Source organism: Saccopteryx bilineata, chromosome 2 (assembly GCF_036850765.1).
Source record: "Saccopteryx bilineata isolate mSacBil1 chromosome 2, mSacBil1_pri_phased_curated, whole genome shotgun sequence".
NCBI classification, from domain to species: domain Eukaryota; kingdom Metazoa; phylum Chordata; class Mammalia; order Chiroptera; family Emballonuridae; genus Saccopteryx; species Saccopteryx bilineata.
The window spans coordinates 186,495,446-186,567,534 of NC_089491.1; the positions used below are offsets into that span (position 1 = coordinate 186,495,446).

The 72,089-nt window shown below is 41.7% G+C and overlaps 1 protein-coding gene across 1 annotated transcript; it reads right to left on the bottom strand.

Annotated features, from left to right (window-relative positions):
• Positions 1-16,834: 16,834 nt before the first annotated feature.
• On the bottom strand, positions 16,835-40,937 carry MEDAG (mesenteric estrogen dependent adipogenesis). The gene is made up of 5 exons (XM_066258912.1): positions 39,997-40,937; positions 24,660-24,769; positions 21,510-21,622; positions 20,810-21,095; positions 16,835-17,950 (listed from the first exon to the last, which is right to left on the bottom strand). The coding sequence occupies exons 1-5, from the start codon at positions 40,272-40,274 to the stop codon at positions 17,826-17,828; spliced, it is 912 nt and encodes a 303-aa protein (XP_066115009.1). The 5' UTR covers positions 40,275-40,937; the 3' UTR covers positions 16,835-17,825.
• Between the last annotated feature and the right edge of the window lie 31,152 nt (positions 40,938-72,089).

Below are 72,089 nucleotides of genomic sequence, written 5' to 3' on the forward strand. Positions count from 1 at the left end.
CGTGCTGCTAGGTCATCCTCCCATAACCATCACATATTCCTAAAGAAACTACTTTCATCGCGTAATTTCACTGTTCAAAACCACCTAATGTGGTACTGAAAAGATTGCAGCGGAGTAGGTGGACGCAGAGACGCCAAGCTCTCACCACCAAACTGGAATACAAATCAATTTAGGAAAAATCAGCATGAAAAACCAACTCTGAACTACAAGAACAGCTCTCAAAAACCAAGGAACAAAGAAGAACCCACAACAAACCTGGTAGGGAGTGCCTGAATCTCCCCTGCTTACAGGAACGGGGGGGGGGGGTGAGGCTGAGAGCCCAGGGGGGATCTCACTCCAGGGAAAAGAGCAGAAACTACTGCTCACAGCCACTTGCCTGGAGACCAGGGAGCAAGGTGTGTTGAAAAGACCAGCTTATCTCCCAAGTGGAAAGGAAAGAGAGAGGGACAGAATGTGAGGGGCTAAGGAATGAAGGAGAGGACCTAAAAAAAACTGACTCATTCATGCTGGAGGTGGCCAGAGCTGGGGGAGGGACTGAACCTTTCCCATAACAGAGCTGAATTGCTTCCGAATCAGAAATCTCCCAACATCTATCAAGCTCCAATCAGCACAATAAGACACAGCTGAAAACGAGAAGTGGGGAGGAGGGGCAGTAACTCAGGTCTCCATGGATCTCTGAGATACACCTCCCCCTACTGAAGCTGAGAAAACACCCTGCCCCCAGGAAGATTAATTGGCTAAAGAGACCTTCAGAGTCTCAGGTTACACCTATAGCATTCCTGGATACAGTTTCAAGGAAGACCCCTGCTGATATCAGTAAACAAGACTATCACCTGTTACGAAAACAAACAAATCAAGACTTCAAAGCTGCCCAAATCCAAAAGTGGATTACAGATAACAGCAGATAACCCAAGAAGACCTAGAAACAACACAATTGAAAATTGGAGGCAGACAACACCAAGCCTAGACTCAACCAACTCTACAAATAAACCCCCCAAAAACAGACAATGAGAAGACAAAGAAGTGCAATCCAAATGAAAACACAAGAGACACCTTCAGGAGATGAACCGAGTGATATGGAAATAATCAAACTTCCAGATGTGGAGTTCAAAATAATAATTGTAAGGATGCTTAGGGATCTTAGAACAACAATGGATGGTCATTATGAACACCTAAATAAAGAAATAGCAAGTATAAAAAAGAATCAGACAGGGGAGTGACGTCACGGAAATGGCGCCGTGAGAAGCGCGTCCGACAGCTCACCCCTAAATCACAACAAATTTATCAACTAGAAACAGAAAAATTTATCCTCGGAGCATTCCGGAGTTCCACACAAACTGAAAGCAAAAGGACTGTTATCACTTGAATCTGAGAGACGAGGGTGTGGAGGAAGCTACCGCAGCAGCGACGCTCATTCAAGCCGCGAGGGAGTGCGCCTGCGTGCTATCAATAAGACCACCCTCAGATGCCGATAAGAAAGAGGAAATCGAATATTATGGATACAAAAGAAAGAGAGGTAACACAAATAGATGTGGAAAAATCTATGGAGAAAAGACTTAACATATTGGAAGCCTTGGAGCTAAATGACAGAGAATTTAAAATAGAAATCTTAAAAATACTCAGAGATATACAAGAAAACACAGAAAGGCAATATAGGGAGATCAGAAAACAACGCAATGAACACAAAGAATATATTACCAAGGAAATTGAAACTATAAAAACAAATCAAACAGAAATGAAAAACTCAATTCACGAGCTGAAAAACGAGGTAACAAGCTTAGCTAACAGAATAGCCCAGATTGAAGATAGGATTAGTGAAATAGAAGACAAACAACTTGAGGCACAACAGAGAGAAGAAGAAAGAGACTCAAAAATAATAAAAAATGAGAAAGCCCTACAGGAATTGTCTGACTCCATCAGAAAGAATAACATAAGAATAATAGGTATATCAGAGGGAGAAGAGAAAGAAAATGGAATGGAGAATATACTCAAACAAATAATAGACGAGAACTTCCCAAGCCTGTGGAAGGAACTAAAGCCTCAAACTCAAGAAGCAAACGGAACACCAAGTTTTCTTAACCCCAACAAACCCACTCCAAGGCACATCATAATAAAGATGACACAAACCAATGACAAAGAAAAAATTCTCAAGGCAGCCAGGGAAAAGAAGAGTACAACATATAAAGGAAGGCCTATTAGATTATCATCAGATTTCTCAACAGAAACTCTACAAGCTAGAAGAGAGTGGACCCCAATATTTAAAGCCCTGAAAGAGAGGAACTTTCAGCCAAGAATACTATACCCATGAAAGCTATCCTTCAAGTATGAAGGAGATATAAAAACATTCACAAATACAGAAAAGATGAGAGAATTTATCAACAGAAAGCCCCCACTCCAGGAAATACTAAGGGGGGTTTTCCAACCAGATTCAAAGAACAAAAGAAAACAACACCACAAGTAACAACTCCACCAAGAACACAATAAAACCAAACTTAAACTGTGACAACAAAGGAAAAAAAGGGGGGAGAGGATGGAGATTAACAGTAGCAGAGGATGATGAAGTGCAGAAATACTTATAAGATAGGGTACTACAATGAATATGGTAGGTACACTTTTCATTACTTAATGGTAACCACCCTTAAAAAAACCACCACAAAAACACTTGACTTAAAAAAGTTAGCAACAGAGGAAAGAAGTATGGAACACAAACAAACAAAAACAAATGATAGAAAAGCAAAAGAGAAGAATCAAACTAGATACAAAACTAACAGAAAGCAATTTATAAAATGGCAGTAGGGAACCCACAAGTGTCAACAATTACACTAAATGTAAATGGATTAAACTTACCAATAAAAAGACACAGAGTAGCAGAATGGATTAAAAAAGAAAATCCAACTATATGCTGCCTACAAGAAACACATCTAAGCAACAAGGATAAAAACAAATTCAAAGTGAAAGGCTGGAAAACAATACTCCAAGCAAACAACACCCAAAAAAAAGCAGGTGTAGCAATACTCATATCTAATAATGCTGACTACAAGACAGAAAAAGTACTCAGAGACAAAAATGGTCATTTCATAATGATTAAGGGGAAGTTGAATCAAGAAGACATAACAATCCTTAATATATATGCACCAAACCAAGGAGCACCAAAATATATAAGACAGCTACTTATTGACCTTAAAACAAAAACTAACAAAAATACAATCATACTTGGAGACCTCAATACACCGCTGACGGCTCTAGATTGGTCATCCAAACAGAGAATCAATAAAGATATAGTGGCCTTAAACGAAATACTAGAACACCTGGATATGATAGACATCTACAGGACACTTCATCCCAAAGCGACAGAGTATACATTTTTCTCTAGTGTACATGGAACATTCTCAAGAATTGACCATATGTTGGGCCACAAAGACAATATCAGCAAATTTAGAAAAATTGAAATTGTACCAAGCATATTTTCTGATCATAAAGCCTTGAAACTAGAATTCAACTGCAAAAAAGAGGGGGAAAAACCCACAAAAATGTGGAAACTAAACAACATACTTCTAAAAAATGAATGGGTCAAAGAAGAAATAAGTGCAGAAATCAAAAGATATATACAGACAAATGAAAATGAAAATACGACATATCAGAATCTCTGGGATGCAGCAAAAGCAGTAATAAGAGGAAAGTTCATATCACTTCAGGCCTATATGAACAAACAAGAGAGAGCCGAAGTAAACCACTTAACTTCACACCTTAAGGAACTAGAAAAAGAAGAACAAAGACAACCCAAAACCAGCCGAAGAAAGGAGATAATAAAAATCAGAGCAGAAATAAATGAAATAGAGAACAGAAAAACTATAGAAAAAATCAATAAAACAAGGAGCTGGTTCTTTGAAAAGATCAACAAAATTGACAAACCCTTGGCAAGACTCACCAAGGAAAAAAGACACAGGACTCAAATAAATAAAATCCAAAATGAAAGAGGAGAGATCACCACAGACATCATAGAAATACAAAGAATTATTGTAGAATACTATGAAAAATTATATGCCACCAAATACAACAATCTAGAAGAAATGGATAAATTCCTAGAACAATACAACCTTCCTAGACTGAGTCATGAAGAAGCAGAAAGCCTAAACAGACCAATCAGCAGGGAGGAAATAGAAAAAACTATTAAAAATCTCCCCAAAAATAAAAGTCCAGGCCCAGACGGTTATACTAGTGAATTCTATCAAACATTCAAAGAAGACTTGGTTCCTATTCTACTCAAAGTCTTCCAAAAAATTGAAGAAGAAGCAATACTTCCAAACACATTTTATGAGGCCAACATAACCCTCATACCAAAACCTGGCAAGGATGGCACAAAGAAAGAAAACTACAGACCAATATCTCTAATGAATACAGATGCTAAAATACTAAACAAAATACTGGCAAACCGAATACAACAACATATTAAAAAAATAATACATCATGATCAAGTGGGATTCATCCCAGAATCTCAAGGATGGTTCAACATACGCAAAACGGTTAACGTAATACACCATATCAACAAAACAAAGAACAAAAACCACATGATCTTATCAATAGATGCAGAAAAGGCTTTTGATAAAATACAACACAATTTTATGTTTAAGACTCTCAACAAAATGGGTATAGAAGGAAAATATCTCAACATGATAAAGGCCATATATGATAAACCATCAGCCAACATCCTATTAAACGGCATAAAACTGAGGACTTTCTACCTTAAATCAGGAACAAGACAGGGTTGTCCACTCTCTCCACTCTTATTCAACGTGGTGCTAGAAGTTCTGGCCAGAGCAATCAGACAAGACAAAGAAATAAAAGGCATCCATATCGGAAAAGAAGAAGTAAAGCTATCACTTTTTGCTGATGATATGATCCTATACATCGAAAACCCGAAGGACTCCACAAAAAGATTATTAGAAACAATAAACCAATACAGTAAGGTCGCAGGATACAAAATTAACATACAAAAGTCCATAGCCTTTCTATATGCCAACAATGAAATATTAGAAAACGAACTCAAAAAAATAATCCCCTTCACGATTGCAACAAAAGAAATAAAATACCTAGGAATAAACATAACAAAGAACGTAAAGGACCTATATAATGAAAATTACAAAGCATTGTTAAGGGAAATCGAAAAAGATACAATGAGATGGAAAAATATTCCTTGTTCTTGGATAGGAAGAATAAATATAATCAAAATGGCCATATTACCCAAAGCAATATACAAATTTAATGCAATTCCCATCAAAATCCCTATGAGATTTTTTAAAGAAATGGAACAAAAAATCATCAGATTTATATGGAAGTATAAAAAACCCCGAATAGCCAAAACAATCCTAAGGAAAAAGAATGAAGCTGGGGGCATTACAATACCTGACTTTAAACTATATTATAGGGCCACGATAATCAAAACAGCATGGTATTGGCAAAAAAATAGACACTCAGACCAATGGAACAGAATAGAAAGCCCAGAAATAAAACCACATATATATGGTCAAATAATCTTTGATAAAGGGGCCAACAACACACAATGGAGAAAAGAAAGCCTCTTCAACAAATGGTGTTGGGAAAACTGGAAAGCCACATGCAAAAGAATGAAACTCGACTACAGCCTGTCCCCGTGTACTAAAATTAATTCAAAATGGATCAAAGACCTAAATATAAGACCTGAAACAATAAAGTACATAGAAGAAGACATAGGTACTAAAATCATGGACCTGGGTTTTAAAGAACATTTTATGAACTTGACTCCAATGGCAAGAGAAGTGAAGGCCATTGATAAATGAATGGGACTACATCAGAATTAAAAGTTTTTGCTCAGCAAGAGAAACTGATATCAAAATAAACAGACAGCCAACTATATGGGAACTGATATTTTCAAACGACAGCTCAGATAAGGGCCTAATATCCAAAATTTACAAAGAACTCATAAAACTCAACAACAGACAAACAAGCAATCCAATAAAAAAATGAGAAGAGGACATGAACAGACACTTCTCCCAGGAAGAGATACAAATGGCCAACAGATATATGAAAAGATGCTCAGCTTCATTAGTTATTAGAGAAATGCAAATCAAAACTACAATGAGATACCACCTCACTCCTGTTAGATTAGCTATTATCAACAAGACGGGTAATAGCAAATGTTGGAGAGGCTGTGGAGAAAAAGGAACCCTCATTCACTGTTGGTGGGACTGTAAAGTAGTACAACCATTATGGAGGAAAGTATGGTGGTTCCTCAAAAAACTGCAAATAGAACTACCTTATGACCCAGCAATCCCTCTACTGGGTATATACCCCAAAACCTCAGAAACATTGATACGTGAAGACACATGTAGCCCCATGTTCATTGCAGCACTGTTCACAGTGGCCAAGACATGGAAACAACCAAAAAGCCCTTCAATAGAAGACTGGATAAAGAAGATGTGGCACATATACACTATGGAATACTACTCAGCCATAAGAAATGATGACATCAGATCATTTACAGCAAAATGGTGGGATCTTGATAACATTATAAGGAGTGAAATAAGCAAATCAGAAAAAAACAAGAACTACATGATTCCATACATTGGTGGAACATAAAAATGAGACTAAGAGACATGGACAAGAGTGTGGTGGTTACCAAGGGTGGGGGGGGAGGGAGGACATGGGAGAGAGGGAGGGAGAGAGTTAGGGGGAGGGGGAGGGGCACAGAGAACTAGATAGAGGGTGACGGAGGACAATCTGACTTTGGGCGAGGGGTTTGCAACATAATTTGATGACAAAATAACCTAGACATGTTTTCTTTGAATATATGTACCCTGATTTATTAATGTCATCCCATTACCAGTAATAAAAATTTATTAAAAAAAAAAAAAAAAGAATCAGACGGAGATGACAAATACAATATCAGAAATAAAGACCACAATGGAAGGAGTTAAAAACAGGATAGGATAGAGCTGAGGATCGAATCAGCAAGTTGGAGGACAACTGGAATGAAGGCATGAAAGCAGAGAAAAAAAGAGAAAAGAGACTCAAAAAGTCAGAGGAAACTCTTAGAGAGCTCTGGGTCAACATGAAGAGAAATAACATCCGCATCATAGGGGTTCCTGAAGAAGAAGAAAAAGAACAAGGGATAGAGACTTTGTTCAATCATATCATAGCTGAAAACTTCCCTAAATTAATGCAAAAGAAACTCTCACAAGTCCACGAAGCACAGAGGACTCCATTAAAGAGAAACCCAAAGAAACCTACACCAAGATACATCATAATTAAAATACCAAAGCTAAGCGATAAAGAGAAAACATTAAAAGCTGCAAGAGAAAAAAAAGTTATCACCTACAAGGGAGCCCCCATAAGGATGACATCTGACTTCTCAACAGAAACACTTGAGGCCAGAAGGGAATGGCAAGAAATATTCAAAATAATGCAGAACAAGAACTTACAACCAAGACTACTTTATTCAGCAAGGCTATCGTTTAAAATTGAAGGAGAAATAAAAAGCTTCTCAGACAAAAAACAACGCAAGGAATTCATTACAACCAAACCAATGCTGCAGGAAATGTTAAGGGGCCTGTTGTAAACAGATCAAAGTGGGAAAAGAATATAGCAAAAAAGGAATACAATTTTAAAGAATAAAATGGCAATAAACAACTACGTATCAATAATAACCTTAAATGTTAATGGATTAAATGATCCAATCAAAAGACATAGGATAGCTACGTGGATAAGAATAAAGGACCCATAGATACACATAGATTGAAGGTAAAAGGATGAAAAAAAACATTTCATGCAAATGGAAATGAAAAAAAAGCTGGGGTAGCAATACTTATATCAGACAAATTGGACTTTAAAACAAAGTATATAGTAAGAGATAAAGAAGGCCACTAAATAATGATAAAGGGAGTAATCCAACAGGAAGATATAACTATTATAAATATCTATGCACCTAATATAGGAGCACCCAAATATATAAAGCAGACTTTGATGGATTTAAAGGGCAAGATCAACAGCAATACTATAATTGTAGGGGATTTCAATACCCACTAACATCACTAGATAGATCCTCAAGAAAGAAAATTAACAAAGAAACAGCAGACTTATTGGAAACACTAGATCAACTCAATTTAATAGATATCTTCAGAACCTTTCACCCTAAAGCAGCAGAATATACATTCTTTTCAAGTGCTCATGGTACATTCTCTAGGATAGACCACATGTTAGGGCACAAAAGTGGTCTCAACAAATTTAAGAATACTGAAATCATATCAAGCACTTTCTCCGATCAGAATGGCATGAAACTAGAAATGAACCACAACAGAGAAGCTCAAAAATTCTCAAACACATGGAAACTAAATAGCAGATTGTTAAATAACGAATGGATTAAGAATGAGATCAAAGAAGAAATAAAAAAATTCCTAGAAACGAATGACAATGAGCATACAACGACTCAAAATTTATGGGACACAGCAAAAGCAGTATTGAGAGGGAAGTTCATAGCACTACAGGCACACTTTCAGAAGCTAGAAAAAAGCTCAAATAAACAACTTAACCCTGCATCTAAAAGAATTAGAAAAAGAACAGCAAGTAAAGCCCAAATGTAGTAGAAGGAAGGAAATAATAAAGGTCAGAGCAGAAATAAATGACATAGAGGCTAAAGAAACAATACAGAAGATCAATGAAACTAGGAGCTGGTTCTTTGAAAAGGTAAACAAGATTGATGAACCTTTAACTAGACTCAAAAAAAGAGAGAGAGGACTGAAATAAATAAAATTAGAAATGAGAGTGGAGAAATAACAACTGACAAAACAGAAATACAAAATATTGTAAGAAAATACTATGAAGAACTGTATTTTCAATACTATGAAAAACTAGACAACATAGATGAAATGCACAAATTCCCTGAAACATACAATCTTCCAAAAATCAATCTGGAAGAATCAGAAAACCTAAACAGACCGATTACACCAAATGAGATCAAAACAGTTATCAAAAAACTCCCAACAAAGAAAAGTCCTGGGCCAGATGGCTTCACAATAAAATTCTACCAAATATTCAATGAAGAACTAACTCCTATCCTTCTCAAACTATTTCAAAAAATTCAAGAGGAAGGAAGACTTCCAAGCTCCTTTTATGAGGTGAGCATAATTCTGATTCCAAAACTAGGCAAAGACAAAACAAAGAAAGAAAATTATAGGCCAATATCTCTGATGAATACAGATGCTAAAATCCTCAACAAAATAAAAGCAAACCAGATCCAACAATATATGGAAAAAATCATACACCATAATCAAGTGGGAGTCAAGGCTGGTACAATATTTGTAAATCAATCAATGTGATTCATCACATAAACAAAAAGAAGGAGGAAAACCATATGATAATTTTAATAGATGCAGAAAAAGCATTTGATAAAATCCAGCACCCATTCATTATCAAAACTCTCAGCAAAGTGGGAATACAGGGAACATACCTCAACATGATAAAAGCCATCTATGAGAAACCCACAGCCAACATCATACTCAATGGGCAAAAATTAAAAGCAATACCTTTAAGATCAGGAAGAAGGCAGGGGTGCCCCCTTTCACCACTCTTATTTAACATAGTCCTGGAAGTCCTAGCCACAGCAATCAGACAAGAAGAAGAAATAAAAGGCATTCAAGTTGGAAAGAAGAAGTAAAACTATCATTATTTGCAGATGATATGATATTGTATATAGAAAACCCTAAAGTCTCAGTCAAAAAGCTACTAGACCTGATAAATAAATTCAGCAAAGTGGCAGGATATAATTTCAATACTCAGAAATCAGAGGCATTTTTATACACCAACAATGAATTGTCAGAAAGAGAAATTAAGGAAACAATCCCCTTCACAATTACAACCAAAAAAATAAAGTACCTAAGAGTAAACTTAACCAAGGAGACCAAAGACTTGTACTCGGAAAATTACAAAGCATTGATAAAAGAAATCAAGGAAGATACAAACAAGTGGAAGCATATACCGTGCTCATGGTTAGGAAGAATAAACATCATTAAAATGTCTATTTTACCGAAAGCAATCTATAAATTCAATGCAATACCAATTAAAATACCAATGACATACTTCAAAGATATAGACTACATATTCCAAAAATTTATATGGACCAAAAGAGAACACGAATAGCCTCAGCAATCTTAAAAAAGAAGAGTAAAGTGGGAGGTATCACACTTCCTGATATCAAGTTATACTATAAGGCCATTGTACTCAAAACAGCCTGTTACTGGCATAAGAACAGGCATATAGATCAATGGAACAGAACAGAGAACCCAGAAATAAATCCACAGTTCTATGGACAACTGATATTTGACAAAGGAGGTAAGGAAATACAATGGAGTAACGACAGCCTCTTTAACAAATGGTGTTAGGAAAATTGGACAGCTACCTGCAAAAAAATGAAACTAGATCACCAGCTTACACCACTCACAAAAATAAACTCAAAATGGATAAAAGACTTAAATGTAGGCTGTGAAACCATAAGCATCTTAGAAGAAAACATAGGCAGTAAGCTCTCGGACATCTCTCAGAGCAATATATTTGCTGATTTATCTCCACAGGGAAGTGAAATAAAAGACAGGATAAACAAATGGGACGATATCAAACTAAAAAGCTTCTGCACAGCTAAAGACAACAAGAACTGAATAAAAAGACAAACTACACAATGGGAGAATATATTTGACAATATGTCTGATAAGGGGTTAATAACCAAAATTTATAAAGAACTTGTAAATCTCAACACCAGAAAGACAAACAATCCAATCCAAAAATGCGCAAAAGAGATGAATAGACACTTCTCCAAAGAGGACATACAGATGTCCAATAGGCATATGAAAAAATGCCCAACATCACTAATCATTAGAGAAATGCAAATTAAAACCACAATGAGATATCACCTCACACCAGCCAGAGAGGCGCTCATCAACAAAACAACACAGAATAAGTGCTGGCAAGGATGTGGAGAAAAGGGAAGCCTCCTGCACTGCTGGTGGGAATGCAGACTGGTGCAGCCACTGTGGAAAACAGTATGGAGATTCCTCAAAAAACTGAAAATTGAACTGCCTTTTGACCCAGCTATCCCACTTTTAGGAATAGACCCCAAGGACACCATAGAACAGCTCTAAAAGGAGAAATACACCCCCATGTTTGTGGCAGCATTGTTCACAATAGCGAAGATCTGGAAACAGCCCAAGTGTCTGTCAGAGGACGAGTGGATTAAAAAGTTTTGGTACATATATACTATGGAATACTACTCAGCCATAAGAAATGATGACATCGGATCATTTACAATAACATGGATGGACCTTGATAACATTATACGGAGTGAAATAAGTAAATCAGAAAAAAACTAATAACTATATGAATCCATACATAGATGGGACATAAAAATGAGGCTCAGAGACATGAACAAGAATGTGATGACAACAGGGGTGAGGGGTGTGGGGAGGGAGGAGGGGGATGTGGCAAAGAAGGAGAGAGGGGTTGAGGCAGGGGAGGGCCACAAGAAAACCAGATAGAATGTGACAGAAGACAATTTAACTTTGGGGGAGGGGTACACAGCACAATCAAATGTCAAAATAATCTAGAGATGTTTTCTTTCAACATATGTACCCTGATTTATCAATGTCACTGCATTAAATTTAATAAATAAATTTTTTTAAAAAGTAAAAAAACAAAACAAAACAACAACAACAACAAAAAACCCACCTAATGTCTCTGGAATACAGTGTGGTTTTTTAGAATGAAAAAAACAAACAAACAAAAAACCTTGTCAATTCTGTATAAATGTCACCTCTCTCCTGGGCCATCCTGTCTTCTCAGATCCTTGTATCTTTCTCATATCTGAACTCTTTAAGAAGTAGGCTAGCCAGGCCAGCCATTGGGTAATTATCAGTGCCTTCTGTAAGTTCCTACACGTTGATCACGTAGTGAATATCAAGTGTGAACACTCATTTCAAGTCAGTTATACCAGCATTTATTATCCAAATAAATGTGCTCTTCTTCAAAAGTAATAATTTATTCTAATAACACCACAATTGCTTAAAGCATTTTAAAAATTCTTTACAAATTTCCTTTAGAAATGAATGCACTTTGTTAAAGATGGCGCTGCCCACGTGGAAGCCCATTGCCCAGGTGATGGTATTGGTTGCCCTTCTTGCTTGGGATGGGCGTGATTATATTAATGTGTGTTCGGGGCGGGCTGTGGGAAGGCAGGATCCTTGTAGCCTGGGGCCTGGTTTTGGGACTAACCCTTTCCCAACCTTTTTGATGTGGGGTGGTGGTACACTCTCATGATGAATCCCATTATGCCTCAGATAAGTGACTTTATATCAAAGACTTCCTTGTTTGTATATTGAATTAAAGGTTTTGGTTTCTGCACTATTAAGTGGGGCAGACCAGGAGCCTGCTCTGTCTTGGTTGCTGAGTTAGTATTAGAGAGGAGAGCAGAGTAAGGCCATGTGGAGAAGACCAGGAGAAGCAGCCAAGATGGCAGAGTGTTGAAGGAGAAGCCAGTTTGTGCAGAGAGGAGATGGGGAACAGAGGTGAATGAGACTGGTGAGGTTAGAAACCTTTGATTCAGGGAAACTCAGATAAGTCAGTGGCTTTGGGAACCCTGAATGAGTGGGTTTTGGAGCCCAGTGTGTGTTTATACTTGCCCACCAGGTGCAGGCTAGGATTAAAGCTAATGGCCCACCAGTTCTTGGCTCCATTGTTTCATTACCATCTGTCCGAATCCAATGCAAACCTGCATGGGCCAGGTGGCTGTGATAGTGGCCGTGCCTACTGGCTTTACAGTAGGAACATAATTTTGTTCTTTGACGATAGATTATTTGAAACAGTAAAAAGACATTTGAGCTGATAATTATGTTGGGCAATATAATCTGTTAGCCAAAAATCAAACTTTTTTCCCTGAGGTAATGAGAAGAAAACTTCCTCATTCCACAGATAAGGTCGAGATTTGCATTCTTGTTGAAATAAATTAATAGCCTTCAAGGTGACCTTTTCAATGAGAGCTTAGTTAAATCAGTCATTTGGATAAATCAAACCTTACAGATGTTTTAAAACTAAATTTTACAGTTACACTTCATTAATTTTATCTCCAATACTGAATCACAAGCATCATAAATGTTTTCCTGTTTGAACTTCTCTCCTGGCACTTCTTTTGTTCTTTATAGCTTGAACAGTGGACCTGTCTTCTCTGACAAGACTGCAGGCTCCCTGAGAGCTCAAGGCCATGGTTTAGGTCTTTAAAGGCCAGCATCTGCCTCAGTGAACTGCACATAGTGGGCACTCCATCATATGTGTTAAATGAATGAATGAGTGAATTAATGAATTGCTTAGGTCACTTGTCTTATAAATTTCTATTGATTTTAAACTGTTAAAATACCTCAATTTAGTCATTTACACCCAGATTGAGGCCACTTTTACCCAGAAAGATCCGATTTTAGACTGCCCAATGTTACTTCTCTGTGACATTTGCTAATAAAATACATTAGTGTTGGAATCCATGGAAGTCCAAAAAGACCAGAGTAACAGGCTTTATTGAAAGGAAGAAAGGAACCCTGCCAGGCACTTCTTTGGGGGAGAAGGGCACCAGTTACAGATTATGAGGCAAATTTTATAGGATTTGGGAGAACCTGAGGGGGTACTGAGATAGAAGTTCTGGTATGTTCCCTTCTGCGGTTTGAGGATTTCAGCTTTCTGAAATGCTTCTCCTTGGGTGGTTGATCAGTTTTCTGGAACTCTTCTGCCTCAGGGGCGATTATCCAGTAAGTAAGGGTGAGGTCAGGCAGCCAGGTGGGACAACAAAAGGGAAGTTGGAAGTTCTGGTAAATTCATATATCTATCATTTCTCAACTCTGTGGTATGATAAAAAGGAAAAGGTGGGGGGGGGAGGAAAGGGTATGGGGTTCAGGAAGGAGGTTTGTCTTGGACCAGCCATCTTCTGGAGCTACTTCCTGCTGTTATCCATATTTGGGGCCTCCTTCGTGAACCCCCCCCCCCGGGGTAGTTGCAGTAGGGGTGTATTCATAGGGTTCCAGATTTTTGTTTCACGAGGGCAGGTTTCAGGATTGGTGTGTAGGGCTAGGTAGATTTTTCCAATTTTCTGATTGGCGAAGGTCTGAATACAGTTCTATAAGAAGCTAGTGAACAAATGTAAGAGGCAGAGTTCAAAAGTTAGAAAAATAAATAGGAGAGTGAGTGGACCAATGAAAGGCACTAGTCAAGACACCCAGTTTGTGTAAAACCACTGATTCCATGTTTATGAATTCTCTGGGCTTCAGAGAGAGAGAGAGAGAGAGAGAGAGAGTGGGAGTAATACAGGGCAGTGGCCAGTTCCCCTGCCCCTAGATCTGTTTTTATAGAGATGTCTAAAGCAACAAGAAGAGGGATTACCTGTACAGCTCGTTTGATCCTTAGATTGACGGGTAGTGTACTAGGAACTGGAAGAGGTTCATGGGGTGGAATTAGGTTGATATTTGGGGTGAGATAGATTAGGGTACAGGTTTCTGTCCAATTAGTAGGGAGACACCTATAGGTGTTATGCTGTTTTTCTACTTTAGCAGCAGTGGGGGTGGTCAGGATCATGGTGTGTGGACCTATCCACGTGAAAGTAAGTCCTTGGGTGATGTACTGCTGGAAGTGCCTCTTGGACAGTCTTTGAACAGTTTGCTGAGTAACCTGTAAATCCTGCGAGTACTTAGGGAAAAGGTGGTTACATTTCTACACTTTGCAGTTAGGGTTTAAGTCCCTGTGACCACTGCTTCTAGCTGGAATTAGCAGCAGGTCCCAGCCTACAATAGGCATGGGGCATTGATACAAGAGGAATAAAGGAGATATTACACATTAAATAAAGTAACAAAATCAGACTGTCAGTACCCACAGTAGAGATGTTCAAGGGATAAATAAAACTCAAATATTCAGGCAAGGCATAGTAGATGGCCCTTGTGTTCACAAGAAACGAGATCAGTTTATCTGCTACTTGGAAGAAATACCTTAGGCTCGTGAACGATATCCTTGGGCCTTCAGTGGCAATTCCCAGCATGCTGGTCAAGGTCAAGTCCCAGCTGGAGCAGGGCTAGAAGAGACTGAACCCTCCCTCCATGGAGCAAGGGAGCAGCTTACCTTCTTGTGTCCCTCTTTCCACAGCAATGATGTGTCCCTTGATGGGGCCGGGAAGTCTGGCAGGCTTCAGTTCAATAACCTTTCTTTCCACTCTGGAGCAGGGCCCTGATGGAATCCTCTGAAGCCCTTTAGGGCGCTGGAGCCTTTAAGAGCATATGCCAAAAGCTGGTATTTCCTGATTTCTTTTGGGCCTTATTTGCCTTTTCTTTTACTCCCTTGGCTATTATAGACCTTAGAAGCTATGCTCAGAAGATCTCAATGAGGGGCTTGACTAAGAGAGCAAAATTGGAAAAATCTACCTAACCCTACACACCAACCCTGAAACCTGCCCTCGTGAAACAAAAATCTGGAACGCTATGAATACACCCCTACTCCAACTACCCGGGGTGGGGGGAGGTTCACAAAAGATGCCCCAAATATGGATAACAGCAGGAAGTAGCTCCAGAAGATGGCTGGTCCAAGACAAACCTCCTTCCTGAACCCCATACCCTTTCCTCCCCCCCACCTTTTCCTTTTTATCATACCACAGAGTTGAGAAATGATAGATATATGAATTTACCAGAACTTCCAACTTCCCTTTTGTTGTCCCACCTGGCTGCCTGACCTCACCCTTACTTATTGGATAATCGCCCCTGAGGCAGAAGAGTTCCAGAAAGCTGATCAACCACCCAAGGAGAAGCATTCCAGAAAGCTGAAATCCTCAAACCGCAGAAGGGAACTACCAGAACTTCTATCTCAGTACCCCTTCAGGATCTCCCAAATCCTATAAAATTTGCCTCATAATTTGTAACTGGTGCCCTTCTCCCTGGAGAAGTGCCTGGCAGGGTTCCTTTCTTCCTTTCAATAAATCCTGTTACTATGATCTTTTCGAACTCCCATGGATTCCAACAATTAGCATGGTGTACATTTTTTTTATGGGCAGTTGATAAATGTTTGCTGAGTGAATACTAAATAAATGCATTTGGTTCACGGTTCACAAGCTCTTTTTAATGATAAAACTTCCAGACCTTTAGTTCATTCCTGGAGTGATTGATGGGTTTTCTTAACGCAGTTACTCTCAAGAAAATCTTCTTTGTCAATTTTTGGAATAGAATTTCTACTTTCTTTGGAAAGCATTTAATATTTGATATCAACCCAAAGTTTGTCCTGGCATAAAACTTATTTTACTGTTAATACATTTGGCACTAAGTTGAATAACCACTGTTCATTCTTTTTATTACTAAGAAGCATTCTCTTTTCTATAAGATCATACTAATATTTGTGTGGGGGGGGGTTCCAAATACTGAATAGCCCAGCTCTTCAAACGGCTCTGGAAAGTGGCTGTAAGAACCACAATTTTCCTTGTGATTAGGAAGATACAAGGAAAATATACAAGGCACAGTGGAAAGATCACACACACACACACACACACACACACACAACCTGGTCACAAATTTAATCAATTCTATGTTGATTGGTAAGAAAGTTTTAATTGCACAAAGATAGTACATAACATTTCAAATATAAAAGGGCAATAGGCAGTGTTATCAAAGCACAGAGACCTTTTTTTTTAAGGATAAAAAAATTATACTCAGGATCCTTAAGTCTTCCTCATTATAAGCATACAAAGTGATCCATTCATGCAGGTTTTATATATAGACAGGATTTTTTTTCTTTTTGAATTCCATTGTAGCAATGAGGTGAGAAATACACTGATGTAACAACATATTGCGGTAATACTACAGCTTTCTCCTATTTTGATTTAGTGTTAGGATTGCTAAAAGCTTATATGAAATACCCAACTGGTAGAGGGGGAATAAATGGCGATGGAAGGAGACTTGACTTGGGGTGGTAAACACACAATACAAGATACAGATGATGTGCTGTAGAATTGTACACCTGAAACCTCTGTAACTTTATTAACCAATGTCATCCCAATAAATTCAATTAAAAAGTATTTTTTAAATACCCAATTAACATAATGTGCTTTCAGTAGAGGATACTGCTGCATGCATTATCTCCCCTGTCACTGTCTGGTTGCACGTCCCCTGGTCTCTATCTACACAGACCACTTTGTTATGAAGAAGGCCAAAGGGACTCAAATTTTAGGCAGCGGGTGGCAGGGTTGCCATCCTGTCAGCCTGGCCATTCTGCCTGCAAACCTCACCTGGAATGGTGCTTCTAGAGGCGGGATGAGAAACACACCTGCCTTTCAGTGAAAGACATCACAGACTTTTTGCCAAGCTAGGTTTGCAGAGAACAGCCACAACTAAACTAAGCCCATATTGGCTGAGCTCAGGTCCAGACAGGGGTGTCTCGAGCCAAGCAGAAGGCCAAACCCTGATTTGTAGAGCATCACGGTCAACGCCCAGGTCGGACTGGTCCTGCAAAGGCTGCTGGGGGAACTCCCAGGGTGCCAAGGTCCTACACAAAGCACTCGGTGCAGCAGGACCCTGCCACTACCTCTGTCTCTTTGGAGAAGTGTTCAAAAGAGAAGATACCCCAGCCATGGGGCCTGAAGACAGCTGCCTGGGGCCTGCCAGGGCAGCACCATGAACCAGAGAGGAGTGCTCAGAGGAGCAGGATGGACCAGCAGGTGGAAGGCCTGCCTCCCATGTCTCCCACCTCTCCTCAGCCTTCAGCCAGTCTGCCATGGAGATGGGGCAGGTTCATTCCAATCAGAAAACTTGGTTAGGTGTCTCTTCTGATTCCAGAGCACTTGGAAATGGTAACTCTTCCAAAAGAGGCTCTGTCAGAGATGATCTGGGTGAGAGACTGCAGTGAAAAACTTCATCTATTGAACCTGAAAGAAATAAACTAGCATTACTACCTCCCCTGAAGAACAGAGGCAAGGCCACAGTGCCATGAGAACTCACACAGCAATGAACCTTTTCAGTAACTGAGACAGAGTCCTAGCTTCCTCAGAAATACTCCAAAGCTCACTAGAGATGGGGTATAATTTGTTTACCAGTAGGATGTGGCTTGTCATTTGCTTTTCATGGGCTGAAGTGGATTAGTAGTGAGATGTATGAATCCTTTCTCACTTGATGACAAAAGGCCCACATCTGGGGCTGCCTCGGCCAAAACCCAGGTCTTCAGCGGAGGTGGAGCTGGGCTGATGATACACCCAGGTAGGGCTAGTGGAGGCTTAGCTGAGCACACTCGCCAGGGCCACTTGTGCATCACGGTTGTGCCCTCTGCCATGCAAAATGACTGCTCAGGTCACCTTGAAGAATCCTTCCCCACTGCTCTGGAGTAAAAATGACCCTGGAGCTGGCTCAGAGAAAATCTTAAGGAAGCCTTGCCCAACTTCACATGCATCTGGTGTCCCCAAGATGGCAATGGACACCCTGCACAGCCTACAAGACAGAGAGTGAGTGATGGTAAAACAGTAAGATCCGGCCAGGCTGCTGTAGTCCGTGGGTGAGGCTGGAGGGGTGTCACAGGAGGAATCAGGTATCTCAGACCGCCACTATAAGGCAAGCTCATCTTCCCCTCTCCATGGTTGCAGTGGAGCAGAGCACAGAGGCATCTTTGTAAGGAACACCCGGACAGAGAGAGCTAAAGCAACATGGAGAAAGGGGGGACAGGGAGAGTGGAAGAGAGGGACAAAAGGGAAGAGGGAAGGAAGAAGATGAGGAAGGAGGGAGGGAGAGACAGGGAGAAAGAGAGACAGATGGACTACTAGAGTAGCTAGAATAGCTAGAGTAAGCATTTTGTTATAAACATCGGAAGAAAGCAACTGTCATTAAATACAATTAATGAAGACTGTATTTTACATTTGAACTTTTTTTTTTTTTTTACAGGGACAGAGAGAGAGTCAGAGAGAGGGATAGATAGGGACAGACAGACAGGAATGGAGAGAGACGAGAAGCATCAATCATCAGTTTTTCGTTGCGACACCTTAGTTATTCATTGATTGCTTTCTCATATGTGCCTTGACCACGGGCCTATAGCAGACAGAGTAACCCCTTGCTTGAGCCAGCGACCTTGAGTTCAAGCTGGTGAGCTTTTGCTCACGCCAGATGAGCCCGCACTCAAGCTGGCGACCTCGGGGTCTCGAACCTGGGTCCCCCGCATCCTAGTCCAACACTCTCTCCACTGCGCCACCGCCTGGTCAGGCCACATTTGATCTTTTTGAAAACTCTTGGTTCATAGACTGATGTTTTTTATTTGTTTGGTTTTGTTTGTTAGAATTAGCAGCAAATTTTTTGGTTCAAGGAAGTTGCTTTCCAGTCCCACTAGCGCAGGACAGAAAGAACAGGCTCAGAGAAGATGTCACTGGTGTCACCTGCTCAGCCACACCAGTCTGAAAAGTCTCCTCAATTCCTAGGGAGGAGGCACTGATACCAAAGTCCAGAATGCAGCACAGAGAATAGGTTGTTTGTCCAGCGAAGCATTCTCAAGTTATTCTGTGGTCTTACAAACTCTGGAGAGCCCTTCCAATTTTGTATTGCTGTAAACTTGACAGCTATCAACCCTGTAGGCCAGTGGTAGTCAACCTGGTCCCTACCGCCCACTAGTGGGCATTCCAGCTTTCATGGTGGGTGGTAGCAGAGCAACCAAAGTATAAATAAAAAGATAGATTTAACCATAGTAAATTGTTTTATAAAGATTTATTCTGCCAAACTTAGCAAAAATCCAACATAAAGTACTTGGTAAGTAATTATTATTATATGCTTTTTTTCTTTTTTTTTCTTTTTTTTTTTTTTTTTTGCATTTTTTTGAAGCTGGAAACGGGGAGAGACAGTCAGACAGACTCCCACATGCGCCTGACCGGGATCCACCCGGCACGCCCACCAAGGGGCGACGCTCTGCCCACCAGGGAGCGATGCTCTGCCCATCCGGGGCATCGCTATGTTACGACCAGAGCCACTCTAGCACCTGAGGCAGAGGCCACAGAGCCATCCCCAGCGCCCGGGCCATCCTTGCTCCAATGGAGCCTTGGCTGCGGGAGGGGAAGAGAGAGACAGAGAGGAAGGAGAGGGGTAGGGGTGGAGAAACAGATGGATGCCTCTCCTGTGTGCCCCGGCCAGGAATCAAACCCAGGACTTCTGCACGCCAGGCCAACGCTCTACCACTGAGCCAACTGGCCAGGGCCTTTATTATATGCTTTAACTTGCTGTAACTCTGCTTTATAAATTTTATAAAGTAAAGTTACTTCCCTACTTTATACATCACCATTACTGTGGAACCAGTGGGCAGTTAGAAAATTTTACTACTAACAGAGATACAAAAGTGGGCAGTAGGTATAAAAAGGCTGACTACGCCTGCTGTAGACATTTCCTCCAGCTGAGACTTCTGTTCACATCCTGCTGCCAAGAATATCTACATCAAGAAAGCATCATTCTTTCATAACATTTAAATAAATGTTAATAGCATTCAAAGGAGCATCAATATGTATTTAAAATAATATATTTAAAAATTATTTTCTGGGTATGCTGCACAATGTTGCTTTGATGTTAGGAAACTTTAAGGAACCTAAAAGGAAAAGTCACTGTATTTCTTTTTGGTGGTAAACAGGTCTCACTTCTTACTTTTGAACAATGTGATATATTGTATCTCCCCTTTAGCAAGAGGCTTCACCTTCTCCATTCACTGACTCTCCTTTCCCATTATACTACTCTACCCTTCTTTTTCATTACAAGAATTTTTAACCTACCTCTGGAAGTTACACTGAATTTTCGGTCAGAGAAACTGCCTCTTCGGATTAATGGTTCACTCATTTTTTCCAGAAATAATTTAATTGTCTCCTTCTTTTCTGGACTTGTACTCGACAAATTCAGAACTTTTCCATTCACCTTTACAGTGGAATTGCTGAGCCCAAACCAATAGAAGAAATCAAATAGTGCGTCGGCTTTGAATTCATAGGCAAAGCTCAAATTTTCTCCATTAACCAGCTCAGTTCCCAGAGGGAAAAAATTCTTTACTGCCTCTTGAAAATCAAACTGAAAGAAAAACATTTGATAAATTTCATGCATCTAATCATTATGTTATTTGATTATATCCTATATAAGACATATAATATATCCTAGAATTTTGTTACTATAGAATTGTATTATAGAAATAACAACTACTCAAATGTCAAAACATCACACCCCTTATTTGCTTTGTTTTTCAAAACAGACCTATGTGTTAGATCATGTTATATCTACAGACCTTGAAGTGTTGATCAAGTTGACATTTATTATTACCCCATTTCTAATAAGTTGTGAGAAACTTCACTCATGAAAAAGCAACAAAAAACATCTATGTCTGGATGCAGCCAAGTTATAGTTGAGCTCTAGGAACAGCCCTACGTGAATTGCTTGAGCCCCTCTCTGTGTGGTCATAGTCCTGGATTCAGATAGGCCAGCACTCACCTGAAGCCGGTAGCTTTCTCCAATCACTGAGGAAATGACCATGTCCATCCCTTGCTCTATCTGTCTTCTTATTTTGGGGTGCCTTGTGTTCACGAGGAAGGCATATGTTCTTTCTAGAAATTTGGAAGCAGAATTCAAAAAGAAGTGTGCATGTGTGACATAAACAAACTTCTGAGTGTCGGACAAAGCAGTGATTCCCACCTTACTTGCTGATTTTATTCAATTTTAGCCTCCCTCACCACAAAACCTCACCAGATTTCTAGAAACATTTCTGAGAGCTTTGCAAATATGAAGGAAGCAGAACCTCCAAGACTGCACTTTGTCACTTTTGTCTGGGAAATCAAAAATCTGGATGAGCCATCATTATCAGAGGTGGGGACTGAGCTCCAGGTGTGTGTGCAGCGCAGGAGACGTGGGATGGTTTCATGCCACCACCTTGCTGGATATTTGGACACCAGCTTGGCTGTCACCAACATGTCCTCATGTGCAAAGGAAAAAATCAGCCAAGTCTAGGAAAGGAGGCTGCCTTCTGCCCCCACCCCCAGTTTCTCTCAGCCAGGGAGATGGCTTTCATTCTGCCAAGGGCTGGTCTAGAGTGCTAAGGATCAAGACAATCTGAGACGGACTCTCCTCCGTGCCCAACAATCCCCGGTGGGAAGGGAAGTCCCTCCCACTGCTTAAGTTACACCATGTGTGTGCCCTGCACAGTGGGTTGTTGTTTGTCTTGGTTTGGTTTTGGGGGTATTCTCTTATATCCAGTTCTGACCACTCCTAAATCATCTAAGTGAAGGGAAGGTTGTTCGCTCTTTCAAAAATTTGAAATATTATTAACCAACCACCCCTTAACTTTTCAGCCCCCAGTAACTCCTTAATTGCTCAAGCACTGCTTCTAGAGAGACACATATATAACAAATCATTGGCCTCTGCTAAACAGCACGAACCAGCATAGGTAACTGTGAGAACGCAACATTCTGCCTTTGCTTGAGCGCCAAACCTGTGGTTCACCAGCAACACGCGTCAACCCTTGAGGAACACATTTTGAACTAACCTTTGCACTGGCCAAATTCATCTTAATTTTCCTACCCCTGTCTTTCTCCCAAATTACTTTTTTGGGACTTTCAGTAGAAACTACTCTATGTTCTCTTTGAGATGAGACAGAACAAAACAAGTAAACAAACAAGCTATTTTATACTTTGAATTAACTTTTACACAAACCAAACCTGGCCCTTGAGGCTCACACTCAGGGCCAGCCTGCTCCATGGCTGGCTATACAACTCTGAAAGATGACATTCACATTCGCAGACCTTGCTATGTGTGTATTTATTATGCCAATCTTCTGGAAAGAGTCAGTAAATTGTCTTGAGTTAATGGTGGCTTTTTCTAATTTGTACAATAGTACAGTTCAGGGTAGCAGCAGGGCTGGACATTGTGTTACCTTAATCACAATTTTCATAATTTAAACATAACCATCTTGATTAAGCTTTTGTATCATAGAATCTTTCTTCATTTCATGGCTTCCCTCACAATGAACCAGCACTGGGTTTCTGTACCTCCTTTCACAATAGTTACACCACTGTGTGCCTTTTGTAGCCTGACACCTACTTTCCTGAACTGATGTTAAAATGTTAAAATAGAGGCCCTGGCTGGTTGGCTCAATGGTAGAGCATCGGCCTGGCATTCAGGAGTCCCGGATTCTATTCCTAGCCAGGGCACACAGGAGAAGCGCTCATCTGCTTCTCTACTTCTCCCCCTCTCCTTCCTCTCTGTCTCTCTCTTCCCCTCCCGCAGCCAAGGCTCCATTGGAGCAAAGTTGGCCCGGGCGCTGAGGATGGCTCTATGGCCTCTGCCTCAGGTGCTAGAATGGCTCTGGTTGCAACAGAGCAATGCCCCAGATGGGCAGAGCATCACCCCCTGGTGGGCATGCTGGGTGGATCTCGGTCGGGCGCATGCGGGAATCTGTCTGACTGCTTCCCATTTACAACTTCAGGAAAATACAAAAAAAAAAAAGTTAAAATAGAGAGGCTCTTTATTCTTACTTAAGATTCCTCCTGAGAGGCAGACCAGGAATTATATCCCTAGAGAATCCTCTGGATTCCTGACTATTACCGAGCTAAGTAAGTTCAGGGGCTCAAATGCTTTAATGAGCATTGCAGTTACTGTGTGCTGATCCCAGCCCCTCCTGCCTAGGGCATCCAGATTTTGAATTACAAAGTGAGCAGAAAATGTGAATAATTCTGATTGAAATGAGCAGAGAATCGGCTCCAGAAATCTGGATGAGACTGAATGTTTAAGACTGAAAATTCTTTGGAATTTATAGACTTTTTCTTATCACCTTGCACTCACTTTAAAGAATGTTATGTATAAGTAAGTTTCAGAAATTCTATTTCTATCATTATGTCTATGATTTCCCCCACATGTCCCTCTGAGCAGCAGGAAGAAGGGAAAATTGAAATATTTTCATATTGGAATTTGAGTTAATATAGCTATTAGTAGTCAATCTGATTCCTTGGAAGAAACCAGAAAGAGACATTTCTAAAATTGAAATTCAAATATCATAGCATGAGACATTAAAGCATCTACAGGTACTTATTTTCTTTATCTTAGTTTTCTCATCTATAAAATGGGGAGAGTATATGTACCTCACAGGTAGGATGACCATGCATCCTAGTTTGCCTGAGTTAGTCCCAGCAGAATTATTAACAGTGCCAAATTTCATGTTCAAAAAGGTTCCCATTTGAGTAAGCTCTGCGGGGCTGTTGTGCCAAGTGACACTTGATAGAGCAGACCTGGAATACCTAAGTGTCTCACATGTCGTAGACAGTATCACATGCTGCCATCATTTCCCTCACTCCAGGCACTTTTACAACCCCTGCAAGCTGAAACCCCTGCAGAATGTCAAATCACTTCCTGCCTTGACAGGAAGTATGAAATAAAATTCAAAGACAGATGGCTACTGTCTCAGACTTATGTAGAGATTTGTTCTGCAGGCTTATGCTGTTCTTCAGATGGCCTGACAACAGGCTTCTCGCTCCAGCCTTGTCACAAGCCGACATCCACCCCTCTATCTCCATACCGAAGTTCTATGTCATTAGCATGCCAAAGTCCACAGCCCAGCAAGGCAGAACCAAATCAAAATATTTAGATACTGACCTTTTGAGGCATCTTTTCTGGTCTGTACACTGACAAAGAACAACATTGGTTTGCTCAGTATAGTTTCTCTATAGTCTTTATAATCGCAGTAGTTGGTCAGCTCCACATATCTATGAGAAAAGCAGAGATAATTGCAAATGTAATATACCTGCCCAGCTAAGGAAGGAAGGAATGGCTGGATAGCTGCCTGCCACATCCATAGTCCCTTTGAGAGAAGTCCCCTAAAATGTGTTCTTGAGGAGGCAACCATATTTTGTATCGTATAAATAAAGCTCCCTCTTTCTCTTGGTCAACTGTGATCAACATACAATTCAAAGATGGCTGTGGTCCACCTGACCAGACGGTGGCATAGTGGATAGAGCGTCGGACTGGAATGCAGAGGACCCAGGTTCGAGACCCTGAGGTCGCCAGCTTGGGCTCCAGCTCATCTGGTTTGAGCAAAGCTCACCAGCTTGGACCCAAGGTCACTGGCTTGAGCAAGGGGTTACTCAGTCTGTTGTCGCCCCACGGTCAAGGCACATATGAGAAAGCAATCAATGAACAACTAAGGTGTCGCAAGGAAAAACTAATGATTGCTGCTTCTCATCTCTCTCCATTCCTGTCTGCCTGTCCCTATCTATCCCTCTCTCTGACTCTCTCTCTGTCTCTGTAAAAAAAAAAAAAAAAAAAAGAAAAAAGATGGCTGTGGTCCTTGGGGTGGCCTGACACCAATGCTTGACTCTCAGATGGTGACTGGACTGTCTGTCTTTGGAACTGTAAGAGTTCATTTGAAGCTATCAGAGCTCTCTATCTGCACTGAGAACAAATTACACTCAGTAAGTGGAATTAGTTGGGTCTTCCCCAGTACAGTCATCCCGTTTTATTAAAAGGTTGACAATTTTCTTTTCTTTCTTCCCTCTTCCCTTCTCTAATCCCAAAACCAATCCAGTCCCTTCCATAGATTACACATAACCAAATACTCATATGAACTAATTCATATCTGCCTGACCCTGAGCTTGTGCAATTAAAAAATACACACACACACACAAACTGATGTTGGACTTCCCTTGGGCTCTGTGATTTTAACTTCTGTGGGTTTCACTCACCATTCCAGCCTGAGAAGAGCTTTTACATCGTGACTCTATCTTCTGGTAAGTCAGCTTTCTCTCCCTACTCTACAAATTTTCCAAGCTGTCTTTCTAGATCTCTACTCGCACTGCTGACAAAAGGCAGGTACAAAGTGTAAATTAGCTTCCTTCAAGATGACTAATTTTCTTTTTTTTTTTTCTTTTTTTTTTATAATTTTATTTTTTTAATGGGGTGACATCAATAAATCAGGATACATATATTCAAAGATAACAAGTCCAGGTTATCTTGTCGTTCAATTATGTTGCATACCCACCACCCAAAGTCAGATTGTCCTCTGTCACCTTCTATCTTGTTTTCTTTGTGCCCCTCCCCACCCCCTATCCCTCTCCCATTCCCCCCTCCCCCCCGTAACCACCACACTCTTATCAATGTCTCTTAGTTTCACTATTATGTCCCACCTACGTATGGAATAATACAGTTCCTGTTTTTTTCTGATTTACTTATTTCGCTTCGTATCATGTTATCAAGATCCCACCATTTTGCTGTAAATGTTCCGATGTCATCATTTCTTATGGCTGAGTAGTATTCCATAGTGTATATGTGCCACATCTTCTTTATCCAGTCATCTATTGATGGGCTTTTTGGTTGTTTCCATGTCCTTGCCACTGTGAACAATGCTGCAATAAACATGGGGCTGCATGTGTCTTTACGTATCAATGTTTCTGAGTTTTGGGGATATATACCCAGTAGAGGGATTGCTGGGTCATAAGGTAGTTCTATTTTCAGTTTTTTGAGGAACCACCATACTTTCTTCCATAATGGTTGTACTACTTTACATTCCCACCAACAGTGGATGAGTGTTCCTTTTTCTCCACAGCCTCTCCAACATTTGCTATTACCTGACTTGCTAATAACAGCTAATCGAACAGGTGTGAGGTGGTATCTCATTGCCGTTTTGATTTGCATTTCTCTAATAGCTAAAGAAGATGAGCATCTTTTCATATATCTGTTGGCCATTTGTATTTCTTCCTGGGAGAAGTGTCTATTCATATCCTCTTCCCATTTTTTTATTGGATTGTTTGTTTGTTTGTTGTTGAGTTTTATGAGTTCTTTGTATATTTTGGATATTAGGCCCTTATCTGAGCTGTTGTTTGAAAATATCATTTCCCATTTAGTTGGCTTTCTGTTTATTTTGTTATCAGTTTCTCTTGCTGAGCAAAAACTTCTTAGTCTGATGTAGTCCCATTCATTAATTTTTGCCTTCACTTCTCTTGCCATTGGAGTCAAATTCATAAAATGCTCTTTAAAACCCAGGTCCATGAGTTGAGTACCTATGTCTTCTTCTATGTACTTTATTGTTTCAGGTCTTATGTTTAGATCTTTGATCCATTTTGAGTTAATTTTTGTACAGGGGGAGAGACTGTAGTCCAGTTTCATTCTTTTGCATGTGGCTTTCCAGTTTTCCCAGCACCATTTATTGAAGAGGCTTTCTTTTCTCCATTGTGTGTTGTTGGCCCCTTTATCAAAAATTATTTGACTATATATATGTGGTTTTATTTCTGGACTTTCTATTCTGTTCCATTGGTCTGAGTGTCTATTTTTCTGCCAATACCATGCTGTTTTGATTGTCGTGGCCCTATAATATAGTTTGAAGTCAGGTATTGTTCTGCCCCCAGCTTCATTCTTTTTCTTTAGGATTGCTTTGGCTATTCGGGGTTTTTTATAGTTCCATATAAATCTGATGATTTTTTGCTCTATTTCTTTAAAAAATGTCATTGGAAGTTTGATGGGAATTGTATTAAATTTGTATATTGCTTTGGGTAATATAGCCATCTTGATTATATTTATTCTTCCTAGCCAAGAACAAGGTATATTCTTCCATCTCATTATATCTTTTTCGATTTCCCTTAACAATGGTTTATAGTTTTCATTATATAAGTCCTTTACATTCTTTGTTATGTTTATTCCTAAGTATTTTTTTGTTGTTGTTGCAATCGTGAAGGGGATTATTCTTTTGAGTTCCTTCTCAGTTGTTTCATTGTTGGCATATAGAAAGGCTATTGACTTCTGTATGTTAATTTTGTATCCTGAGACCTTACTGTATTGGCTTATTGTTTCTAGTAGTCTTTTTGTGGATTCTTTGGGGTTTTCGATGTATAGGATCATATCATCTGCAAAAAGTGATACCTTTACTTCTTCTTTTCCGATATGGATGCCTTTTATTTCTTTGTCTTGTCTGATTGCTCTGGCTAGAACCTCTAGTACCACATTAAATAAGAGTGGAGAGAGTGGACAACCCTGTCTTGTTCCTGATTTAAGGGGGGAAGCCTTCAGTTTAGTGCCATTTAATATGATGTTAGCTGATGGTTTATCATATATGGCCTTTATCATGTTGAGATATTTTCCTTCTATACCCATTTTGTTGAGAGTCTTAAACATAAAATTGTGTTGTATTTTATCGAAAGCCTTTTCTGCGTCTATTGATAAGATCATGTGGTTTTTGTTCTTTGTTTTGTTGATATGGTGTATTACATTAACTGTTTTATGTATGTTGAACCATCCTTGAGATTCTGGGATGAATCCCACTTGATCATGATGTATTATTTTTTTAATATGTTGTTGTATTCGATTTGCTAGTATTTTGTTTAGTATTTTAGCATCTGTATTCATTAGAGATATTGGTCTGTAGTTTTCTTTTTTTGTGCCATCCTTGCCTGGTTTTGGTATGAGGGTTATGTTGGCCTCATAAAATGTGTTTGGAAGTATTGCTTCTTCTTCAATTTTTTGGAAGACTTTGAGTAGAATAGGAACCAAGTCTTCTTTGAATGTTTGATAAAATTCGCTGGTATAGCCGTCAGGGCCTGGACTTTTATTTTTGGGGAGGTTTTTAATGGTTTTTTCTATTTCTTCTCTACTGATAGGTCTGTTTAGGCTTTCTGCTTCTTCTTGACTCAGTCTAGGAAGGTTGTATTGTTCTAGGAATTTATCCATTTCTTCTAGGTTGTTGAATTTAGTGGCATAAAGTTTTTCATAGTATTCTACAATAATTCTTTGTATATCTACGGTGTCCGTGGTGATTTCTCCTCTTTCATTTTGGATTTTATTTATATGAGTTCTTTCTCTTTTTTCCTTGGTAAGTCTTGCCAAGGGTTTGTCAATTTTGTTGATTTTTTCAAAGAACCAGCTCCTTGTTCTATTAATTTTTTCTATAGTTTTTCTGTTCTCTAATTCATTTATTTCTGCTCTGATTTTTATTATCTCCTTTCTTCGGCTGGTTTTGGGTTGTCTTTGTTCTTCTTTTTCTAGTTCCTTAAGGTGGGAAGTTAAGTGGTTCACTTGGGCTCTCTCTTGTTTGTTCATATATGCCTGAAGCGATATGAACTTCCCTCTTATCACTGCTTTTGCTGCATCCCATAGATTCTGATATGTCGTATTGTCATTTTCATTAGTCTGTATATATCTTTTGATCTCTGCACTTATTTCTTCTTTGACCCATTCATTTTTTAAAAGTATGTTGTTTAGTTTCCACATTTTTGTGGAATTTTTTTCCTCTTTTTTGCAGTTGAATTCTAGTTTCAAGGCTTTATGATCAGAAAATATGCTTGGTACAACTTCAATTTTTCTGAATTTGCTGATGTTGTTTTTGTGGCCCAACATATGGTCAATTCTTGAGAATGATCCATGTACACTGGAGAAGAATGTATACTCAGTCACTTTGGGATGAAATGTCCTGTAGATGTCTATCATATCCAGGTGCTCTAGTGTTTTGTTTAAGGCCACTATGTCTTTGTTGATTCTCTGTTTGGATGACCGATCTAGAGCCGTCAGCAGTGTATTGAGGTCTCCAAGTATGATTGTATTTTTGTCAGTTTTTGTTTTAAGATCAATAAGTAGCTGTCTTATATATTTTGGTGCTCCTTGGTTTGGTGCATATATATTAAGAATTGTTATGTCTTCTTGATTCAGTGTCCCCTTAGCCATTATGAAATGGCCATTTTTGTCTCTGAGTACTTTTCCTGTCTTGTAGTCAGCATTATCCGATATGAGTATTGCTACACCTGCTTTTTTTTGGGTGTTATTTGCTTGGAATATTGTTTTCCAGCCTTTCACTTTGAATTTGTTTTTATCCTTGTTACTTAGATGAGTTTCCTGTAGGCAGCATACAGTTGGATTTTCTTTTTTAAAGGATGACTAATTTTCTAACCAAACCCAAGCGCTGGTTCCATGGCGATGTAGCCAGTCTGACTGGCACCCAGTCCAGTAGGCTGAGGATGCACTGCCACAGTCTCTCTTCACTGCAGAGTTGGTCCCACCGGCACCCCAGCTGTGGAGACCTGTGCCGAGCAAACGGCCAACCAAGTAACAGCGTGGGCTGCCTTTGCTACACTGCAGCACGTCTGCTTCTGACACCTGGTTAAAAGCACAGACAGCTCCAGCGTGCCTCTCTGGCTTATTGTCCTTCGGTGTATGACATGAAAATCACAGCCCTGGGGAGCTCCCGGCAGCAGGGTGCTGTGGCCCAAGTTCTTGTGGCCTCCCTCCCCTCGCAACATCACACAACCCACCTAGGCCAGTGGACAAACCCCCAACCCAGGCCTGGGTAATGAGCACACAGGACAACACCCACCCCCGAGTCAGAAAAGCACAGCTTCTGCTTGTCTGTCACCCAGCTTGGTTTCTTAGAACTATATGTCGCTATCTTTTCTCTGCGCTTGTCAGTCCTGATTTTGAGAGCTTTTAAAACCTGATCCCTGACAGAGCCTCTAAAATGCTCCCTGCCTTCTGATTCACCACACTTTTAATGCAGCCTCCGCTTTCCCAACCTATGGGCACCGGTGGTGGTCAGGTGGCTGGGAAGAACATGGGAAGGAAAGGGGGTGCCGGTGTGATGTTCAGGGGTGTTGGTGAGGAGGGCAGGTGTTGGGGAGAAGAGGGTGGGAGTGGAGAAGAGTGGGGGATGAACTGGGTCTGACAGTGCAGGCCGAGGGTTTTGTGTGGCCCTTTCTCGGGGCGGGGGTGGCAGAGCAGGGTTCAGGGAGAATGGGTTAAGGTGGGGCACCTGAGGGGAGGGGCACGTGTGGTCCACATCAGCAGAGAAAGGACTTTCCTGTTCTTCTTTGTCACAGCCAGCCAACTGCTAATAGGTGCTGGAGAAAGGAGGCAAAGAAGGAGAAGGGGCCATCATTGCTAGATCCACTCTCTCATTCACTTAATGACATACCCTGAGTACCTAAGATGGGCTGGATGCCAGGGAGGCGATCACGTGGGCTTTATCACATCTGAGGAGCTCAGGGCACAAGCAGCGGAAATGGGGAGAGGGCACCTGGAGCGCTCCGCCCCCTCTGCCATCAGGCAGGCAAGGGTGGCCTGGGTGGAAGAGAGGTGGGGCCTGTGGCTGCAGAAGAGGCGAGGGGGGAGGCAGAGGGAGAAAAAGGGAAGAAAACTCTTTAGCAATAGAACAAGAGAAAGACTGAGTGGATTACACATCAGAAAGTCAGATACGTGACTTTAGAGCAGGAGTCAGGTGCCACCTGTGAGCCAGCCAAGGTTGATTCTGCAGTCTCCCCGATTTACCACGGAGTTAATTTGCAGTCACTCCTGCACTATCTCCTTCAGAGCGACTCTTCTGCTCTCAGCATCTATGGTCTGATTGTCATTCTCCAGGGCTGCCAGAAAATCTGTAGTTTTGATTGCTATTCTGATGACATATATGACAATACATGTCTCTGCCTATACAATCTACTGACATTGTATTATCAGTAAGAAAATACAAAAATTTCAACTGAGAAATGATTACTAAGTGTGAAAATAACCCTTCCATTCCAGAATCCTGTGGAAGGCTCTTCAGAACGCTCCGGGTCACAGCACCGTGTCTCGGCATGCTCAGAGAAGCGGGCAGTGGGGCCCGTGGATAGCCCCAGGCTGACTTCAATGGGTCACTACCTCTGAGTCATCCTATGTTTTTAGAGTCTGAATTTAATATGATCCTTTGAATAATAAAATTATGCTCAACATAATTTAATCTTTCTCTGGTGATTCAGAGGTACTTTTAGAATCTTCACAGGCCTGTAAATGTCACAGCAGAGCGTGTCAGTTTCCCTTTACCGCAGACATGCAGGAATGCAGCTAACCTGAGAGTTGCGATAATGGGACTCACAGACAGAGATGGTGGTGAATCCCTCCTTACTGAACTGGTCACAAATAAGAATATCTCCTCAGGTCATCTATTCCCAGCCTCCTGGTCAAACACCAATTGTTAAACACTGCTGAATTCCAGTGAAATAAAGAAATATGAACATTCCTTTGGAAGTCACTGTTACAAAATCTGGATAGGTGAGTCACCAAAATACAAAAAGATTGAAGACAGAGTTGCTAAGTCTCACAAATATTTAAATATCTGACATCCAATCAATTTGTTTTATTTTAGGAGGGGCCTTACTAGACTGTATTAGGTACTAGTTATTTCATCTTTAATCGTGCACATTTTTGAATTGCTAATAATGCTTTTGTGTACTGGGTACTTATTATATTTGCTGTCATTATCACTAGGGAGGAAAAGCAAACAGCTTAATGTGGTTTCTTTAAACTCTCAGTTATTTGTCGCTTTTACCCTAACCCCAGAATACTTCTAGGCTGAAGCTTTTTACACGTGGCTCCAATCCAAAGACTGAGAAGCAGAACACTGTGATGGAGAGCATAGAAATTCAAAATGAAAAGATCTAATTCATGCCTTAATTGACAGATTGTATGAACTCAGCCCCACAGCCACAACCCACTGTGACCTTGAGTGAGTTACTTAACTCTTCTGTACCTGGGCCCCAATCTGTAAAGGGATACAACAGTATTAAGATAATGTCCAACGATTCAATGCAGTGCAAGTAGTGTTGGCATGTACTTGAGCTCATAGTAGATGCTCACAGACATGATTAGTAGCTGTAATCCTGGCCATGGGGTGAACAAAGCTTTATAACAGGGGTCCCCAAACTACGGCCCGCGGGCCACATGGGGCCCCCTGAGGCCATTTATCCAGCCCCCGCCGCACTTCCGGAAGGGGCACCTCTTTCATTGGTGGTCATTGAGAGGAGCATAGTTCCCATTGAAATACTGGTCAGTTTGTTGATTTAAATTTACTTGTTCTTTATTTTAAATATTGTATTTGTTCCCATTTTGATATTTTTACTTTAAAATAAGATATGTGCAGTGTGCATAGGGATTTGTTCATAGTTTTGTTTTTTGTTTTTTGGGTTTTTTTTGTATTTTTCTGGGGAGAGACAGTCAGACAGATTCCTGCATGCGCCCGACCGAGATCCACCCGGCACGCCCACCAGGGGCGAAGCTCTGCCCACCAGGGGGCGATGCTCTGCCCCTCTGGGGCGTAGCTCTGCTGCGACCAGAGCCACTCTAGCGCCTGGGGCAGAGGCCAAGGAGCCATCCCCAGCACCCGGGCTATCTTTGCTCCAATGGAGCCTCGGCTGCGGGAGGGGAAGAGAGAGACAGAGAGGAAGGAGGGGGTGGGGGTGGAGAAGCAAATGGGCGCTTCTCCTATGTGCCCTGGCCAGGAATCGAACCCGGGTCCCCCGCACACCAGGCCAACGCTCTACCGATGAGCCAACCGGCCAGGGCTCATAGTTTTTTTTATAGTCGGGCCCTCCAATGATCTGAGGGACAGTGAACTGGCCCCCTGTGTAAAAAGTTTGGGGACCCCTGCTCTATAAGCTTCTGACACTCACCTAGGGCTGGTTCATTGAGTTAACAGGAAAGGAGGACAGTGTAAGCCTCTGAAAAATAAGTTAGCAAGACCTTCTGCTCCCTTGCTCCAACTTCTATCCTCATATTTTCCATTTGGAAGGCTAAAGAGAATAGCTCAAATAAGGCAATATCCGAAAGGCAGGGCAAGGAAAGAACCCTGTTTGTTCGCTTCTAAGACACCCCCTTTTTCTGGATTCCCTGCAGGCTGCACAGCATCTGCAGCATGACCTGAAAAGCTGCTCCAGATTCCCCTTGGTGCTGACAATTTACTGCTCAAAGATGAATGGGAAGTCAAAGCTGTGGCTTCCATCTGAGGGTGTATGTTCGTTTTTAAAAATATGAGGAGAGAAGCAGGGAAAAGGAGAAACACATGTTGGAATAGTCCTTGTATAGTAAACCCAGAAATTGCTTGAGAATTTATAATCCTTTGCCTGCAGGGACCTTCTGCCCTTGGGAGCATGCAGGATGGCCTTCTCGTGTTTCTAGTGTTAATGTGATAGCTTTATACAGAGCCTCACCTAAGTCCTCAAGCTGTTCCGTCTCTTTTACTTTTTCCCAGGTTTCTTCTGTCCCTACCCTAGTGAAATTAAGCAAAAAAAATTAGATTCATCACTACATTGCCTGTGCGATGAATCCGGAATACACATGGTCGTGCATTCATTCATTCATTTGTTCATCAATTACTGATGCCCAGTGCAGTGAAACAACGTGATAGTGCATAGAATGACTCATTCATTTATTCATGCCGTAAATATTTGCTAAGCACCAACGACATGCTGGGCACCGGGGACACAGATAAGAAAGGAAATAGTTTTTTGCTTTCAAGAAGCATATACAGGGGCTCTTTGTGTTACAACAGTCTTTACATACAACATTTCGAGTATACTATGCTCATTCTCATAAAAACTTTAAAACATTGAGATGTGAGTGTTTTGGCTTACACAGTTAAGAGTCATACTTGCGGACTATGTGGGTGAACCTGTTTGGTCGCGCATGGCAGAAGAATACTCAATTCTGCGTACAGTACAGTGTATTTATGTTCTTTCCCTTTTTCTGTGGCTTACTTGTGTTTTTATGTTCTAGATTATGATTTTACAACTGTGTTAGGATAGGTAAGTGACTTAGGGTAGGATGTATTTCAACTTGTACCAAAATTAGGGTTATGTCACTGTTGTAGGAATAGAACTGTGTTGTAATGCAAGGACCCATTGTAGTCCACTGAAGAGATGGATAAGAAGATGCACCATTTCGATATGAAATGACGACTGTCTAAGACCTTGTTGCTTAAAGTGTGGTCCTTGGACTAGCAGTACTGGCATCATATGGGAGCTTGTGAAACTGCAGATTCCTAGGCCCTTCTTTAGGTTTATTCAATTGGAATGTATGTTCCCACCATCCCCAAGATACCAGCATGTTTACTTAAAGTTGGGAAACACTGGTAAGACATGGTCCCACCCACTCAGAGGCTTACAAACTAGTTAATCATTCAAACACACAAATGCTGGAGGAATGCAGCTCTCTGCACTCAGTGTCCACTCTTCCCTGGGGTATGCCCCAGTTACTTAAATAAGAAGAAGCAAAGTGAGAGGGTCCTGGGACTGAGCTGAGACAGACTGGGTGCTAGAAGAGTGGGTTTTCTGTCAGGCCCAACATCCCAGCGGTGGGCGGGCAAAGCAGGAGATGGGGACCCCAGTAAATGACGGCTTAGCCAAGCCCTAGGGACAATGTCCAGGCCTCCAGGTAGGCATGTGGCAAGGCCCAGGAAAGTTGAAAGCAAGAAGTAGATCAGAGTGTGTCTGAAAATCCAGAGCAAGGCTCCTGAGGAAGAAAGGCAGGAGAGAAGGCAGCAGAGACCTGTGGCTTTTCAATCATCAGATCTGAATTTGAGCTCTGTGTCCGTGACTTTGAACCTGGCCAAGATCCATTTCCTCACCTGTTGAATCTAGCCAATAAAAGGTACCCCATAGGCCCTGGCTGGTTGGCTCAGTGGTAGAGCATCAGCCTGACGTGTGAATGTCCCAGGTTCAATTCCCAGTCAGGGCACACAGGAGAAGTGACCATCTGCTTCTCTACCCTTCTCTCTCTTCTTTCTTTCTCTTCCTTCCTTCCTTCCTTCCTTCCTTCCTTCCTTCCTTCCTTCCTTCTTTCTCTCTCTCTTCTCTTCCCATGGCCATAGCTTAATTGGTTCAAGCAAGTTGGCCCCAGGCACTGAGGCCTCAGGTGCTAAAAGTGGCTCAGTAAGCAATGCCCCAGACGGGCAGCATGGCCTAGTAGGGGGCTCGCTGGGTGGATCCCGGTGGGGGCACATATGGGAGTCTGTCTTTCTGCCTCCCCTCCTCTCACTTAATTAAAAAAGAAAAGAAAAAAGGTACCCCATGAAGTGGCTAAAGTAATGTGATTAAATAATGTGTGTGAAGCACTTGGCTTTGGGGCTGCTTAATAACAATAATATAAAAGCTAACGTTTGTCAAGTAATCAGTATGTGACAATAATTATTTTAAGGACTCTTAAATTTTCATTCTGAACAGCAACTCCATGAGTGTGATGAATTATCATTCACATTTTGCAGCTGAGGAAACTGAGTCACAGAGATGAAGCAGCTTTTCCAAGTCACTAAGCCAGTGAGAATAGAACTCAGATTCTAGCCAAGACCTTCTGGTCCTGGCCCTCCTGCCAGTCCACACTTACTGGAGAATGACTCTCACAAAAATCACAGCTCAACACAGAATGGCAATTACTTCATCAGTATCACTCTGTGTCCCAGGGAGAGGTTGTTAAACAGGGCAGGTCACCAAATCCAAGACTAAGACATAGGGACCGAGGCTGAAAACCAGTTAAGAGGGCAGGACAGGAAGCTGCTGAGTGCAGCAGCGGCAAGAGTGACCACGCTACCCACTGTATGTGCAGCTATCATTGCTTCCACACCGCCTGGCCTCAGGCAAGGTCACTTCTGAGGCAGGCCTGAGCAGGCAGACAGAGCCCAAGCACTTCCCACTGTGTGGTGCTGGTGAGGCTCCCCAGTAAAAATCTAACTATGAGCCAGCCCTGCCTCCATGTCCTCAGTTTACCTCCACGAGTCTCCTACTCCAACCCCATGCACTCTGTGCCCCTGGTGCTGTTCTCCAGGTGAGTGTGACTGTCACTCACCTAACAGTTGGTTGGACCCAGACAGGACCAGGTCACCTTTCTGCTTGTTGTGGCTTCTTTACAGCACTGGACTTACTTTTGCTTTTAGGCTGATTATACAAGATGAATACTGGCTGATGTGATTTCAATTATTTTTATTTATTTATTTATTTTGTAGATTCAGGAAACCTGAGAGATCCTCGGCTGTCTACAGCAGGGCAGAATGATTTCAGACTGGGGCAGTTTGCTGAACACCTGGGTTCATGGAGAAGGCTGCACAGGCTCCTTAGCACCACACTCCCTGGCATCCTAGTTCAGTGCGGTACTTGACCTCGCCCAATTCTAATTGCTCATCTGCAAAAAGGGGACACAACAGTGCCAACTTCATAAACTTCTGTGAACTAAGACCTGTGAAACACTCGGCACCACTCCTGGTGCTCAAGCAAACATTAGTGGCCACTGTTTTTACTGACAGGCTTATTTTTGTTACCCAGGCAGCCTCTTTCATACTAGAGAAGACAGAAAAGCAGGGATTACAGCTCCTCTTTGCCCAGGGCTGGCCACCACTCCTCACAGAGGCTGCATTACAGGAAAAAGGTGTGTGTGTGACAGCCAGTGCTGATTTGCCCGCCATCCCAAGCACGTTTTGTTTGCAACACCAATGGAAATCCAGAGTTTGAAGGAAAAAATTAATAGTAAGACCTCGCCATAAATTCGACGAAGTCAGAAAAAAAAAGCAAGCTCTCAGGAGCTTTAAAGCCCTGGGGGCCACCAGGAGACCTTCCCAGCACCCTAGCTTTCCTTAGGTTTATTTAGCAGGTATGTATGTGGGAAAATGCTCAAGTATAGACAACAAATTGGACTAAGTTGAGGGAGTAACTCATAGGAGTATTGGCAGCAGTAGCTATGAACATTTCAGGTTCCTTGGGATAGGACCCCATGGAAGCCACAGTGCAGACTTCTGAGGCCCTGAAAAGAAATCTTGCTTACACTGTGGGCTTCTCTCACACAAAAATATTTGGCAATGAAAAAAATAATAATTAGCAGAGCAAGGATTCTTAACCTGGATCCAACTACCTTGTAAAGTACCCAATGGTCAGCAACACTAGATGCACCTCTACATTTCTGGGGAGAAGGTGTACATATTATTGACTCCCCAAAGCAATACAGTTCAAAATGATTAAGAATCACCACTTAACTTTCCTGCCCAACCCCCCGGCCCCCAGCCACCTTCTCGCACAGAATGTGGTGGCTGCAAAGATCAAAAAGTTGCTAGAGTCTGTCAGCTCTAGGCCTCATCGTGCTGTGAAAAGTGGAACGTAAGTGCCAGGGTTGGGCCAACTCCCAAGATGACAAATAAGGCAGAGAAGCTGGTCATTACTGCCAACAACTGCCCAACCTTAGGAAATCTGAAGCAGAGTACTACTCCATATTGGCCAAAACTAGTGTCCAGCACTACTCTGGAAATAATATTGAACTTGGCATAACCTGCTACAAACCCTGGAGCACCCACACTGCTGGTATTGACCCAGGTGATTGTGTGCTCGTTAGCAGTCTGCCAGAACAGACTGGTAAAAAGCAAATCATGCAGAATGTTTCTTTAGTAAAACTGGCCAAAGCCTATTGAAGGAAGGAGAGAAGGAAGAAAGAAAGGGGGAGAGGAAGGAAAGGAGAGAGGGAGGGAATAAATCACTGCTTTGGAGCAATATTTTGAGAGGGGAAGTAGTATGCTAGTCTCAAGGTCAAAGACAACTGGGTAAATTTGGCAGAGCTGAGGAGCAGAAACTTTGGAAATCTAAGTTCTGACTATACATTCACCTCCCGATCCACGAGGGCAAACCTCTCACTGGTGCCTACAACTCAGCCTTCCCTCTCTATTTGGCAGGTTCTCCATTCCTACCCGCTTCCCTGCCAGTCATCCTTCCGGACCTTGTACCCAGTTACACAAGGCCTACCTCCCTGCCATAAGAAGGCCTACTTTCTTCCCCCTGAGAAGAAGACAGATGGCTCCTTCCATCACCCAAATTCTTCTCAGGAGTTCCATGCTCTTTCCCATGGTACAAAAACCCTCACACAACTGCTTAGAAAACTAGAACGCTGTATTTGTTGATTGTTTGCACCCTAGTCTGTGTTGCCTTGTCATTATTTATTCTGGATTCTACACTGCCAGGGTTCCACTGCTGTTTAATTTTCTTTTACGTAGGAGGTGTTCGAAGCAGGGGAAGCTGGCTCTATCAAAAGCTTTAATTAATTCTGGGCATTTTTATTTTTCAGACTCCGTTCTCAAACACAATGGTTAACTTCTTTATGAATCTTTGCAAAATAGATTTCTAATTCAGTTCCTCCCAGGCCCCTGTTCATGAGTTGGAATTTTCAATTCACTAAAAAAGGGAGATATTCTTGTCAGGGAGTGGCTTTTCAGGCATTCAAAGACCTCATTTTCTTTGTGTGGAAAAGCAAGGTTTTCCCAGCAGCCTGAAGAAGGCATTTTAAATGTCATTTTGTTTGCGTGCCCCCTTTGGTTCCATCTCACCCAGAGGGCAGCAAGTGCTGCTGTCTTTCCCAGTAGCAGAGGCTTTGTCATCGCTGGCGGGCTACTCATCTCTGAATCTAGCTCTAGACTGCCCACTTCCTGGCAGTCAGTTTACCGCACAAATGTAAGACACAAGGCCCGGGGCTGGACTTCATGGAGCTTTATTTTCTTCTCATCTAGAGTTTGTGTATTTATTAATTTATCTGAAACACTAAGGGAGGCCAAAGATGAGACACTTGGAATTTGTTTATTATTATTAAAGAGAGAGAGAGAGAAGGAGAGAGGAAGGGAGAGAGAGACAAACATCCATCTGTTCCTGTGCGGTCCCTGAAGGAGGGAGATGAACAGGCAACCTTTGCGTATCAGGACCATGCTCTACCAACCTAGCTATCCAGCCAGGGCCACTTTGAACTTTTTTACACTCTTCTCCATTGGGTCTCCTCACTGGATAAGGTTCGTGGTGCACAAAATTGAGCTCCCCCAACCCCCGTCCCCCACTCTAGAGCCAGGAAGCGAGTCTCTGTAAACAACTCCGAAGGGTGTGCCCCCACTTTGAGCTCATCTTGACCCAGTTAAGGAGTCAGAATAGGAAAATCACCCGCCAGTGACGCGCTCCCCACGCTGCTCTCCCCCGTGCCCACCCCGGAGCCTTCCCTGGGCGGCTTCAAGAGCAGCTGCATATGTCAAGGCCAAGGGCAGAAAAGCGGAGGCCTGGGGTGGGGGGGGTAAGCTTGCGGTCTCGGTGACGTCAGCAGTGAGAACACTCTTAGACGCGCGGCACCAAGGAGGCCAGGCCAGTGGGGGCTCCCGGGAACTGGAGGACGGGGGGGGAGGGGGGGGCAGGTAGGAGGCGGCACCCACCTCTTTATGTAGCGGCCGAGGCGGCAGAGCTGCCCGTCCAGGCGCACGAGGCCATCGCCAAAGATGTTGAAACCGCCGTGTGCGTCCGCTTGCTCCTCGAGCCCGGGCACCGTGAGCTGGTCGCCGCGCAGCTGGAGGGCGCCGGGTAGCAGGCGCAGCAGCTGGGCCACCCGCAGCACGGCCAGCTCGCAGTCGCACGTCCACAGGCTGCGCAGCTCCCCCGACGAGATGGAGGTCAGGCTCGGCCTGCCCGGGGGTGCACACGCCGCCGCTGCCATCCTGCCTCCCGGAGGTGCCCCGTCCGCCGCTCCGGTGCCGCCCGCCCGCCCGCGAGGAGCGCTGCAGCCCGGAGCGGAGAAGGAGGCCGGCGCCGCTCGGCCCTTTTATCGCCGTCGGTGCCGCCCCTCCCGGCCGGGGCACGACCCCGGGCCTCCGAGCCCAGTGCGCAGCACTCAGAGCCTGGCGCGCTCCGCCTTGCCGCGCCGGCCCGCCCGCGGCCAGCGGTTACTCATCCTGCCCCCACCCCTGGTCCAGCTCCGCACCAGGGGCTGGGCGGACACCCGCGGGGGGTGGGGAGGAGGGCCCTGGGGTCGGGTCCAACTCCTGGTGGGTGGGGAGGGCACTAGCACCAATCCAGGCCCAAGATCCCTCACTTGGGCGTACGTATTGGTGGGGCGCGCCCCCAGCCCGCTGTCCGCACCTGCGGCTTCAGGGCCGTCGGAAAACAGCCAGACCCCTGATTCCAGCTCTGCCGCCCGCCTCAGCTCGACCAGCTGCTGACCGCTGCCTCCCGGCCTGTTTTCCGCTTTTCCCGTGCCAGATTGTAGCCTGCGTTTTCCCTCCTCTCACGCTTTCCTTTCCTCGTACTGGTTCCTTCCCTTTACTCGGACACATTCCACGGGTCCTCACGTCACTTTTCCACGAAGCCTTTCTGTACCCCTTGTAGGTTCCCTCCCATCGCTTCTCCTGGCCTCTCCTGCGCAGCGTGCCTGCCCAGGAGTGGGGATGCAGGGGAGCAGCAGCGCTCCCTCCTGCTGCCTCTGCAAGCCCTCAACAAGTTCATTTTTCAGTCTAGAGCAGCGATTTTCAACCGGCCTGACGGAAGAATGTTTAAAACATGCAATACCTGACTATTTAGTCAGGGGCACTGACCTCTTTTCCCTTAAGGTTGTCAAACGTTTTAAAAAATTACAAGAGCCAACGCAACAATAGCCATCTGGAGTGCGTGAATCAAAATTACACCTATTTTTTTTTTTGTCAGATCAGCCAAAAATATATTTTTCTGTGTGCTGCGGAATTTTATTAACTAGCTTATTTGTGTGGTGAGATGGAAAACGTTGAAAGTCGCTGCTCTATAAATACACACTCTGCAGACAATGGGTTGGTCTCCTGTCTGTAAAGGACTGTTTTGTTTAATTTGACCAAACAGCTATTTCTGAAACATCTACTAGGAGCCAGATAATCAGCTAAATTCTAAGAAGACTGGAATTACCAAACGCAAGCCCAGTTTACAAGGAGAATCTGGTCCAGTTCTGAGGTGAGCAGCGGGCTTCCTGAAGCCCCATAATTTAGAACACTAAGCTAGATCCTAAAAGTTGAGGACAACTTAGAAAATATCTTTCATTTGTCTTTTTGTGTGCCCATCACGGACCCACCCATAACCTTAATCAAGTCCAATGAAGAGTCCTGTCATATCTCACTTAAACCTCAGAATATAGATTTACAGAATATCCATTTACAAGTCCTTCTCCCAGACATGGGTCTCCTAGCCTCAGGCTTAGTCCACAACATTGGGCCTCTCTGAGTAAATCTAAACCACCCTGCATGCATTCATCCCAAAAGAATCAGTCTTTTACAAAGAGGTAGGGAGGATCTGCCTGTGACACCAGCACCTAAGTGGATTCTTTGGCAACATGAAACTTAACCACTGCACAGAGGTTGGGTGTGAGGTGGACTGAGGCTGTGGGCTGCATTCACAGGGAAGGTCGTGGTGCCATGCCTTAGACCAGACGTGGCCAACAGTTTTTGCCCCCGGGCCAGATTAGAAAGCTTTTTTCACAGGCCAGATGAAATATTAAAATTAAAAAATGTTAAATACAAAAACAATTTGTTTAAGTAAACAAAATTTTATTATGTAATTTGTTTATGAATAAATGTGAGTGAAAAAATTTTAATATACAATATTATTTTAATAAAAATATATTTTAATAAAATATAATTACATATCGTATAAATATCCAAACTGTATCGCAATTACTTGAAACAAGATTTACTAGAATGAGCTTGAAGGAGTTTTATTGCAAATAAAACAATTATTTCGTTTTACAAACAACCTGGACACATTTTCAGTTATCAACTGCAGCTATTGTCTATGCTGCAATGCCACTTAATTCAGCACACTTGACCACAAAAATAACGAATTGTTTGACCTTGGGTGCACACTGGCAAACTTTGCCTAAAAGAATATGGGTTTCACATCACCGCTGAACGTCAAACAGTTCATATCGAGTACAGACGAGTACAAAAGTTGTAAATCTTTATAATGGAATTTTTTTTAAAAAAATAAAGAAGTATTGCGAATCCATTCAACCCATTATTGGAAGTTAACCCTAGATTAGTCACACGTGGAATTCTTTTCCGTGTATCACTATCTTCTTAAATATCTCCATTTCTAGTAATCAAAGACACTTCCCCTTCTGAGTAGCTGAGATTTTAAAGTAGCAGAGAATATTAAAAATTTAATCGCAGGCCACATAAACTCATTATGCGGGCCAGATCCAGCCCACTGGCCGTATGTTGGCCGTGCCTGCCTGTTGGGGACCGAATAAATAAACGGTATTTTTGCAATCTGGACAGAGGTGCTGGGCCCAAACCCACCTCATTTGCCTAGTTAACAAAGAGCTACACCTGATTCTCATTTGTCTCACCCGTGTTCTCTGGAGGAGGCTGGAAGCTAGTTTCTTATTAGTGTAAAGTAGATTCGGATGGTATGGTGGGTGTTGTCTTTGAGTTGCCTTGGAAACTTAATTGAATTGCTGATGGACCACATTTTTTTCTATGAATAAAAGTGGGTGTGTTTCTGGGAGCAGACATGTTACAGCTCCTTAGCTGTAGAGACTGTTTGCCATGGCGTCCTCCTGAACACATCTGTATGTAATATATATATATATATATATATATATATATATATATATAAAATCTTTAAGTCCCTGTCTATCATTTATTTCAATTCCATACCTTTTCCCGTTCGAAGACCCCATAATAAAGTCATCGTGGCTGGACCGCGATACCTGCCTTAGACCCAGCACACCCTACCAAGTGTTCGTTCTCAGTCTAAACACTAACATGGTCACTGCTATGCAAAGGCATCATCTTAAGCTCTGAAAGCAGCAACAGCAGCAACAAAGTGAAGACCCTGGTCAGGATGAGTGCTATAATAGATGTATGGACTAAGTTTAAGTACTTGAGAGCAAGGTGAAGAGAGTGATTGCTGCTACCTGGGAAGCCTCAGGAATGCTTCACAAAGGATGTGACAAATGGATTGGACTCTGAGTACAAGGAAGGAGCCCCAGATGAAGGAGCACCATCAATAAGAAACTGGGAGAGAAGATTCTAGACCAGTCTATGTAAAGAGAAGAGGTATGGTCTATTTGAGGAAGAATAGGAAAGTTTATATGGCCAAAGCAGACCAGGCCTATTTGGTGTAAGAGGGGTAAGTTTTATAAGATGCCAGAAAGGGAAGTTGGAGCCAGATTGGGAGAGGCCTTCTAACTGAACTGTCTAACAATTTGGATTTTAAGGCAGTGGGGAGTTTTTGAATGTTTTGAAGGAAATAAGTGTATAACTATAGCTGAGTTTAGATAGATACCTTTGGTTGGTTATAGCCACATAAATGATGTTTTGAAACAGGAAGACTAAAGACAGAGAGACTAGTTAAGAGATGGATGTCATAATCCAGGTGAGATATAATGAGGTCTGAACTGGTTCACACAGCAAGCAGCTGTAGGAATGGAGATAACAGGGTGATATTGGAATGTGTTTGAACTAGAGTCAGCAGGATTTGCTGACCAAATAATTATCTGAATAGAATAATTCAGATAATTCTATTGCTTTTTTTCTCTTGCATAAGGAAACCGAAGCCCCTAGGGTAATGTGCTCAAGATCTCAGGTCAAATTTAAACTCAAATCTGGGTGATAAGGCACCAATGTCTGAGCTCTGTGCCACATTGCAATTCTGCCTCACCTTGTCTCAAACTTACTTTGGTGATGAGAAGGTTAAGTAATTTGCTCAAGATGACATGGCTTTTAAGTGTCAGAGCCAGATTTTAAATTAAAATCTTTGTACTCTCTATTATGCAACTTCTTTACAAGCTAAGGGAGGAGAGAGTTGCTGGCTCAAGGGTTGTCTAGTGAGATGATAACAAAGTGTCTGTAATATTTGGTCATATGGAGGCCATTGGAGGCTTAGGAAGGTCAGTTTTCGGTGAGACAAAGCTGGAATCATATTGGAAAGTCTTGAAGAGTGTAAGCAGGAGACAGAGATGATTCTTTAGGGAGTTTGACTATTGAGAGTAGAAGAGAGATGGAAAGTGGCTGAAAAAGGAAGAGGGATGTAAAAATGTTTTAAAAATATTTTTTGTTTAAGAGGAAGGAACCTGTAGATATTTGCACACCGACAGGAAATCTAAGAATAAGCATAGTGATAGTGAAGATGTTTCTTTGCTTTCCCATAGGTTCTCTGACTTTACAATTCTTCTGCATTTTCCAAATGAGTGTATTGTTTTGTATAGTAAAATGATGTTCAACAGAATAAAAGCATTTTGAAGATGCTTTTGTAGTGAGTTAGGTAGAGGTTTCACTTGATAAATTTTCAAGAAAACAGCTGCATTTCTTTATGGATAACTTGTACTCTACCAAAATCCAGAGAACGATACGGAAAGTGAGCAGAAAAAAATAGCATTAGTTGTAATCGGCCATTGGTAATCAGCCAAGAGACATAGGAATATTTTTATGTTTAATATCATTTCTTTGTCAAAGGAACAGCCAGGTAAAAGAAAAATCACTGCTGGTAAAGATATTTTAATATTTTTTTATATTATTGGCTGTTTACACAGTTGTGTTGATATTATAGAATTTTTATCTTGCTTTTCTCACTTAACACTATATAGATCATGTTTTAAATTTTTCTCTGTACATCATAATTGAAGCCACCACATTATTATATTTCATCAAGGGGGTGTATTGGACATTTCTTTACATGTGAACACTTTGATTGACTCATTTTTCCTCATTATGAACAATGCTGGATTGAATATCTTCACACATTTGTTTGTTTCTACATCCAAACTCTCAGAAATGACATTATTGAGGCAAGTAATGTGACAATGTGTGAGGTTCTTGAAACGTACCATTGTCCTCCAAAAAGATTTCTACCAGTCTTCTCACCAGCAGTGGATTCTCCTGGTTTTAAAGATCTGGTATTAGGGGGTATGGCACCTCATGATTATTTATTAACAGTTTAGCTGTGATGTTACCATTTAGACTTAGGGACTGTTTGTCACAGAACAGTAGCCCATTGGTGAGTCTGTGGCTATGTTTACAGTTAAAAGAGACAAGGTGACAACCTTTCCATCCCCATGTGCCCCCACTGGGGTGACTGTGCTTTGGTGACATCACTGGTTATGGGCTCAGTTTTAGAGGTATTCTGTCAGACTCAGAGGATCTGATTCAAATGAACCAAACCCATAGCAGACTAAACACCAACTCTTCACTATCACTATGCTTATTCTTAGATTTCCTGTCGGTGTGCAAATATCTATAGGTTCCTTCCTCTTAAACAAAAAATATTTTTAAAACATTTTTACATCCCTCTTCCTTTTTCAGCCACTTTCCATCTCTCTTCTACTCTCAATAGTCAAACTCCCTAAAGAATCATCTCTGTCTCCTGCTTACACTCTTCAAGACTTTCCAATATGATTCCAGCTTTGTCTCACCGAAAACTGACCTTCCTAAGCCCCCAATGGCCTCCATATGACCAAATATTACAGACACTTTGTTATCATCTCACTAGACAACCCTTGAGCCAGCAACTCTCTCCTCCCTTAGCTTGTAAAGAAGTTGCATAATAGAGAGTACAAAGATTTTAGTTTAAAATCTGGCTCTGACACTTAAAAGCCATGTCATCTTGAGCAAATTACTTAACCTTCTCATCACCAAAGTAAGTTTGAGACAAGGTGAGGCAGAATTGCAATGTGGCACAGAGCTCAGACATTGGTACCTTATCACCCAGATTTGAGTTTAAATTTGACCTGAGATCTTGAGCACATTACCCTAGGGGCTTCGGTTTCCTCGTGCAAAATTATGGAATGAGCTCCTGCAAAGGATGTGGAGCACTGCCTGCACACAGTCAGTGCTGTTGAATTGTCCACTGTATGCCTGCTCCAGGGGGACCTCTGTAAGTGTTACATGCTAACACAGTCTCTGGTGCAGCTCCCTGTCTTCTACTCTTCTTCTCTTTCTGAGTCTCAGAGTTCTGTTGTTGGCCACCTCTACTTTGCCCAGGTGACTTTTTCAAAATTCTTAGCTCCAATAACACAGTATAAGCTGATGATTCCCAGGTCTCCTCCTCCAGGCCAAATCTCTTTTCAGATACCTACCCTGCCGAGTTCTCTCTGGGCTTGTCCATTGGCACCTTTCTCCATCTCCAGTTTTGCTCCATCTCCTGTGTTCTGGGGAAGCATTGCCCTTGTCGAGAACAGCAAAGTCATCATCAGCATAGATGCACACTCCTTTCCTCCCTCCACCCATGCTTCCTCTGCTGTCTCTCCATCCCAGCCAGCTGCTCCCCTCCCCTATCCCACACACAGATCCTCCTCCTGTAAATCTCAGGAATCTCTTGCTTTCTTCCCACCTCCACTGCTGATACTTACTCAACCTCCCATCATTTTCTCCTGGATTATCCCAATAGCTGTCACACCAGCCTCACCTGCTTCAGTCCCGCCTCCTCAGAGCTTGTGACGCCCAAAATCATATGTTGAAACCTTAACTCCCAGTACCACAAAATGTGACTGAGTTTGGAAACAGAGCCTTTAAGGGGTGATGATGTTAAAATGAGGCTGATAGAGTGAGGCCCTAATCCAATCTGATGTCCTTAAAAGTAAAGGAAGAGACACCAGACATACTTGCACAGAAGGGTGACCATGTGGAGACACAGCAGGAAGGCAGCCATTGATAAGCCAGAGAGAGGCCTCAGAAGAAACCTAAACTGCCATCATCCTGATCTTAGACATCCAGCCTGCAGGCTGTGAGAAAATAGATATCTGCTGTTGAAACCCCCAGTCTGTGGTACTTTGTATGCCAGGCAGAGCAGACTGAGGGCTCTGCTCTAAGCTGCCTCTACCTGGGGCTTGTAGTGCCCAGAAGGTGTAAGCTGACTGCCCCCTGGTGCCTGCACTGGTTGTTCTGTTGCACTGCTTCTGCTTACTGTTAAAGGTCACCTGCACCTTCCAGAAACAGTGTAAACATCACCTCTTCAGGGTTGAGTGACATGCCTTCCTGCTAGGCCCCAGGACAAATGTCATATGCTGTATTTGTCCTCACTGCAGGTGTTGTTATTGATTAACTGTTTGTGTCCACCACTAAATCCATGGGAGAAATTTAAAAAAGAACAAAAAAAACCCATAACTGTATCTTGCAAGGCAGCCTGTGCACCAGTGGGGCAGCTCGTGCTGTAACCCACAAGCCAGCATGCCCAGCAATGCCAGTGACCAAGCGCCTGTCCAAGGAAGTGGCGGCAGCAGAGGGCCAGCAGACTAACCACACCTTGGGAATAGAGAAGGTGCACATACTGGCCAAGAGTAGATAAAAGCCAGCCTAGGAGTGCAGCTGATATTTACAATGGCATCAGGGCCCAGCAGAGGCAGTCACAAATTCTGGATTGCCTGTAACTCCAAGAAGGTTGCTAAGGGCCAGTCATAAGCAGTGACCCCACTGGTCTATGCCAGGTTATGGCCAGGGACGTCCAGAGCTGGTACATCCATCAGCCAGATACAGAGAATATCAGTTCAGAACCTAACAACCCAAGTTAAAGTGGTATCTTAAGGAAAGGTTCCTCACAGCTGATCTAGCTAAGGCATAGAAAGCACTGTCGCTGACAGAAATAGCAAAAAGAGCAGTATCAGCAGACAAATAGCCTACAGTGGATTACAAACAACAGCTGAGGCCAACCCAAGAAGATCTAGAAACAACACAACTGAAAGCTGGAGGCAGACAACACCAACCCTCTACTCAGCTAGCAACACAAACAGCACATCAAAGGAGTAGTCTATACACAGACAAAATGGGGAGACAGAGAAATACAATCCAAATGAATCAACAAAAGAAATCCCCAGAAAAAGAATGAATGAGATGGAAATAACCAAGATACCGGATGCAGAGTTGAAAATAATGATTGTTAGGATGCTCAAGGATCTTAGAGCAACTATGGACAGACATAATGAGCACTAAAAAGAGATAGCAAGCATCAAAAAGGGCATTGAAATCATAAAAAAGAATCAGACAAAAATGACAAATACAATATCAGAAATGAAGACTACACTAGAAAGAATTAAAAGCAGGCTGGATGAAGCAAACGATTGAATCAGCGATTTAGAAAAAAGGATAAATGAAAGCATGGAAGCAGAACAGCAAAAAGAAAAGAAAATCAAAATGTCTGAGGAAACTCTAAGAGAGCTCTGTGACAACATGAAGATAAACAACATCTGCATCATAGGGGTTCCTGAAGGAGAAGAGAACAAACAAGCGATAGAGAACCTGATTGAAGAAACTACACCTGAAAACTTTCTTAAAGTGATGAAGGAAAAAGTCACACAAGTTCAAGAAGCACAGAGAATCCCATTAAAGAGGAACCCAAAGAGACCTACACCAAGATACACTATAATTAAAATACCAAAATTAAGAGATAAAGAAAGAATACTAAAAGCTGCAAGAGAAATGCAGTCAATCACCTACAAAGGAGCACCCATAAGGAAGACATCCGACTTTTCAACAAAAACACTTGAGGCCCCCTGGCAGGTTGGCTTTGTGGTAGAGCATCAGCCTGGTGTGCAGGAGTCCCGGGTTTGATTCCTGGCCAGAGCACACAGGAGAAGCGCCCATCTGCTTCTCCACCCCTCCCCCTCTCCTTCTTCTCTGTCTCTCTCTTCCCCTCCCACAGCCAAGGCTCCATTGGAGCAATGTTGGCCCAGGCGCTGAGGATGGCTCTGTGGCCTCTGACTCAGGCACTAGGATGGCTCTGGATGCAACAGAGTAACGCCCCAGAGGGGCAGAGCATTGCCTCCTGGTGGGCATGCCGGGTGGATCCCGGTTGGGCACATGTGGGAGTCTGTCTGACTGCCTCCCTGTTTCCAGCTTCGGAAAAATGCAAAACAACAACAACAACAACAACACTTGAGGCCAGAAGAGAATGGCAAGAAATATTCAAAGTAATGAAAAACAAGAGCCTACAACCAAGACTTCTTTATCCTGCAAAGCTATCGTTTAAAATGGAAAGAGAAATAAAAAGCTTCCCAGACTAAAAAAAAACTCAAGGAATTTATTACAACCAAACCAATGCTGCAAGAAATGTTAAGGGTCCTGTTGTAAACAGAACAAAGGAGAAAAAAATCTAGAGAAAGGAATGTAGATTTAAGGAATAAAATGTCAACAAACAAGTACATATCAATAATAATCTTATATATAAATGGATTAAATGCTCAAATCAAAAGACATAGGGTAGCTGCATGGATAAGAAAACAGGACCTGTACATATGCTGTCTACAAGAGACCCACCTCAAAACAAAAGATACACATAGACTGAAAGTGAAGGGGTGGAAAAAATATTTCATGCAAATGGAAATGAAAAAAAGCTGGGGTAGCAATACTTATATCTGACAAAATAGACTTTAAAACAAAGGCAATAGTAAGGGGGAAAAAAAGGTCACTATATAATGATAAAGGGAGCATTCCAACAGGAAGATATAACCATTATAAATAGCTATGTACCTAATATAGGAGCACCTAAATATATAAAGCAGACTTTGATGGATATAAAGGGTGAGATCAACAGCAATACTATAATAGTAGGGGATTTCAATACCCCACTAACATCACTGGATAGATATTCAAGAAAGAAAATTAACAAAGAAACAGCAGTCTTAAAGAACACACTAGATCAAACGAATTTAATAGATATCTTCAGAACATTTTACCCTAAAGCAGCAGAATATACATTATTTTCAAGTGCTCATGGTACATTCTCTAGGATAGACCACATGTTAAAACACAAAATGAGTCTAAATACATTTAAGAAGATTGAAATCATATCAAGCATCTTTTCTGATCATAAAGGCATGAAACTAGAAATCAACTACTATAGAAAAACTGAAAAACATTCAAACACTTGGAAACTAATAACTATTGCATGTTATTAAATAATGAATGGGTTAAAAATGAGATCAAGGAAAAAATCAAGCATTTCCTTGAAACAAATGAAAACAAACATAAAACAACTCAAAATTTATAAGACACAGCAAAAGCAGTCCTGAGAGGGAAGTTCATAGCATTACAGGCATACCTTAAGGAGCAAGAAAAAGCTCAAATAAACAACGTAACCCTGCATCTAAAAGAACTAGAAAAAGAACAGCAAGTAAAGCCCAGAGGAAGTATAAGGAAGGAAATAATAAAGATCAGAGTGGAAATAATGGCATAGAGGCTGAAAAAACAATACAGAAGATCAATGAAACCAAGAGCTGGTTCTTTGAAAAGGTAAACAAGATTGATGAACCTTTAACCAGACTCACCAAGAAAAACAGAGAGAGGACTCAAATAAATAAAATTAGAAATGAGAGTGGAGAAGTAAAACTGACACAGCAGAAATACAAAGGATTGTAAGAAAATACTATGAGGAACGGTATGCCAAAAAATTAGACAACTTAGGTGAAATGGAAAAATTTCTTGGAACATACAATTTTTCAAAAATCAATCTGGAAGTATCAGAAAACCTAAACAGACCAATTACAACAAAGAGATAGAAACAGTTATTTAAAAACCCACAACAAACAAAAGCCCTGGGCCAGATGGCTTCACAGGCAAACTCTACCAAATATTCAAAGAAGAACTAACTTCTATCTTTCTCAAACTATTTCAAAAAATTCAAAAGGAAGGAAGACTTCCAAGCTCCTTTTATGAGGTGAGCATAATCCTTATTCCAAAATCAGGCAAATACACTACAAAGAAAGAAAACTATAGGCCAATATTACTGATGAATTTAGATGCTAAAATTCTCAACAAAATATTAGTAAACTGGATCCAGCAATACATGAAAAAAATCATACACCATGATCAAGTGAAATTTATTCTGGGGAGGCAAGGTTGGTACCATATTTGCAAATCAATCAATGTAATTCATCATATAAACAAAAGGAAGGAGAAAAATCACATGATAATATCAAAAGATGCAGAAAAAGCATTTGATAAAATCCAGCTCCCATTTATGATCAAAACTCTCAGCAAAGTGGGAATACAGGGAACATACCTCAACATGATAAAGGCCATCTATGACAAACCCACAGCCAACATCCTAATCAATAGGCAAAAAATTAAAAGCAATCCTTTTAAGATCAGGAACAAGGCAGGGGTGCCCTTATCACCACTCTTATTCAATATAGTTCTGGATGTCCTAGCCACAGTAATCAGACAAGAAGAAGAAATAAAAGGCATTCAAATTGGAAAAGAAGAAGTAAAACTATCCTTATTTGCTGATGATATGATACTATACATAGAAAACCCTAAAGTCTCAGTCAAAAATCTAATGGACCTGATAAATGAATGCAGCAAGGTGTCGGGATATGAAATTAATATTCAGAAATCAGAGGCATTTTTATATACCAACAATGAACTCTCTGAAAGAGAAATTAAGAAAAACAATCCCCTTCACTATTGCAACAACAAAAAAATAAAGTACCTAGGAGTAAATTTAACCAAGGAGGTTAAAGGTTTATACTTAGAAAATTATAAAACATTGATAAAAGAAATCAAAGAAGGTACAAACAAGTGGAAGCATATACCATGTTCATGGATAGGAAGAATAAACATCATTAAAATGTCTATATTACACAAAGCAATCTATAAATTCAATGCAATTCCTATTAAAATACCAATGGCATAGTTCAAAGATACAGAACAAATATTTCAAAAATTTATATGGAACCAATAAGGAACACAAATAGCCTCAGCAATCTTGAAAAAGAAAAATAAAGTGAGTGGTATCACACTTTCTGATATCAAGTTATACTACAAAGTCATTGTACTCAAAACAGCTAGGTACTGGCATAAGAACAGCATATAGATCAATGGAACAGAACAGAGAACCCAGAAATAAACCCACACCTTTATGAATAATTTATATTACAAAGGAGGTAAGAGCATACAATGAAGTCAAGATATTCTCTTTAACAAATGATATTGGGAAAATTAGACAGCTACCTGCAAAAAAATGAAACTAGACCACCAACTTACAGCATTCACAAAGATGAACTCAAGTCAGATAAAAGACTTAAATGTAAGTCGCGAAATCATAATTATCTTGGAAGAAACATAAGCAGTAAGCTCTCAGAGATCTCTCGCAGCAATATATTTGCTGATTTATCTCCACGGGAAAGTGAAATAAAAGACAGGATATATTAATGGGACTATATCAAACTAAAAAGCTTTTGCACAGCTAAAGACAATATGAACAAAATAAAAATACAAACCACACAATGGGAGAACATATTCGACAATATATCTAATAAGGGGTTAATAACCAAAATGTATAAAGAACTTGTAAACTTCAACACCAGTAAGATAAATAATCCAATCAAAAAATGGGCAAAAGAATTGAATAGACACTTCTCTAAAGAAGACATACAGATGGCCAATAGGCATATGAAAAAATGCTCAACATCACTAATCATTAGAGAAATGCAAATTAAAACCACAATGAGATACCACTTCACACTTGTCAGAATGGTGCTCATCAACAAAATAATACATAATAAGTGCTGGCGAGGATGTGGAGAAAGGGGAACCCTCCTGCACTGCTAGTGGGAATGCAGACTGGTGCGGCCACTGTGATAAACAGTATGTAGATTTCTCAAAAAATTAAAAATGGAACTGCCTTTTGACCCAGCCGTCCCTCTTTTAGGAATATATCCTAAGAATACCAAATCACTGATTCAAAAGAAGAAATGCACCCCCATATTTATGGCAGCATTGTTTACAAAAGCCAAGATCTGGAAACAGCTCAAATGTCTGTCAGTAGATGAGTGGATTAAAAAGCTGTGGTGTGTATACACACACACACACACACACACACACACACACATACACACACACAATGGAATACTATGGGGCCATGCAAAAGAAGGAAATCTTACCTTTTGCGACATGGATGGACCTGGAAACTATTATTCTAAGTGAAATAAACCAGGCAGAGAAAGAAAAATATCATATGACCTCACTCATTTGAGGAATCTAATGAACAATGTAAACTTAGGAATGGAACAGAGGCAGAAGTGGGATCAAAGGGACCAGAGGGAAAGTGGTCAGAGGGAAAGGGGATGAGAGGATGGGATCAGAGAAGGGAAAGAGATTATTGAAATTATATATATATAACAGCATTATAAAGAGCAGGACAGCAAATCCTGGAGGGAAGGGGGGAAGGAGTTGGTGGGAGGGGGCAAGGGAGATGTCGAGGGGAACATGGGGGTAGAGGGAGAGATCTATTTGGTGGGATACTTGAATCTATATAAACACAATAAATTAAAATCAATAAAAATTTAAAAAGAGAAAAAAGAATATGCTGTTGCACAGATGATCGTTAAAAACAACAATAAAAAACAACTAAGTAGCCACAATGAAGAATTCCCGCTTCTCATCTTTCTCCCTTCCTGTCTGTCTCTATTTGTCCCTCTCTCTGACTCTGTCTCTGTCTATGTCAAAAATAAAAACATAAAAATGTTATTAGATTATATGCTTTAAATATGTGTACTTTATTACATGTCAATTATACTCAATAAAGCTCTTTTCTTTAAAAAATAAAAAAAAAAACCTATCTTATGCCTTTTTATTCCTAGCCCAATGTGGTCTCACAGACTATATCCAATTTATTTTTATTGAATGGATGAATAAATGAATGAAAGGTGACCTCCTGTAATGGTTATAGATGAAGTTTTTAGAATGGTGCCTGACATAATATGTACTATTGAGCGTTTGTTAAGTAAAAGAACAAAAATATACTGAACGCGCTTCAGATAATTTTTTTCCTACACTCATAACTGTTGAAGTCCTGTGAAAGCTGAAGTGAGAACATGTGGGAAAATGAAAACCAACTCTGTGGAGAGATTCGCCCAGGCAAATCAGCTCAGATTCAAAGTCATTGTGTAGTAAGGTATTTGAGGAACTTCCTTGCTCTTTCAATAGGAGATAGAATTTGTATATTGCTTTCTTTCTCCCCTCTTTGAATCCTAGGAATAGCATGCCCCTAGGCAATGGAGGGAGGGGAAAGACATTAGAAGAATCTGTGAAATGCATGTCTTGTGAATCCCCACCTGTACGTAGTTGTAAGCTTGTGTCATGATGTTATGTCTCCCCCCACCTGTATGTGGTCAAAAAGTATATAAGCAACCTCTGAGAGGTGATCAGGGCTGCATGATTTGGGTAGGAGGATTGCCCCGTGTATGCCACTGGCTTTTTATAATAAAACTCCTCAAAATTCATATTGTACTTCGTGTCTCTACATGAACCTGCAGAAATGAGGTACAGTACTTTATAACAATTGTACTGATTCCCTAAGGCTGCAGTCAAGGCTGAGTGAAAATGGAAAAGGTGACTTTACTCCCTGTGTGCTTAGCTCACTGGGCTCTGGCTATGATCCTCTGAGCTCACTGATTCCTGTCTCCTGAGTAGACTTGCCCTCTCAGGGCAGAGTTCGCAGGGAAGCCCACCAGCCAGTCCTCTTCTGTCCTTCACTTTGGTTCATGCCTTTGATTATTTTTATTTATTCATTCATTTTGAGAAGAGAGAGAGGGGGAGAGAAAGAGAGAAGGAGGGCAGAAACAAGAAGCATAAACTTCCATATGTGCCTTGACTGGGTAAGCCCAGGGTTTTGAACCGGCGACCTCAGCATTCCAGGTCAACGCTTGATCCATTGTGCCACCACAGGTCAGGCTGGTTCATCCCTTTGGTTGGCGGTGGGGCACCGAGGGCTGAGGCCACCTAGGTGAAGTGGGCTGGGCACTGCGGCAGCCAGAGCTTCTGGCTAGTAGGGATGATTCAGAGGAAGCACAAATGGTGAAATGGCGGGAGAGGAGCGAGTCTGTTGATGAGAACCAAGTGTGAGAACAGAGGTACAACTCAGTTCTATGAGTGCTGCCGGGTGCCTGCATGGGCCAGGTGCTCGGGGCACAAGGATGCTCAAGTCCTCAAATCAAGTCAGCTACAAATGTTGGAGGAAGAAAAGGAGGAGGACATAGAGAAGGAAAGACTGACATGAGGACAGCCAGTATGGGGAGAGTGTCAAGACAGAGGGTCTGAAGCCCAGGAACAGACATGTTGGTTAGGTACTAAAGGCAACCCAGGAAGTCACTAGAACTTTTAGCAGTGTTGGTGTAATGCTGGCTGCAAATAAGATTTCTGCCTTGGACGGAGGTTGTACTAGAAGGCTTCTGAGAAGCCTTCCACCTCTAAACACTTTCTACTTTAAAATGAGCAGTTTTGGAGGCCAAGAGATGGGCCCAGGGAACCCCATAACATCCTCCAAGTTACTGCTGCCCCAGAAGAAATAAACATGCCTGGCAGCTTTAAGATTCGGCATCAGCCCCAACGGTACCATAGTGATAGTGGCTGATGTTTGGTGAGGACTTCGCTGTGCCGATCACTGCTCTGCCTTCAATAGATGATGACATTTAATCCTCAACCTGGGGATCACTCATGTTCCCATTCTATGGAAGGAGAAATAGAGGTGCACAGAGTGCCAGTAACTTGCCCAAAGTTACACAGGTGGTACAATGGAAGAGCACTTGTCAGTTCCATTTTCAGCAGCTGAACTGACCACCTAGACCAGGGCTAGTCAACCTTTTTATTCCTACCACCCACTTTTGTATCTCTGTTAGTAGTAAAATTTTCTAACTGCCCACCGGTTCCACAGTAATGGTGATTTATAAAGTAGGGAAGTAACTTTACTTTGTAAAATTTATAAAGCAGAGTTATAGCAAGTTAAAGCATATAATAATAATTACTTACCAAGTACTTTATGTCAAATTTTTGCTAAGTTTGGCAGAATAAATTTTTATAAAACAACTTACTATAGTTAAATCTATCTTTTTATTTATACTTTGGTTGCTCCGCTACTGCCCACCATGAAAGCTGGAACACTCACTAATGAGTGTAGGGACCAGGTTGACTACCACTGACCTAGATGGAAAGGTCCACTCCTCTCATTGGCCTTGACCCCCATAGCAGGGTGAGCAAGCTATAGCCCACAGGCCAAGTCTCACCTGCTGTCCATTTCTGTACACTGGTGATTAAGAATGTTTTTAGCCTGACTAGGGGGGGGGGTGCAGTGGATAGAGTGTTGGACTGGGATGTGAAGGACCCAGGTTTGAGACCCTGAGGTCGCCAGTTTGAGCACGGGCTCATCTGGTTTAAGCAAGGCTCACCAGCTTGAGCCCAAGGTCACTGGCTCCAGCAAGGGGTCACTCAATCTGCTGAAGGCCCACGGTCAAGGCACATAAGAGAAATCAATCAATGAACAACTAAGGAGCCGCAACGAAGAATTGATGTTTCTCATCTCTCTCCCTTCCTGTCTTTCTGTCCCTATCTGTCCCTCTCTCTGACTGTCTCTGTCTCTGCCACAAAAAAAGAATGTTTTTAAATAGTTGGAAAAAATTAAAAGAAAAGTAATATTTTATGGCATGTAAAAAATATGTAAAGTTCAAAGTTCAGCATTTATAAATAAAGTTTTACTGAAATACAGTCACACTCATTTGTTCACATATGGGTACAACAGCAGGGTGAGCATTTGCCACAGAGACTCTTGAGGCCTTGAAGGCTAAAATATGTATTTTCTGGTTCTTTACAGAAAGAATTTATCAGTCCCTGGTCCTGAGTCCAGACTGGAGTCTAGAGTCAGGGGTTCCACTCCTGTATCACCCCCTTCTGTAGGCAACACAGCTCCTCATCCTCTCCAGGGCCTACAGCACCCCCCATTTAAGAGACTGCAGATCACAAGAGAATAAAAGCCACTCCAATAAACCTACAGCCTCAATCCCCAGAGTACCTCTCTCAGAGAAAGGGTAACTTTACTTAATGGCCGTTTTCACATTCTTTGGCAAGTTGGTGGCATCCTGTTTGTGCATTCACCCCTGCCACAGTCACTTATTCATCCCACAACATTGGTTGATCCTGAGCTCTGGTGCTGTCTAGTGTGGGTGAGGGAGGGGAGGTGAACCTTCAGTCTCCACATGGTCAACAGGGACATCTGGTATCAGCACCTGACCTGAGTGGGCAGATCCAAATGAAGATCCTGGTTCTTTTTCTCCCAGTTCTGAACATAAGCAAACCCTGACTCACAGCACCCAGCAAGAGATGGAGTTCTCTGACCTCCCTCCCATTCCTGTTAGGAGTGGTCAATAAAGTCTGGCTGCAAAGCCCTTTGTGCAGGGCAGGGCACAGAACCAACCCCCAAGAACTGACTCTGCCATCAGCACCCTCAGCGTCATTATAGTTACTGAAGGACCTACCCAGGCCACCTCTGAGTAAGTAGATAAAGCTGATGCAGATTTAGAAAAAGTTTTCTCTTTTTAAAAAATGTAATACCAGCAAACACTAAGCTCCTTTGTGTTTGTTACAAACTCAAGAGCCAAAATTATTTTAGTAAGGAAAAAATGAGAATTTTGCTCTCACCACGATCCACTGGGATTGTGAGAAAACACAGACCAGAAATCACAAGGCTCTTGGCAACGCGAAGCTGACAGCAATGGGAAGAGGCCAGACCCCTGGTCCAACGTCAGGTCTTAGGAATGCTTGGCTCGGCGCAGTCATCCCTTTAGAAGAAGAAAGAAAGAAGAAGAAGAAGAAAAAGACAGGCACAGAATGTTCAGGAGGAAAGGAAATTTTAAGAAGAAAAACATATTTGTGTCAGTGTGAGAGGCCTTACAGTCAAGGAAGAGTTTAACAGAGGTGGGGGTTTGGGAAGTTGAGCTGGTTCCTTAATCTTACTTTGGCCTGTAAATTACCAAAGCAGCAGAATGAGAGAGAAATGAATATTTTCTAACCATTTTGAGAGCTCAGAAACTTTGAAAAACTTGCAGTTCTTCACTGCTGAGTGATATGTATCAAGTGCAGAAAAATCAGAATATATTAATTTAATTTATTTTAAGTGAAAGGAGGGGAGATAGACTCCTGCATGTACTCTGACCGGGATCCACCTGGCACCCGGTTTGGGGCCCACACTTGGGCCAGTTGAGCCACTGGCTGAGAGGGGAAAAGAGAGAGAAGGGGAAGAGGGAGGAGAGTAGAAGCAGATGGTCGCTTGTCATGTGTGCCCTGACCAGGGATCAAACGGGAACATCTGCACAGTGGGTTGATGCTCTATCCCTGGCCAGGGCCTTGTTTTAATTTTTAAAAGTTAATAAATAGAGGCCCCCTTCCCTCATTATCCCCCCACCAACAGGTGAACACCAAAGGCTGGTCATTGTGTGACCCAAGCTTTTCTCTCTTGGTGTAAAGTGAGCTTGGAAAGCATGTTTTCACCCAATGTGAATGGTAGTAACAAGGCATTTTGCAGTCACAGGACCTGGATTTGAATCCTTGCTCTGTCCTTGCCCGCTATGTGACTACTTTTCTGTCTCCATTATTTCATTTGTGAAATGCAGTTTTTCTCAACAGCCACTTCTTAGGGCAGTGGTGGTGATTAGATGAATTATTATATGGAAAACAGCAGAACAGTGACTGGTACGTGTGTGTGTGCGCGCGCGCAGATGTACTCCTTCCTATATATGCACTTTCTTAAATAAAAGTGTATCAAACTCCAGTCATTGGGACTTGGATGTGAGATGCAAAGTATAGAATTGTGACAACAATTCCAGTGCCATGAGGACTTTTCCTGGACTCCTGTTCCTTGTGACAGCTCCTAACGGACTGAACTGGGGTTGGGTTGCATTTGCAGGGATCTGGAATGGTTTTGGTGCCAACTTGGACTTGGTGAACATGTTAAGGACACTACTCTTTTATGGATTGTTGTTGTATTGGCCAAGAGTTTGCTCAAAGGCTTTAATCACTGTAAAAAAAATAAAAGACTGGATAAAGAAGATGTGGTACATATACACTATGGTATACTACTCAGCCATAAGAAATGATGACATCGGATCATTTCTTAATGATGGGATCTTGATAACATTATATGGAGTGAACTAAGTAAATCAGAAAAACAAGAACTGTATGATTCCATACATTGGTGGGACATAAAAACAAGACTAAGAGACATGGACAAGAGTGTAGTGGTTGGGGGGGAGGGGAGGAGGGAGAGGGGAAGGGGGAGGGGGAGGGCACAAAGAAAACTAGATAGAAGGTGATGAAGGACAATCTGACTTTGGGTGATGGGTATGCAACATAATTGAAGGACAAGATAACCTGGACATATTTTCTTTGAATATATGTACCCTGATTTATTGATGTCACCCCATTAAAATTAATAAAAATTATTTATAAAAAAAAAGTATATCAAACTCTTCATGGCATTTGGTAGCCTTTCTTTTAATAAGTAAATTGTCATTTATATGATCCTATATTGTCAGTAGTTCTTCATTTTTCACTATTATTTAAAAGGTACCACTAGTTATGTTTATGTGCTGGGATCTCTGGCAACTTGCTCAATTATTTGCTTATAATTTATCCCCAGAAGCTGGATTGTATGTTCTCATCTGTGGATTTGGACACATAATGCCAAGTTGCTCTCCTAAGAAGTTTTATACCTTAAGTTCCAACCAGCAAAGCATGAAAATGCCTATGTCTTGCAAAGCCTTGACAACACTGTCATTCTATTCCATTTTTTTCCTACTAGGTTGGTGAGTTCTATTATTTTAATCTTTATTTTGTTACCAAAAAAGTTAAAAATTTTGGGGTTTTTTTGCCATTTTTATTGTTTTTCCACTGTGACTTTGCTGTTTGTGTCCGTTATTAACATATGGAGTCAGCTTTTCCTTATTGGTTTGTTAGAGCTCTTTATATATTAAGCATGTTAACTTTTACTTAAAGTTTATCATTTGCCTGTTAGCTTATTTAAATACCAAAGCATATCAGAGTATATTTTTTCACTATTCAGAAGTTTTACAAGTGTTTGTGAACTTATGTATATTAGGTACTAAAACCTAGCAATATTTTCCCTTATGAATTTTTTCCTGGAATTCATAGTTATAAGGTCTTTTTCTGTCATTACCCCTCAAATTATAATAATATTTTTAAATTTTTCTTCCAAAGTATTTAAAACTTTATGTTTACATTTTAAAATTGAATTTATTTCAAACTTATTTTGCAATTTGAGTTTTAAAATATATGGTTTTTCCTTTAGGCTCAGTGATTCTATAAACTGATCATTATTTAAGTTGGTCAATTTCTTTGAACATCAATGTTCCCCTCCAAAAATTTTCCTGATTGTTAATGACTAATTAATTTACTAAAGTTTCCTAAGGCAGGTATAGGGAGACATGTGACATTGTTTGAGATAAAAGTATGGTTTAAGTATGTCAGTGACACTTTATACTTTTAGAATGTCACAGAATTGACTTTACATACTGTCAAAAAAAAAAAAACAACAACAAACAAAAGCAAATTCTATTACTTAAAAATTAAGAAGTGGTTAATTATCAGGTTTTTCTGCTGAAAAACTTACATTTCCTAAATTGCTTTGATTCTCTATAAACCTCATGCCAAGTTTATCAGTATTATGCAAACTCCCACTTCCATTGCACAATATCGGAAAACTTTTATTCTGTTATTTCTTTAATCAGAATAATGCATATAAAGAATAGGTCAGAAGTGGTCAGCCAGGCCACCCCATTTCCTTCAGTGTTCTGGGCTTTGCCCACACACACCCACACCCACACCCACACCAAGCCTTGCACTAGGACTCTGTGCTCTGTCACTTGGCAGCCTTCCCTAGTGTGGCCAGAAGGAGTGATGATGAGAACCAACAGCCAGCTGCCATTCTACTTCTGCTTTTGGTCCTTAACAGAAATCAATCACACCGTGAACAGCTGACTCTGGCATGGACTCAACTTCAAAGATGGAGAAACAGCACCAAGTTTATGAGTGAGCAGTTAAGAAATTGTTTTTGAAAGAATACCCAAAACCTGCTGAATAATCCACAGTCACTCATCTCTTTTACTGTTAGTTTGCTCAAGGTTCTGCAAGACATTATCAGAAACATGGGACATTTTGAATGCTACTCAACGATGTGAATTGAGGCCTCCTTTCTTCTCTCAGATGAGTGCTAGTAAAATTAGCAATAAGAGTTACAAGACAGCAGTGTTCACTCTCATTATGCACCCATGACTGAATTATGAGTAAGAAATTTTGATTCTCTGGAAAGTACCACATATTCTTTATTTGTTTTTTCTTTTCTGCGCTATTGGATGCTTTCCGAAGACATGTCTTTTTTTTTTTCTGTTAAGAAAAGCAAGAAATAAGTGTGACAACACTTTTTTAATGAGTCCAAGTACAAAATAACAGCGGCCATTTCCCACATGCCTAGTATATGCCAAGCATTTATATACGTAGACATGTATCTAATTGCCACAACACTTTATTAAGGTAAATACTGTCACTGTTTTCCAGGTGAGGAAAGGAGGATTAAATAACTTGCCTAAGGTGTCAGAGGCAGGATTTGAACCCAGCTCCATCTCACTCCAGGGCTTTTGCTGTTTCCACTATTCAGGGATGACTTTCCTAGGCTTGAGCTCCAAAATGCATTCAACATGTATTTCTCTCTTTTTCTATGCTCTCGAGCAGGACAGGAAAAGAAGAGAACCATGTTGACTTTTTAAATCTTGAAACAATGTTTATCCATTGATTCTGTGAATTTAATTTTTTGAAGTTCTATTATATATAAGGAGGTAAATGTCTTGGTTGTATCTCCTTTCAGTTGTCCATCTCAACCCCAGGGGAATTAGAGTTCAGGCTGTTTTCCTGACATCTTGGTGCCTCCTCCCACAGAGTGATCTTCCTTTCACTTTCCTGTTATTCTAAAACTGACTCTCAAATCTATCTAATGTCATCTCTTGTTAAGTATGAATTTTTTTTATCTTCTATGATGCATACTAAGTAGTAAAAATCAATCTTATTGGTTCTCCAGAGATTTGAATGAGTGAACATTTTAACATATGTCCAAGAGAGACTTAGACATTGAGAAGACTATAATTCAGTATTTGTGAGGTATTTAGACCGCACCATGAACTTACAACATACACTCATATGTTCTTCTACCCAAAAAGTGTCCATTCTCAAGATATACGAGGTGGAAATGGTGGACACATGCAGTAGAAAAAGGTTTTATAACATCAGATCCTCTCTAGCAAATCAATGCAGGACTTTAAATATAAATAATCTCTTAATAGTTTGAAACTTTTAAAAGAGTGCAAGAATATTAAAGATGTCAACATTCATTCTGATTGGGCCCCCTTGGGTCACATACCCACTCTGCAACCAATGTCTGTGTACAGAGGAATGAAAGGCACTGATTGGCTTAGATTAGGCCACATGCCTCATCCCTGGAACCTCACGGAATCCCCAGTGGGGAGTGGTCAGCTGCTGCAAAGAGGATGAGGATGGAAAGGAATGGATGATGAAAATGCAACCAGCAAACTGCCTGATTAGCTGAATATAAAGCAAGAGTCAAACAATAACGCTGCCTGGAATCCATGTTATGGTCCCAAGTGAACTAAAAAAAAAAAGAAACAACAACAAAACTCAATATTTGGAAAAAATAGAATCATCAATAGATATTCTATGATATCTATAAATTATAGGTATATAAATAGTGCTCTGAAAAGTAAGGTAATTAATGAAATTGTTGACATAATCCACTATGTTATTCCAAATAATGGCCTTATTGTTTCAGTGAATTCTGAAACTTACAAAATTATTATAAAAAAATAAATGGCTGCTTATTTGATGACAGATATTTTCACAGACTTAAAAAATGTTATTTTCCCATTTAAATCTCTTATTGAAACCAGTTCTGATAGTTTCTCATTCCTTAAAAGACATAAAATGCCTTTCACCTCTGAATAATTTATCTGGAGAAGGCTGAGCCACCTCTAGGCCAGCCTAACAGGGTGAAACACCCAAAGGAAAAGAGTCCAAATTCTTAAAAGTTTGGAAGGGATATAAATCTTTGCTGAAGGTATCTCAAGGTATCTTTTTGCATAAGGCTTTCCTTTGCTCTAAGGAAAGCCTTATGCAGAACGATACACAGAAATTTCCGTAGTCCATTGTATTCAACTATCCTCCACCTCATGGGCACAAGACAAATGGGGTTCTTCGCCTTGTGTTCTCTAGCACCTGAGTCATATCCCCAAAAGGAATTATAAAGAACATCTTCCACAGGTGGGAACTTGCAGCCATGATTATATTCACTATATGTTTGAAATATTTTGATATGGGGCACGTGGACCTACCCTACTAAGTTATCAGAGAGAACTTGAAAAAGCAAAGGAGCTTAATGGATGAAGTCAGTAATGACAACATCATTTATTGAACATGAAAAATGTCAGTTCTCTGTAAATGGACTGAGATGCTGACTCTTGGGACAAAAAATGGGAATTTCATGAAAGGCCCAAAAGAAGTTCCAAGTTTCTAAGTGGAGAAAAGCACCCTGTCACTGTTGGTGAGAACAGGCTATCGGGATTACAGTGCCAACAATCCAGTCTGTTTTGCTCCTGACTTTGAGTCATGTAACAAATGTTTGTGAGTGGTTTTCACAAAGCCTCAGGTGACACTTACAGCCTCCTAACGGACTTCGTGAGACAGAAGTAATGTAGACCTCTGGAGTCTCCACCTCTGCTTCAACCAAAGTGTTTCCCTTTATCTCTTCTACATCTTAAATTTCTGAATAAGATTTTATTTGAAGGCTTCCTTTTTTAAGATGGTGGCCACAGGGTGTGTCTTCACTTCCCCGCTGAGGGGCAAAATGAATTAGGGGAGACGCCTTGACCGGCCCCAGTGGGCACCTCTGTCTTTCCTGCTGACATCTGCAATGGGGCAGGAGAGAGGACTTCAGACAAATGACCATGAGGGAGGAGCCAGATACCTCCTCCTTCATCTTCCTGAGGCTAAGCACCCAACAGCAAGGGGTGCTCACGGGGCTTCCCATGCTGCCAGGATGAGAAAGGGGTCTCAGCTCCTCCACCAGGGACTGTTATTCCACAGAGCCCCTCATTGCCTCCCTCTCTTTTCCCAGTACTCTCCACTTCCTTTGAAGTCCTCTCACTCTCTCTTTCCCATTAGCTTTTCTTAAATTGCAGTAAAATATACTGAACAGAAAGTTTCCATTTTAACCATTTAAAATTTTTTGTATTTTGTAATTGTGGTAAAATACACATAACATAAAATTTACCCTCTTAACCATTTTACATGTACACTCCCATGGGGTTAAGTACCCACACTGCTGTGCAACCATCATCACCGTCCATGGTGAGAAATTTTTCATCACTAACTCTGTACTCCTCCTCCTCCTCTGCCCCTGGCAGCCACCACCCTACTTTCTATCTCTATACATTTGACTACTCCTGTATAAAAGTGAAACCATGCAGTATTTGACTTTTTGTGAGTGGCTTTTTTCACACAGCATAATGCTTTCAAGGCTCATTTATGTGTTAGTATCTGTCAGAATTCCCTTCGTTTTTAAGGCTAAATAATATTTCATTGTATGAATAGACCATATTTTGTTCATGCATTCATCATCAATGGACATTTAGGTTGTTTCTGCCTTTTAACCTTTGTGAATATGCTTCTAGAAATACTGCTGTACAAATACAAGGGTGGGCAAAAGTAGGTTTACAGTTATAAGCACACAAAACACCATTTATTCTTGAATTATTTATTTATTATCATATTTAAATTTTATTTCCATAGAAATAACTGTTGTAAACCTACTTTTGCTCACCCCTGTATTTGTTTGAATTCCTGCTTTCAATTATTTTTTGTATATATCCAGAAGAGCAATTGCTGGTTTGTATGGTAATTCTACATTTAATTTTTTTGAGAAACTGTCATATTGTTTCCCACAGTGGCTACACCATCATTCATTCCCACCAGCTGTGAACAAGGGTTCCAGTTTCTCCACATTCTCATCAACACTTGTTATTCTCTTGTTTGCCAAGGGATTTTTTTGTTTGTTTTTTGTTTCATATAGAAGCCCCCCAAGTGGGCACGTAGTGGCATTTCCTTGTGGTTCTGCTTTGCGTTTCCCTGAGGACCACCGTGATGTGGAGCCTTCTTCATGCGCATGTTAGCCATCTGCATATCTTCTCTGGAGAAGTGTCTATTCAAGTTCTGTTTTGTTTTTGTGTATTCTGGATATTAAGCCTTTATCAGATATGTGATTTGCAAATATTTTCTCTCACTCCTTGGATTGTCTTTTTACTTCGTATGTCCTTTGAAGCCACAAGACCTCCTCTTCAAGGCCTCCCCCTGGCACCCACCCCTTCTCTAAAGCTCCACTGCACCAATCATGCAGGGTTACTGGTGTTAAGGGGCTTCCTAGACCCCACACCCTGTTCCCCCCCAACGTAGGCTCCATCCTGGCAGAAGATGTGGGAATAGTGGGTGCTTTAACACCCCCACAGGGATGCCCCAAGCTGTTTCCTTCACACTTAAAACTGAAGACCACATCCTACCATGAGGATTTGCTAACAGCTTTTTAAAATATGGAAATGTGTTGTGAGCTTATTTGGGGGACAGTTTATAGAAGATAGATGGATAGATAGATAGATAGATATTGTAGATAAATACAGATATAGATGGAGAGAGAAAGAGGGAAAGCAATCTATATTTTTCTAAAATTTAGGGGATATAACAACTCCTCTACTCCAGCTTGAGGGCAAGGGCTATGTTGAAGAGTGATTGGCAACTAAACCAGAAAAAAAGGCAGGTGTCCACCTGAGGCTGTGAGGGGAGATGGCAGGGTCAGTGCTAGGTAACCTGGGTCAGGAAACACACCTACGGGCCCCACATCAGGTCCACCCTCTGGGAAGCCTTGGGTCCAAGGTGGTCTTTGGCCTCTGTGGGGAGAGCACCTAGTGCAGGGGAGAGAGAACACAGAGTCAGGAGACAGACCATGTCGGGCTCAGCCTCACTGCTGTGATTTAGGGCTGCAACTGCCCCTCTGATTGGCATCTCTGGTTTTTATATGAAAAATCAAATCAGTAATTGTTATAAAACCTCATTGTTGTTTTTTTTGTTACATGATTTATACAGTGCTGTGTATGCATTATCCAATTTAACAAAATACTACAGAGTGGAGCGAGTCAAGCACTTTGAAAAGAATAAAATGCTTAACATATGTAAGGAATTCTTTCTTTTCTTTGAAACCTGCCGTGGGTGGTTCCACTATTGTTTGTTTAAGGAATTATATGATTCTGAGACCTGGCTCCTTATCTTGCATAGACCAAAAGGCAATTAAATGTCAGAATCTGAGGTATGAAGAATGCTGCTTCAAAGGGTCCACTTGACAAAGTGAAAACAGTTGAGTAGAAACAGCACGCTCCGTATGATTTCCTTCTAGAATATCCATGCCATATGGCCTGAAGCAAGAGCTTCAAACTCTGTGAGGAGAAGGAGACAGAAATAAAAACTTTAACTTTTTTTTTTGCTCTGATTCCTCTTAGCCATCTTTTGAAGAGCCTTGGGAAACCACACTCTGTCTTAAAGAGAAACCAACCCAGACCCTCCGAGGAAGGTGGTTCTTCTCAGTGGGTAGAGATCATGCAGTCACAAATCGGTATCTTTTTCTAAGAGGAAGGTTTCAACAACAAAAGTTGGTCATAAATAGGACATTAAACCTTAGTATTCTCCTCACTGACCCCACTCATTTCTAACCCAAGGATGTAGGGATGGTACCCAGCCTGGCAGTCAGACCATCAGGACACCAACTTCCCTGACAAAAGAATACAAAGTTAATAGCAAACACATTTATACATAAACCAATGCCACACCCCCAGCACTGCCACTCTCACCCTTGCCCAATGTCCCCCGTAACCTTTAAATTGTCTTGCAAGGCTGTTGTTGTCCTTCAGTGCCTGGGTGAAAACCCCTCTCCAGGCTGCCCTGTGGGAATGAGTGGCCTGTCACCTGCTCAAATGTGTGGTCTTTGTAGAGCCTGGACCTCCCCGGAGTAGCATGACAAACACAGTCCTGCCAACAAAAGGAATTTCCAAATAGCTCTAATCATTTATTCCTGTCCCCCAACACCCTAGTGGTTCCCTGGACATAGCTCACAGCACACTGTAAGAAAGTACCCTCCCTGTATATGTCCAGCCCAATGCACAGTGTGTTGCTCCACAGCTCTACCATGCACTTGTCCTAACACCCAGCCCTTCTCTTTTCTGTCCCTCTCCTTGCACCTGGCTCCCTAATGGTGTGGCTGGGCTTTCTGTGACAGGAGTGTTTGGAGGCTGTGAACACTGTCCCTACACAAGTGATTGTACCCTTGAGTTCCATGGCTTCCTCCAAGCCATCACTGGGAGTAGTGACAAGCTCAGAGCCTGACTGCCACCCACAGATCAGTGTGAAATGGCAGCACAAAGGAAAACCCAATCTGAAAGATCTGGAGAATGTGAAATAAAGTTTTCTTTATTGCCTCTCCACCCCCACTGCAGCCCCTCCCGAGGCTGCCATTGATATCCACTTTCTCCAGAGCAAAAGCAGGGACAGCCTCTGCCAATGAGGAGTGCATTGTGAGCCCACTCCATGATTGTGCTGCCCTCAGCATGTCCTAGAGTCTCCACACTCAGCGGAACTCAGCCCGGATGCCCCTGAGACCCACTACCTACTCACTTCTGAAATCTTCCTCACTGCATCCTCGGGGAGGTTAGGGGGGCAACATTGAAGAGGGGTGGGGCAAAGTTGAGACTTCTCTATTTAATTAAATTGAACTATGGGTTCCAAGCACAGATGTTACTATGTGAAAGTATGTCTCAAATGAGCACTTGGTGTGCCTGGTAAAACCTGTGTCATACGTGGCTTTTTGCATTAGTCATTGCCCTGCTGGGACAGAGAAGTCCAGAAATAAGGATATTGCAGAACTGTACCATGTGGTTCACTCAACCACAGGGGAGAGGGTGGGGAAGCAGCAGTGTTCTGGTTAAAGGTCACAAAGTGTTATTTCTACTTCAATATCCAGAGTCCAAGTGAAAAGTTTAAGATCAAAGTGAAAATAAGCTAAGGACAGTGGTGCCATTTGGCTGTCTGAGACCAGCTTGCTATAGGAGAATGCAGACTGCCTTAGCTAGTTTTCCATGAGCAGAGATGAAGATATAATGGGCATCAGTAAAGATGAACATAACTGAATGGCAAGAAAAGTTGATGGCATTGTCTTCCTTGATTCCTGAAACCAGACAGGCGTACACATTAGGTGACCCTGAAGATGAGCACACCTCTTGACCCAGGACTGTAATTCTGCACCCTGTGCGACCCCGGTTCTCCAGGCCACCAGAGTCAGAGTGAGTCACTCTAGGCCTGCAGGACACAATGACCATGCTAGCACAAACCCCTGGCTCCCGGTCCCCAGAACCCTGTGTGCTCTGACCTCATATCTCCTGGATGAGTCTCCAGGAGGTTACGTCCTCTCCTTGGGGAAAAATAAAGATTTCTTGTCTGAACTCAGCCTTAATGGCCTGAATTTTCCACCGCTCTGTTGCTAATGGTCACTTTTATGTCTGCCTGAGCCTGACCACTCACTCTTCCAGCTGGTAGTATTGGCCATCCTGCCAGATGCTCACAGAGGGGAAAAGTGACCTTCTCAGCAGTGTTTCTAATAAAAGAGGGACCTGCATTTTTGGATTGTTGCCGAATTCTCCTGGGGGCGCCAACCACGCATTTCCTCCCAGCTGAAGGGAGTAGGAGGGCACCTTACCCAGAACACCCAGCACCTCTCCCAATAACAATCACCCACATTTCCGGATGATGCCACGAACACCACCAGGCCCACAGTGTACTTGGGTCCCCTGGACTCTGAGGCTTCATATATGTTATCTTGTCTGCTCTTTGCTTCCACCTCATGGGATATATACTACTCTTGTTTCTGTTCTCCAGATGGGGACACAGTTGTGAGGACACCCAGTGAGGGTGCCCTGGTCAGCTCTTCATGTTTCAGATGACATTTCTCTGTGTTGCAGTGGCCAATCTCATTTTTATCATTCTGTCTCATCAGGTGTCCACTGGGCCACCAAGGTTATCGTTCTACAGTTGATAGCACTGGTGTGCCTGGTGGGTAGGTGGACAATCAGCCTCACCATATGACATGTGCTGATAGCTCTGCCTTTTCTTTAGTTACAGTGCAATTAAAAAATGTGAATACATACTCAAGAAACAGGAAATGGAGCCTTAACAATAACAAAAGCCAAGATATTGATATTTGATATTTCCATGCTCTATTTTTTGAGGACTCAATCCTCATAATAACTCTTGGCAGTAGGGACTATTATTATCCCTCTTTTATGGGCACAGAGAGATTAAGGAACTCTCACAAGGTTGCACCACTCTTATATGAAGATGTTAGCATTGAAATCCAGCAACAGTGTGGGCCTGTTCCTTCAAATCTTCTTGTATGCTTGTTTCTTTCAGTTTAGAAAATAATATGGCCAAAAGACCAGACTTAGATACAGTATGAGAAGGAGAAAATGCAAAGGGCTCATATCCAATGAGAACTTTGGACTTCAGGCTTTGTGCTTGGTCTCGTCTCTCAGTTCAGCAGTATACGTTATACTACACATAAAGTTGTAACAAAATAGACACAGGTGAGTGCCCAAGGAGGACATAAATCCAGCCCTGTGGGAACTTGGATGACAGAAAGTTTTCCTAACTGCTCCTGCTTTGCAGAAGAGGCACTGTTGAGTTAGGTCTCACACAATCAGTAGGATCTCTATACACAGAGATGAAAAACACAGACAGGAACGTTGTAAGTAGAAAAAGGACTTTGTGGTGGAAGAGTCCTGGGTCCAGAAATGAAAAGTTACTAAAATCGGAGGGACCAAGGAAGAAGTAATGGATGATTCCAGGCAGAAAAGATACCTAAATTTATGAGAGCAGTCCTGGCCAGATAATTCACTTGGTTGGAGCATTGACCTGCAGTGCAGAGTTGCCGGTTTGATTCCCTGGTCAGAGCACATACAGAAGCAGCTTGATGTTCCTGTCTCTCTCCCTGCTACTCTCAAAACACAAAACAACAACAAATCATGAGAGCAATAATCAGGTAAAGTTTAGCAGCATTCCCAGCACACATGGGGACTTCAAAATACCTCAGTGATGGCCCAGGGGACAAAAGAGTTCTATCCTGTTTGCCAGGGTGTTTACACCCACTCTTGTGGCATCATCCCACCAGTTAGCACCCGGTCCACTCTCAAGAGGATCCTCACATGGACAATAAATTATATGGCTTCCCCATATTTAGCAGATTGACAGAGCCAACAGATAGGACCTGACAGTTAGGCAATGAAGAAGTTGTGTCTTTAAAAGCCTGCATCTCAGTGCTAGCTGAATACCGTAAAGGAGATGGGGTCTCGGTCGCTGGTGCCCACGTGCAGCCAGTTAGTTTTGAAAGTCAGAGTCAGTTCTCCCCCCACCTTATCTGGTCTGAGCTCAATTTCATACAAAGTCATCTCAGCTGGTATATATATCACCAAAGTGCACAGGAAACCCCAGCCCTTTCATAAAAAGGCATCGCCCATCTCTCTGCAGCCGGTGATGGCGAGGGCAATGCGAGCCACAGGCTTGTGCCACACGCTGACACAGCTGATAATGCTAATTGTTATCCAAGAACATTTTGGAGTGGAAAACAACTGAATTCAAAGAAGTGAATGAAAACCACATTGAGTTGTCAGAGCATTTAAAAATCAAACACAAACCACTTTGAAACAGGGAGGCTCCCTAGATCTGTGGGAGACGAGCCTACCAGAGTGTGCAGAGGAACCAGCCTGTGCGTATAGGAGCTAAAATCCTTCCAGGGAAGAAAGGGAGGTGCAATGTCCACAAAGCAGAACATGAAGAGGAAGAGGCAGTTTTACCCACCCTTTGAACTTGGCCATGGGATCTGTCCACAGGGTTCCCTCGGGAGTGATGGGCAGGCCTTTCCAGTGAGGTTCATTTAGTCGATGCCTGCTGTGCTGTTGCTGGGTTTTATTACTGTATGAAGTTGAAAGTCCTGCTATGAATGCATCAGGAACTGTAAGACTTGCCAGATGCGCTGGGCGGTGTGCTGGGACTTTCTGGGGGCCGGCTTGCGTGTCCGCCACTCCCTGATGTGCATGGCAGGCTCTGAGCCTCGCACACAGGGAACCTCCTTTTTCTATGGCTCTTTTCTGAATCATCTATGGCTTGTTCATTGGAATATGGATGAATGAAGATAAAAATTGATTAATTAAGGCCCTCTGCACCCCCACCAAAAGCTTGACATTTCAAAGACTGTGGAACAAAAACAGTGAGAATAAAGCAACTTGAACTAATCTACACTATGACTTGGGAGCAAAGAATGTGGATATTCCCTAGTTTTGGAATTCCAGATTCCCAACATTTCATAAATACAGTATGACTAGTTGTGTAAAATTGCAACGTATGCCCTGAGTGAATTAAATACACAGGGATGAATTGTTTTAAAAAGTTCCTGCTGGCCCAGCCAGACTTCTCATTGCCACTTTTAACCTTGTGAAGTGGAACCAATCCTGACAGTGAGGCTGGAGATACTTCCTGGTACATTCTGATCTGAAAGTTTAAAATCCGCATCCCAGCACAAGGGCACCTGA

Coding starts and splice junctions, on each gene's coding strand:
- MEDAG (XM_066258912.1), bottom strand. CDS start 40,274: ATGGCAGCGGCGGCGTGTGCACCCCCGGGCAGGCCGAGCCTGACCTCC. Junction 21,623..24,659: donor CAGAAAAGATGCCTCAAAAG/GTCAGTATCTAA, acceptor CCAAATTTCTAG/AAAGAACATATGCCTTCCTC. Junction 17,951..20,809: donor ATTCAGTGTAACTTCCAGAG/GTAGGTTAAAAA, acceptor TATTTCTTTCAG/GTTCAATAGATGAAGTTTTT.